At 42.1% G+C, this 72,089-nt stretch overlaps 2 protein-coding genes across 4 annotated transcripts in view; both read right to left on the bottom strand.

The window, feature by feature from the left end:
• LOC127007318 (probable G-protein coupled receptor 158) overlaps nucleotides 1–11,377 on the bottom strand; it is a 185,512-nt gene extending 174,135 nt beyond the window's left edge. Inside the window, exon 1 of one of the 2 annotated variants that reach the window (XM_050878124.1) lies at nucleotides 10,084–11,377. In XM_050878124.1, the coding sequence (XP_050734081.1) occupies nucleotides 10,084–10,718 (635 nt within the window). In that variant the 5' untranslated portion in view covers nucleotides 10,719–11,377. The remainder of the gene's footprint in view (nucleotides 1–10,083) is intronic. The other variant, XM_050878123.1, reaches the window with a different exon arrangement.
• Nucleotides 11,378–21,422: 10,045 nt separating this feature from the next.
• Nucleotides 21,423–38,315, bottom strand: LOC127007317 (protein mono-ADP-ribosyltransferase PARP3-like). 2 transcript variants are annotated; one of them, XM_050878120.1, is made up of 13 exons: nucleotides 38,204–38,315; nucleotides 36,378–36,442; nucleotides 34,078–34,225; nucleotides 33,156–33,287; nucleotides 32,776–32,929; nucleotides 31,853–32,020; nucleotides 30,506–30,603; nucleotides 28,472–28,642; nucleotides 28,117–28,206; nucleotides 25,865–25,956; nucleotides 25,448–25,617; nucleotides 24,192–24,356; nucleotides 21,423–21,990 (listed from the first exon to the last, which is right to left on the bottom strand). In XM_050878120.1, the coding sequence occupies exons 2-13, from the start codon at nucleotides 36,440–36,442 to the stop codon at nucleotides 21,818–21,820; spliced, it is 1,626 nt and encodes a 541-aa protein (XP_050734077.1). In that variant the 5' UTR covers nucleotides 38,204–38,315; the 3' UTR covers nucleotides 21,423–21,817. The 2 variants fall into 2 exon arrangements, with proteins under 2 accessions (XP_050734077.1, XP_050734079.1); XM_050878122.1 differs by lacking the exon at nucleotides 38,204–38,315 and adding an exon at nucleotides 37,821–37,999.
• Nucleotides 38,316–72,089: the final 33,774 nt, after the last annotated feature.

The raw sequence follows: 72,089 nt of genomic DNA, 5'->3' as shown, positions 1-72,089 counted from the left end.
TCTCATTTTTTTTCTTTCCCTTTTTCAGCCATTTCTCCTCTCCCTTTCCTTTCCTTACTCCCCTCTCTCCTGCTCCCTCGGTTCCTCTGTTTCCCCAACCCTCAGAAGCAAGAAATCAGCAAAAAGACACGGAATGACCTTCCCCGCGATGCATGATACTGAAAACACAACTATCTTCCCTTGTTGAGGACGGGAGAGTAATGTTGAAGGGGCAGGCTGCTGGGAAGGAAGTGTTAATGAATAGAAGTATGGAAAGGAAAGGCTGATGGCTAGAAATACAAATGTTTGAGTAGAAATGGAAAGGAAATGTTTATGGCTAGAAATGGAAAGGAAATGTTTATCGCTAGAAATGGAAGAGAAATGTCTGAGTAGAAATGGAGAGAAAATTCAAATAAGAAGTGGAAAGGAAAAGCTTATGACTAGAAATGGAAGGGAAATGTTCATGACTAGAAATGGAAAGAAAAGTTTATGAGAAGAAATGGAGAGGAAATGTTTATAAATGGCAGAATGAGAAAGAAACGAAGAAAAATACCAACTTCTGGGTAACAAACAAAAATAAACAAACAGACAAACAAAAAAGCAAGAAACATTAACTCTTTTTCTCTCCTCGCCGCCACTTCAACATTTTCTCGCCCACCCATTTTTTTTTACTTATTTCGGCGAGAACAATTCCGCATCGCTTAAACCTTGACACTTAAAGGCTCTTCTAGGCCCTCCTGAAGTGGCGACAACAGGGGCCTCTCTCTCTCTCTCTCTCTCTCTCTCTCTCTCTCTCTCTCTCTCTCTCTCTCTCTCTTTTCTCATATTTCTTGTTTTCTATATCAGTTGGATCATCTCTCTCTCTCTCTCTCTCTCTCTCTCTCTCTCTCTCTCTCTCTCTCTCTCTCTCTCTCTTACTCATTTTCTTGCTCGTTATATCAATCGTATTCTCTCTCTCTCTCTCTCTCTTTTACTCATTTTCTTGCTCGTTATATCAATCGTATTCTCTCTCTCTCTCTCTCTCTCTCTCTCTCTCTCTCTCTCTCTCTCTCTCTCTCTCTCTCTCTCTCTCTTATTTTCTTGTTCGTAATATCAATCGTATTATCTCTCTCTCTCTCTCTCTCTCTCTCTCTCTCTCTCTCTCTCTCTCTCTCTCTCTCTCTCTCTCTCTCTCTCTCTCTCTCGCCTGGAGTATCATGCACACACTCACACCTCTTTGCAAAAACCTCTTCTCATAACCCTCCGGCGCTGGCCTTTGTTTTATCAGCTCATTCTCTTATTAAATTATTCACTATATTATTAATCCGCATATTTACTTATCTTTCTTGCTCTGCTATTGTATCTGTTCGTGCATCCATATATCGACTAATCATATTATTATTTCATCTGTCAAAGAAGAGAGATAAGAACAGAAAGAAAGAAGAAAAGGTGGAGGAAATGATGCCAAAGAAGGAGGAGGAAGAGGGCGAGAACGAGGAGGAGGAGAAGGAGGAAGAGAAGGAATAGGGAGAGGACGTGAAAGAGGAGGAGGAAGAGGTGGAGAAGGAGGACCAGGATGAGAAAGGAGGAGGAGGAGGAAGAGGAGGAGGAGGAGATAAAAAAAATCCGTGCACAGCCACAAACTAACATCCACCAAAACAAATAAATCTTCCCGTCTGAGAGAGAGAGAGAGAGAGAGAGAGAGAGAGAGAGAGAGAGAGAGAGAGAGAGAGAGAGAGAGAGAGAGTGTGTGTGTGTGTGTGTACAGTACTATTTATAGACACATGATGAATGGATAAATCAATGGTTTCCTTTGGCGTTCATGATTTGCCCGTTTCAGCCTCATTCATCACCCACAACGAGCTCAAAGTCGAGTAGTAGTAAAAGTAGTAGTAGTGGTAGTGGTAGAAGTAGTAGTAGTAGTAGTAGTAGTAGCAATAATAGTAGTAGTAAAGTAGTAGTAGAAAAATAGTGGCAGTAGTTTATCTCCTAGTAACAAAATAAATTAATTGCAACCTCAATGGCACAAACTTCATTCACACACAAAAAAAAACTACCCTTCCACTACACACACACACACACTACCCCTCCCCCCCACACTCACACATCTTATAAAAAGCGCGAGAGGAGTAAAGTTAAATTTTACTAATGAGGGACGGAAGGCTTTTAACACGCTCTCTCTCCCTTTGACGGAAAACTCACGCCTCGCTAAATGGGCAGGGAGGAGACAGTCGCCATTAGGGAATTAGAAAAATGTAAGAGAAAAATATTGATAAGAAAAAAATGTGTGGAGGAGAGGGAAGTGAGGGCGAGGAACAACTAGACCGTGACATTGAAATCCTGGGTGATGGGACGACGCAGTGAAGACTAGACGAGGCAAAAATGGAAATGAGACAGCGTGAGAGGAAAGGGGAAGGAGTGAGAGGAAGTGTTGAAGATTAAGAGGAGTGGGTGAGGGGTCGGAGAAGGGGGAAGATAAGTGATATAAAAGTAAGAGGAAGAGATATGAAAGTAAGGAGATATGAACAGAGTAAGGAGATAGGAAGGTAAAGAGACAGAAAGAGATAAAGTAAGAAAATAGGAGACTGGAAAGTAAGGAGATAAGAAGAGACGGAAGAATTAGAAGACAGAAGGAAGGGTTAAAGATAGGGAAGGAAGGAGAAGAGAGATTAGAATAAGGAGGTGGGAGGAGTAAATAAGGAGTTAATAAGTAAGTAAAGCTACGGTTACACTAGTCACTGTTACCCCTGGGCTGGACGATTTTGCCTGGGCTGGAAGCCAGCCTTAGGCCTGGCTTACAAGGCGAGTGGTCACACATAAGCCTACCCAGCCCAGGCGCCTGCGCTCTTTCGCCAAGGCCGTCCAGATGTAAACAAAGCACGAGTCAAGCGAGTGTGAAGGTGCTGTGTTTTATTAATTTGTGTGCCATTAGTGATCATTAATTATACAGAAAAACTAATAATTTAATTATATAATATGTATATATTTTATTATATAGGCTAATTTGGTTTTAGCTGTATGTTTGAATACTGCAGTATCTCAATACCTCTGCTGCGTCCCACCCTTGCCAGATTGTCGTACTCAGAGCATAGTATTTACCGGTTTCTGACGCCAAACTATTGCCAAGAAACATCAGGAATTAACTATTTTAACGATAATTTTAAGTGAATCTCCTTATTGGGGTCCACGAGACAGCTTTTGGGTCGGAAGTCGGTAAATAAAAGAGGCTGAGTAAGACAATCTGGCACTTTGCACGGTGCGCCCAGCCATACCACTGGGAGAACAATGATCCAGCGCGTCCACTCGAAATAATGAGTTAGAAGAGTAAGGAGAAAGGAGAGTAAGGGGAAGAGATAGAAAAGGGGAGACAGAAAGAAAGGAAGAAGATAGGAAAGTATGAAAAAATAGCAAAGTAAGAAGTAGGAAAGTAAGAAAAGATAGGAAAATGAAAAGACAAGAATAATAAGTAATGAGAGATGAGGCAGAAGATAGAAAAGAAAGATAGAATATATATAAAAACAAGGAGAGAAAAAGTTAGGATAGGAAGAGAGAGAAAAGTAAGAGGAAGAGATAGGAGAGTAAAGAGAGGAAATACGAAAATAAGCAAAAATAGAAGTAAGGAGTAGAAAGATAAGAAAATAAGAGATAGGAAGATTAGAAAGTAAGAAGAGACAGGACGCAAAGAGGATAGAGAAAAAATAGAGAAACAGGAAAGTAAGAGATAGAGTAAAGGAAAGAGATAGAAAGTAAGAGGAGACAGGAAAGTGAGCAGAGGAGAAAGAAAAATAAGAAGATAGGGGAAAGTAAGCAGAAGAGAAAGAAAAATAAGTTGAATTAGGAAAGTAAGCAGGAGAGAAAGAAAAATAAGAGAAAGGAAAATTAGGCACAGATATAGGAAAGTAAGCAGAAGAGAAAGACAAGTAAAGAGAGAGATGAAATTACGGAGAAAATATAGAAAAGTAAGAAAACAGAAAAGTAAACAGAAGAGAAAGGAAAATTAGAGGAGGAGATAGGAAAGTAAGCAGAAAAAGATAGGAAAAAAGAAAAGTGAGGAGAAGAGAAAGAAAAATGAGCAGATAGGAAAGTAAGCAGAAGAGAAAGGAAAATTAGGAGAGGAGATAGGAAAGCAAACAAAGGAGAGAGAAAAATTAAGAAGAGAAAGGAACGTACGAAGAAACAAAGGGAAAGCAAGAAGAGATGTAAAAGTAAGCAGAGGAGAGAGGAAAATTAGAAGAATGACAGGAAAGTACGCAGAAAAGATAGGAAAAATTGAAGACATAGAAAGGTGAGTAGAAGAGAAAGAAAAACGAGAAGAATGGAAAGTAAGCAAGATAGGAATATTATAAGAGATAGGAAAGCAAGCAAAAGAAACAGAAAAATATGAAGAGAAAGGAACATACGAAGAAACATAGGAAAGTAAGAAGAGATGAAAAAGTAAGAAGAGATGAAAAAGTAAGCAGAAGAGAAAGAAAAGTAAGATATGAAATTACGGAGGAAATACAGGAAAGCAAGAAAAGATGGAAAAGTAAACAGAAGAGAGAGGAAAATTAGAAGAGATAGGAAATTAAGGGTCAAGGAAGAAGACGACAAGCATCAGACTGACTAATCCATCACCCTCGGCGGGCCAAAGGGCTTCGGCTCGCGCGCTAAGAAGAGGAATATTCGCCGCTCGCTCACCGCCACTCCAGTCACTCCTCAGACCGGGAAAAAAACACTGCTCTGCAAACACTACTCCGCGACCTTGTGATGATGGATTAAACTAGAATTCTTATGATGCAATGAAGTGAAATGCTCCCGATCTGAGGATGGATATTTAAACGTTATTTTAGACTATATAATTCATTGTTTTGTCCCGGTTTAGTTTTCCAGTTTTTTTTCTAAGATGTGAGTTGCTGTTTAGAAGGGTAACATACAAACTGGGGAACTTCTCTCTCTCTCTCTCTCTCTCTCTCTCTCTCTCTCTAATCATTTCCCCTTAAAATAATGCGCAATATTTTAAAATATATTGCACCTTTTCATGTCGCAACTAAATTTTCCCGTTTTTTTAAAAGATGCGAGTAATTTTTGGAAGGCTGCGCACAAGCTGATGAACCGATCCTACATTAAGAAAACAACAACGTATATCTCCCTGTTCGAAGCTGCCCTGAGACACATTACGGGCGGCGGCTGGACGGTCAGGCGTGATCGATGCGTCTGTGGCAGCTCATACGCCCCCGGGTCTCGCCGCGGTATGTAAAATAAGGGAGATTCGTCCGCTCGGGGTATGGTAATGTATGCGAGGAGCCATCTGGAGGCGAAAACAGTGCAAATGGAAGCAGCCTGTGACGTGATACCATGCCGGAATTGCTCTTTCTCTCTCTCATATTCCTCCCCTCTTACTCTCTTACCGTTCATCCTCCTCTCCCACAGACCCACCCTGCAATATACCCCCCTTCTCCTTTCTTGTTTCTTTTATCTATCGTATCATCCTCTCTCTCTCTCTCTCTCTCTCTCTCTCTCTCTCTCTGCCAGGACAAATGGTGCCTCATCTATGTTGTTCTGCACGCGGGATGATAAATCGCAAGAGGAACCAACTGAAGGAAGCACGCCGTGACCTGCTGCCAGAACCCTTGCCTTGCCTCCTGCCCTCTCAAAGACACGGTGACTTATTGAGCTTTATATGTTCGGGGTCTAGTTTACTGAAGGTCCACGAGAATACGCAGCAAAATGAAGTAAGTATGCCTCGTCGTGATACTATGGTCCCTCTCCCGTGCTTCTATACTTCCTCTCCCATTCTGAAAACCACAAAAAGACACGGTGAATTAATGAGCTTTATATGCTCGGGGTCTAGTTTACTGAAGGTCCACGAGAATACGAAGCAAAATGAAGTAAGTATGCCTCGTCGTGATACTATGGTACCTCTCCCGTGATTCTATACTTACTATCCCATTCTGAAAACCACAAAAGACACGGTGAATTAATTTATATGTTCGGGGTCTAGTTTACTGAAGGTCCACGAGAATACGAAGCAAAATGAAGTAAGTATGCCTCGTCGTGATACTATGGTCCCTCTCCCGTGCTACTATACTTCCTCTCCCATTCTGAAAACCACAAAAAGACACGGTGAATTAATGAGCTTTATATGTTCGGGGTCTAGTTTACTGAAGCTCCACTAGAATACGAAGCAAAATGAAGTAAGTATGCCTTGTTGTGATAAGATGACCCCTTGCTTCTACCTTCCTCTCCCACTCTGAAAACCACAAAAAGACACGGTGAATTAATGGGCTTGATCTGTTCGGGGCCTAGCTTAATGAAGTACGGACATGAGAAAACGAAGCAAAATGAAGCATGTTTTTGTCATAATACCGTGGACACTTGCTGCTACCTTCCCCTCCCCCCACTCTCAAGGTACGATTAGACACGGTGACCTGTAGCCTGCTTGCTCTGCGTGGGGCCTAATTAATGAAGTACATACATGAGAAAACGAAGCAAAATGAAGCATGCCTTGGGATACTTTTGGTCCCTTGCTGCTTCACCCCCCCCCCCCCCTTTCCCTTACCCCCTTTACTCTGCAAGATACGGGTACAGGCGGCTTCGTCCGTCTTACTCTGCACGATGGAGGGGGTGGGGGTATGATAAAGTGCACGGGAAGCCACCAGAAGGCAAGACATAGCACAAGAGGAATGGCAAGACGTGACACTGGAACTCTCTCTCTCTCTCTCTCTCTCTCTCTCTCTCTCTCTCTCTCTCTCTCTCTCTCTCTCTCTCTGTCTCGGGCCATGATGAATATACATGAGGAGCGAACCATCAGAGGGCAAAACGAAGCGTATCTCAACTTGCTACCAAAGCCCTCGCCACTCCCTCCCTCAGGAAGGTATATACACGGCGTCTCATCCATGCGTCTTACCTAACCTAACCAAACCCTCGCTATTCCCACCCTCTGAAAGGTAGCTATATACACGGCGCTTCGTCCATGCATCTCACGTACCCTAAACTAACCTGATACCAGAACCTTTGATACTCACTCCCTCTGCTACCCCCCTCTCTATGGCTAACGGCACCTCTTTTATGTATGATGCCTAATATAACCTAACCTGATATCAGACCCCTTCTTACTCCCGCCCTCTGCTGCCTCCCTCAATAAGGCTACCGGATCCTGTTACCAGACCCCTTGCTACTCCCCCTCCACTGCCTCCCTCTGTTGGACTTAAGGCACCTTGCTCTTGTACCTAACCTAACCTAACCTGAAACCAGACCCCTTCCTACTCCTGCCTTCCTCTCTATAGCTAACGGCACCTCGTCGATCTCTCAGGCGTGGAGTGATGCCCGAGAGGATCTAAGTCCCGGAGGCTGCTGGGCTCACAGACAAAGGACCTTCTTCTCTGATATAAGACTTTTCGACCGCCCGACCCTCTGTGACGAGAATGATCACTCGAGGAGGCAGCTTTGGGACACAACGAGCCGAGGGTGTGGGAGTGTCACTGAGGACGAGCGGGAGGGAGCCTTGACATAGGGCCAGTTTCACAGTTCCCCGTGATGGGTTAGTAAGCTCCCAAACCAATACCAGAGCCTTCGTAATTTCCTTGTATAGTGTCTGGTGTTTATATTTAAGTTCACAAATTTGACGAAACTATACAGGAAAAGTCTTGAGTATTTAGTGTGGCATCGAAGACCTCACCATTTTGGATTGTATGGGATTCTATAGTTTGGTTCGGGCTGTTACGAAGACACTGTGTTGGACTGTGAAATCGGCTCATAGCGACGATATGCGGGTATCGGCTACAAAAACATGGTCATATTGCTGTTGTCATTTTAAAGTTTATCGCTACAAGGTCGTGTCCTCTTGTGTCATGTAAGGTTAACATGTTTGACGAGCAGGAGAAAACCTTGACATAGCGACGATGATGTGGGGTTGCCTTTGTAGCGGCTCCCAATACATGAGGTTGAATTATTGTCGTTCTAGTTTCTTGCTGTGCCCTTCAAGGTTATCATGCTCATTCAGGAGTTATGATGTTGGGTATGATCACGAGGAAAAAATGGAGGGCCTCGTTCACCCCATGGGCCTTTAACAACGAGAGGGGAGGAGGAGAAGGGGAGAGGGCAGAGGGAGGCAGCATCTCTACGCACTGGCGAGTCTGAATCCAGTGAACCCGTGAGCCGTGAGATGAAGGACCGAACGAGCCTACCAACAGCTGTTCCTCACACATGCTAGTCAAACGGAATAACAAAGTAATGGTGGTAGTAGTGGTGATGGTGGTAATTATAGTAGTAGTAGTAGTAGTAGTAGTAGCAGTAGTGGTGGTGGTGGTGGGAAGAGGATGGCCAAAGTAATAGGAGCAAAGTTTAATGAGCGATAATCTGTAAACTCTAATCTTACATAATTGAGTTACCAAGGCACCCGCCCCTTCCTTCCCTCTCTCCTTACCTCCTTCCCTCTGGACCTACCTTCCGCCTGCTTGGCCAAAATTACCTGCTTCCGTCTCCCTAAGCCCCTCTTCATCTTCCACAAACTTCCTTCTCTCCATCTTCTCCACCCTGCCCTTTGCTTTCCATCCTCTGAACCTCTTTTCTGCCTACTATGCCCTCCCCCTTTCCCTCTTTGTCTTCTACCTTGGTCCCCTCTCGTCTTTAAATCCTCTTCATCTCTTTTCCCATATTTTCATCTTATAGTCTTTTCCACTCTTCTCTTTGCCTTCCTTCCCTCGGGTTATCACTCCTGCCCTTCCTTCCTTCCTCCTCCCTCACGCTGGTAAACTCTGGAACAATCTTCCTTCATATGTATTTCTTCCTCCCTACGACTTGAACTCTTTCGAGAGGGGGGTATCAGGACACCTCTCCTCCCGAAATTGACTTCTCTTTCGGCCGCTCCTCTCTAATCTTTTTTAGGGGCAGTAAGTAGCGGGCTTTTTTTTTCATTACAGTTTTTTTTTAAGCCCTTGAGCTTGCTGAAAAAAAAACTTCATCTTCCTTTCATTACACTTTCACAATCTCTTCCACCTTCTGTTTCTCCTTCCTTTTTCCGTGTAACGTATCTAGGTCTCTCCTCCTTTCCATCCCTTCCCTCCTTCCTCCCTATCAGTTATCTAACTCTCTCCTCCTTTCCATCCCTTCCCTCCTTCCTCCCTATCAGTTATCTAACTCTCACCTCCTTTCCATCCCTTCCCTCCTTCTTCCCTGTCACTTATCTGCTATCTATCTATCCTCACCCTTCTCTCCTTCCTCCCTATCACTTATCTCTCTCTCTCCATCTTCCTCGCATATATCCTCACCCTCCCCTCCCTGCCTCCTCACCTGCACCCCCCACGTGACTGCAACCAGCTAATTAGGAGGGAGAAGCCTGCACAGCTCTCAAGGGGCGCCGGCGGGAAAGATATTGAGTGCTTCGCGACGTTCCCATGTGTGTGTGTGTGTGTGTGTGTGTGAACGATCAAAAAAGGGTGTCTAGGTGCTCTGAAACTGACACATGATTGGTTGAAAGACGGAGATAATTTAATGGGGAGGTAGATCTTTAGACATAAGTAAACATTGTTAGGGAGTCGTTGGAGCAGTGAGGTTCGATTACGGTTTCGTGCTGCTTGATACCGTCCGCAGCTTCCTCTTGCTTCCGCTTGCCTTGTGAATTACTTGCCCTCACTGTTACTTCTTTACGCACATGCTTTGTCTACTTAGTAAAGCCTTAAGAAGATAGTCTATAATTCTCTTTTCTCGATAAAAGATAATTACGGGGGACTTGCAATATTGTCGGCGGAAGGGAACTGATGCTGAGAGAGAGAGAGAGAGAGAGAGAGAGAGAGAGAGAGAGAGAGAGAGAGAGAGAGAGAGAGAGAGAGAGAGAGAGAGAGAGAGAGAGAGAGAGAGAAGGCTGAAGAGCAATACGGAGAAAAAGTAGGAAAGGTGGGACAGGTGACAAGTGAGAGGAGAGACGGAGGAAGGGTTCGGAGGCAGCAGAAGCAATGAGAAGAGTGGGGGGTGAGAGGTACGTGGGAGGGAATGAGAGAAGCGTGGCAAGGGGAGGCAGGGAGTAGGGGACAGGAGGGAAGGGCGAGGTGGAAGGGTGGGTGGATGGGGGAAGAGTCGCTTTGTCTGATTAGGGAACGAGTGGCAGTGGCAGCAGGATGAGACACACACACACACACACACACACACCTGTAGGAAGTGTGGGCGGTGAACCACTTGGTGTCCTGGTGGTCGGGGTTGTCGATGGAGTGATTGTGTAGGGCCGCCAGCTCGGTGGTGGCCACGTCGCTGCCCGCCCGCCGCCACCCGTACGCCCCGAACACCTCCTGCGGCTCCTCCTCCTCGGCGGGGGCGTGGTACTCTCCTCGCAAGAAGGCTACGGCGGAGGAGGTGATGGAGGGCTCGTGTTCGAGGACGGCACGCACCAGGGCGTGGAACACGTGCGTCGGGTAGGTGGGTTCGAAGCCCTCGGGAACGCCCACAAACAGGTTGTTGAGGAGGTTCGCCAGACGCAGAGCCGCCCGCGTTTCCGTCGTGAACTTGTCCAGCTGTGAGGCGGGCACCATGAGGTCCAGCGTGCGGCGGGTGCAGCCCTCGCTCACGCCCTGCTGCCCCTGCTGCTGCTGCTCATCGTCAAGCTCCTCGGGTGCCCTCCCCTCCTGCTTCTCCACGCCCAGGAGCCGCAACACCCGCGTCAGCTGCCGGTCGCGCGCAGCCACCTGTGCCTCGTGCTGCAGCGGGTCCTCCTCGTCGGCCAGAGCCAAACACACACACACGCACGCCCACGCCGCCGCCCACAGCCATGGCCGCCGCCCACCCGTCATGGCGCGGCACCACCACGCCCGCACGCCTTCCGCACTCTAGCGTTGGAGCTTCACCATCACCGCCCTATGGCGCGTCCTCGATGTCCACCACTCGCCCCGAAGTCACTGGAGTGGCCGCGTCCCCTGGCGTGTGGGCGGCGTGAAGGGCGGGGAGGCAGGAGTGTCGGCCCTGCCAACCACCTGCATAGAGGCCGTCTCAGGGGATGCTCTTGGCCGCGGGTAACCCGAGGCGCTGTAACTGAAGATTTTCGGAGGTTCACAGCATCAGCATCACATTAGTACAGCGCGCATCAACAAAGACACCAGACCCATTACGACACGAATTTTGACGCTGTTTTTGTGGCGTGCGTAGTGTGGCAGCCTCTAAGTGTTGCCTGCAGCCGCGCGAGCGTCCGGGACCCGCAGACCCGCCCGGGGATACTCCACGATTGAGCATTCACGGCCTTGCATTTTGACAGAGTAACCTTTTCTCATGTTTGGGGAGCGAGATCGACATATCCATCCACATCCGAAGTTGTCGAGTAACTGAGCGCCGCCGAGTCGCTAGCCCAGGCAATGCGTAGACCACGGCCGCGCACACTCCCTCCCACCTTTTTTTCCCTTGCCTTTCTCGTACGCTCTTAGCTATAGCCAGCCATGAATACGGCAGTAGTTTCCACGATGACAACTACAAACACCTTCCCTGCTCCTGCTACATCTATTACTCTGATTTTGTTGATAATAATACTTTTCTTCCTATTCTATACACAATTTCCTTGTTCTTACTACGCTGCAGTAACAATAAGCCGACTACCTCTACTACTACTACTACTACTACTACTACTACTACTACAACTACTTCTAATCAACGCCAAGCCCCTCCGTTGTCACTAAACGTTTAAACTCTCCATTATACGTTAACACACTGCCAGACAGCGCGACACCCGAGTCAAATACGCAAATGCCGTATCCAACTTCCTTTCCCTCAGCTTTTATACACGTTGGATAAGTTGGACAGAGCGGAAGGCAGACGCGAAGGTTCAGAGCCGTGACGCCGCGTATAAGTTTGTTAAATTTGCATTCATTCCCTCCGGCTGCCTCCACCACCAAGGCGTGTGTGTGGCTGGGACCTGGTGGTGATGAAGGCTGGTGTGGTGGCTGGAGTTTGTGGTGATTGTGGTGACTGTGATGGTAGTTGGTGTTGTTGATGGAGGGAGGGTACTAATTGTGGTAGTACATGTGGTGCATATAGAAGTAAGGACAGTAATGGTAGTGATGGTGATTGTGGTGACGTGGGTATTGTGGTAACGGTGGTTCTTGATCGTTGAGTGGTGTGGTGATGATTGTCGTCCTTGTGGTTGGGGATGGTTGTGATGAAGTTGAGCGGGGATGGTGATGATGGTGGTGGTTACAACTGTGGTGACTGCGGTGGTGGTGATTAGGCTAATGATCAGTATTGGTAGTGATGGTCGTTTTGGTGATGGTAGTGGTAAAGGTTTGGTGGTGATAAGGGTGGTGGTGGTAGTGATAATAAAAGAGGGTAAAGGGACTTGGTTAAGAGGTAAGGGGGCATAATTTTGAAGTAGAGGGGCTTGGCGAAGGAGTAGATGGAAAAATACTTGCTGAATGTGTGAAGGGGGCTTAGTTTGAATGAGTACGATGGGCATTTGAAGGGTAAGCGAATATCAGTAAGGGTGAAAAGATCTGGATTGAGGGAAAATTATTATGTGGTTGAGGGAGTTTATAATACCAGTCCGAGAGAGAGAGAGAGAGAGAGAGAGAGAGAGAGAGAGAGAGAGAGAGAGAGAGAGAGATTAGTGTAACGTTTAGAATACAGTTTTGCGTCTAGTTTCAAAGTGAATAAACACTGAGGGCAAAGATCGGTAGGCAAACCTCCTTCTTTATTATTTATTTGCTAATCAACTCTTTTCCTTAACGAGTAACACTCAGCGGAGGTTTCAACATATAAAGTTTTCTTGTGGTTCGATGGCAGGCGAGGTTGAAGTATATGCCAGAGTGAAGTTTTGCTTTCCTCTTCCATCCCTCTGGTTTTCCACTGATCGACAGAAACCAAAGGAAGAAACAATAAAAAAACACTCAAGTAAAATTAATGTGTGACTATGAACGAGGAATAATATGCTTAAATGAAGTACGTACGTTCCTGAGTTGGGTACGTACGCTCCTGAGTTGGGTACGTACGTTCCTGAGTTGGGTACGTACGCTCCTGAGTTGGGTACGTACGTTCCTGAGTTGGGTACGTACGCTCCTGAGTTGGGTACGTACGTTCCTGAGTTGGGTACGTACGTTCCTGAGTTGGGTACGTACGTTCCTGAGTTGGGTACGTACTTTACTGAGTTGGGTACGTACGTTCCTGAGTTGAGTTCGTACGTTCCTGAGTCGAGCACGTACGTTCCTGAGTCGAGCACGTACGTTCCTGAGTCGAGCACGTACGTTCCTGAGTTGAGCACGTACGTTCCTGAGTTGAGCACGTAAGTTCCTGAGTCGAGTACGTACCTTTCTGAGTTGAGCACGAACGTTCCTGAGTTGAGCACGAACGTTCCTGAGTCGAGGCCGTACGTTCCTGTGTTGAGTACCTACGTTCCTGAGTTGAGCACGTACGTTCCTGAGTTGAGCACATACGTTCCTGAGTTGAGCACGTACGTTCCTGAGTTGAGCACGTACGTTCCTGAGTTGAGCACATACGTTCCTGAGTTGGGTACGTACGTTCCTGAGTTGAGCACATACGTTCCTGAGTTGAGCACGTACGTTCCTGAGTTGAGCACGTACGTTCCTGAGTTGAGCACATACGTTTCTGAATTGAGCACGTACGTTCCTGAGTTGAGCACATACGTTCCTGAGTTGAGCACGTACGTTCCTGAGTTGAGCACGTACGTTCCTGAGTTGAGCACATACGTTTCTGAATTGAGCACGTACGTTCCTGAGTTGAGTATGTACGTTCCTGAGTTGAGTTCGTACGTTCCTGAGTTGAGTACGTACGTTCCTGAGTTGAGTACGTACGTTCCTGAGTTGAGTACGTACGTTCCTGAGTTGAGTTCGTAAGTTCCTGAGTTGAGTTCGTACGTTCCTGAGTTGAGTTCGTAAGTTCCTGAGTTGAGTACGTACGTTTCTGAGTTGAGTACGTACGTTCCTGAGTTGAGTACGTACGTTCCTGAGTTGAGTTCGTAAGTTCCTGAGTTGAGTACGTACGTTCCTGAGTTGAGTTCGTAAGTTCCTGAGTTGAATTTGTACGTTCCTGAGTTGAGTTTGTAAGTTACAGAGTTGAGTACGTACGTTCCTGAGTTGAGTTCGTAAGTTCCTGAGTTGAGTACGTACGTTCCTGAGTTGAGTTCGTAAGTTCCTGAGTTGAGTTTGTGCATTCTCGCTCCCTGTGTTGACGCGGCCTTAGCATAGACCTTTAGGCTGCGTTTACGCCAAGCGAGTCGCGTCGAGTCGAGTCACGTCAAGTCATTTGATGCGATTCATTTTGACGTATCTCCGTTTACACCGACTGCGTCAACCTGAGTCAAGTCAGTACTCAGTCACCCATTTGACCTCATGGAGAATGGATGCATATTCTCTTGCTGAAGTAACTGCAGACGGAAAAATAGAGCTCGAATCTGGATGTATCATCTGAACACCAAGAGGCCAGATTTTGCAAGCTTCAGTCATTTATTCCCGGACCTGTTAAACTATCCAGAAAAATTCTACAACTTGTTTAGGATGACAAATGAAAATTTCAAGAAGCTGGTGGAGTTGACTGGACCTTCCATTAGGAAAATCAACACTAACTACAGGCGTGCAAGTTGATAAGGTGTTCCACCAGCATACTTCAAGACACCACGGCAGACTCGCTGTGACACACGTCAAAATAGGTCCAGTCCTATATGTGACGCGACGCGACGCGACTTGACGCATTCGGTGTAAACGGTTTCTTTCAAAAACCCATACAAATCAGTGTTAAAACTGGGGTGGCGATTCATGATGCGTCATGAATCGTCATGACGCGACGCGAGGCGACTCGACGCGACTCGCTTGGTGTAAACGCAGCCTTACAGAACTAACTCTAAATCATTATAAGGAAAGAGGTTGCATAAGGTGAAGGTAAGTGAAATGTAATTCATATGATTTATTATCAAATATTGTCTGGTACGTGTGATATTTAAGGTTGTGGCTGCCTCTGGTTGAGCATGTAGTTGAAGGATGTAGATATGTCACTCGCATTATACTAGAAAATGTTTTAAATTTGTTCCTGTACAAAATTGTATATTCTTATAAGAAAAGTGATGTTGTTAAGGCATGTAACTTACATATTACTTTTGAAGAAAGATCCTTAACCTTAAAGAAAAAACTGAAATCCATATATTAGAAAACAAAAGAAGGAAATTGTACGGTTGTGATCACTTTAGTCCTTTATCCTCTACCATTTTCATTTACCATGATCAACACGTCTTTGCTATTGTTATGATTTGAAAACTATCAGGTATTTAATGTGCATCTATAAAGCCCTTTTTAAATAATTCGCATGATGTATTTTCATTGTTGACATTACTACAATGACTTATATTACATCTAAATTCTAGGTGGTGGTCCTGCTTCCCCTCCTCTCTCGCAGCTGGACAGCCTGCCATGATCGGCCAGATGACGTCCTCATTGTTGGGCCACCTGCTTCTTCCCTCGTGACCGCCAGCTCCAAGGATAAAAGGTATGGGCTACTTCATCACTTAAGATCGTATTGTTGATGCTATTTCTCGGGTTACCTTTTTTTTATTAACAATCTGAGAAATAAATTAACCCTCGCTTTTACAGAACTCAACACTTCTGGTACAGTTCTGTGTCTGCGGGAAATCACGTACTGCACAAATACGAGAATAAGTTTGATTGCACATTAGCCATTACTTACATTACTGACGACGCGAAGATGGTCCGGCAGCTTCTATTTTCATATATTAAATCCACGTGCCACTTAATAATAACAGAACTATTAAGAATATCCATAAACAATGACCACACAGTTGGGTACTACTTTGCTGCGTCAGGCGGCCGCGCACAACACAGTGACAACACCCCCACGTGGTGCTCGAGTGTCGAGTCAGCTCAGCTGAGTGACGGTCCTGAGTGAAGCTTGGAGATGTGCGTGGCTTGCTTCCGCGTTTTTATATAAGTGTATCCGTGAAGATCGTCATTGGAACTCAAGTTTACTTACCAGCTAACATACGCCGGCTTCTATAAAGGTAAAAAAGATTTATTAACTTGCCGATATTTTTTCCCACTTAATAAACCAGCTGCCTTATTGACTAAGTATTCTGACACCAGCGAACACCACGATAGGATGAAATGGTCAGCTTATATTCCTAGATGACCCTGCACACACAAAAAACAAAAATTAGCATACACAAACATCTTGCCTTACGTACTTAATCACCTGTAATTAGGGAAGAAACCAATAATTATCAGCTAACGACCCCCCATCCCCTTCCATTATCTCAACCTACACAGCTAACGAGAGGCTTTCTGACATTGGTAATCCGGCCACACACACACACACACACACACACACAGAGCGAAGACAATAACATACACAGACAACGTGCAGTACATAGGTCCAATTATGCACCTGTTAGTTACGAAAAAGAGAAAAAAACTAACGACCCCTCTCCTTCCCATTCTTACCTCAATCCTGCTCTGTTTTGCGGACGAATCTTTCTACCGAAGGCTTCGTTTTTGCTTTCGCGTCACGGCTCAAATACACTCGGACATCCAACCTGAACTAACTCCATTTGTGCTAGGGAGTGCTAGCTGTGATTGGTCCAAGGCAGTGACTTTCAAAATTGCACCTTCTGATTGGACGAGCCTATTCTCATTGCCAGAGTCGCCATCGAACGATTTTGTCGGTGGATTTGTTATTAGTTTGGCATTAGTAAATAGATCAGGAAGCGGTGAGTAAGAATAACCTTGCGTAATTTTGGCAGATTTTTGGGGGGCTAGAGGGCATCATAGGTTCAGGAGTTAGGGGGGGAGGGTGGCGAGCATGCACAGGTGGGGAAAATTGCGTGGTTTCCGTACGTGAAAAATCCCAGAATGTAAGGATTTTCCTTACATCTACGGTATTTTTCATCTCCTCCCCCCCCTCCCCGCACCTAACTCAAAAACTGTGATTGCGACGCATTTCGTGTTCCCCACCCCGCATTTCCACAAGCCCTCTACCCTATTTGGGTAAGAGAGGGGAATATGGGCAAACACTAGAATAATACTCATTAGACAAACGTTTTATAGGTAGCTTATCTTAATGGTCTGAAAATCTATCTGAAAAAAGGCGAAAAATAAGGACGCATAGAATAGGCTATCTGCACATTTACCAACATGGCATCCTGAAGTTGACTTATAACTTTACTTTACTTAGCCTGACCACGTTTATCTTTATATCCTAACATAATCCAATCCAAGTCATATTCTACATATTTACCCATACTGGCCCATCAGTCTTACCAGCGTAATATGTAAGATAATATGGAGTCACTGCTTAGGGAAGAAATTATGGCACACATGAAACGTAACAAGTTATTCAGTAAAGTGCAGTTTGGCTACATATCTGGTCGCTTTACGGTGCTTCAGCTCATCAAGGTGTTAGACAGATGGACAGAGGCAATAGACAGAGGCCAGGCTGTTGATGTAACTGTGATTTTATAAAGGCTTCGAGAGTACCACATCATAGACTAATCAAAAAATTGTCTCCCTATGGAACATTACTTGGATAAAGAATTTTTTTACTGAACAGGAAGCAGCCAGTTGTCAATAATGGAAAAATGTCAGGCTGGAAAGAGGTCACTAATGTTGTGCTTTAAGGCTCTGTTCTTGGTCCTTTGCTTTTTGTTTTGTTTATAAATGACCTGCCTGATTGTGTGAAAAATGGTTGTGAAATACATTTGTATGCTGACGACACCAAGATTTTTAAGACTATCAATGATGCGGATGACTGTAGAAGGCTCCAAGACGATCTGAAAGGAGTTCAGAATTGGACCGAAGAGTGGCAACTTCATTTTCATCCAGAAAAATGCAAACAAATAAGAAGTGGGAGAACTGATGTAGAGGACCAAGTGTACACCATGAACAACATATTAATTAACTAAGACTGAAAAAGAGAAAGATATAGGTGTGGTAATTGACAATAAGTTTAGTTTTTTTCTGATCATCTGGCTGAAAAGGTTAACAAGGCAAACAGAATAGTGGGCATTATAAGAAGAACATTTGTTTATCTGGATCTGGATATGTTTAAGACCTTGTATACGGCCCTTGTTAGACCACATCTTGAATACACCAACCAGATATGGTGTCCATACTTGGTCAAAGATATTAACATAATAGAAAATGTTCAAAGAAGAGCCACTAAGCTAGTGCCGGAAATAAATGATTTGAGTCATTTGACCTTTGAGGAACGACTGAGGAAACTGGATTTACCCACTCTGGCATATCGAAAATCTCGAGGGGACATGATAGAAACATTTAGAATTTTGTGTGGAAGGACTGTTTACGATGCGAGAGAGTGACACAAGAGGAAATACTAGAAAGATATTCAAGAACAGTGCAAGACTAAACACAAGAAAATATGCGTTCCCCAACAGAGTAGTAAACAGCTGGAATAATAGGCAGTATGCCAGAGAGTGTGATAAGTTCAGGAACAGTGGAGACATTTGAGAGGAAATTAGATAAGTTTTGGAAAAATCAAGAACAGCATTTTAATTATAAAGCTCAATTATAGTCTGTCGATTTTAACTTGAGCCCTGTGGCTTGGCCCGGGGAGATAGCGCGTCTGCCACATCACTCCATCACTCTCCTCAGAGGGACTTGTTCTCTCTCTTATTTACGTTATATATAATCTCTTTTGCTTAGCTGTGCAGAACGCGAGAGTGAGACCTACGTGAGTCTTCCATGGTGGCGGAAGGGTGAATGGTGAGGCCTGGCGCCTATTACCAAGGTCACTCAGGTGGCACCGGCGCATGACCCACGGTGCGAAGTGAAATGGAAGGGTGACAGAGTCGTTGTCTCTCTCAAATCCCAAGCCATTCATAACACCATGCAGTCGTATTATATATATATATATATATATATATATATATATATATATATATATATATATATATATTTTTTCCATAAATAGATAACGTACAGATTAACTGTGGACAGATCGCCATGCGCACTAGCGCAGGTCATCGCTATTCGCTAGATGTGTAAACAATGGGGATTTCCCTGGGCCAAGCTTCAGGGCTCAAGAGTTGATAGATAGACAGTAGTGTCCACAACCACACATGACCACAACATATAATTAGTTACGGCCAATGAACTGGAGTCACAGGCGTAAGCCTCTTCCAGAACTTCATCTGTGAATATCTGTGAGTATATTAGCTAGCTTATTCACTAAAAAGTCCAGAGATTTGATGTGGTAACTTATCATCAACTTGCAATTTTTTTGGCTTTTAACTTTTTTTCTTTTTTTTTTTTTTAAAAAGTTTTTTTCAAAAGAAACTTTCTTTTAACTATTTATTTTTATTGTTTATTTTTAGAATGCTGTGTATTGTGTGTTGTGTGTTGTTGTGTGAGTGTTTTGTATGTGTGTGTGCGGTGTGTGTTTGTGTGTGATTTTTTTGGGAGAAAATTCATTTATTAATATTTATTAATATTTTTGAAATTTAAAAAACTTAAAAGACTCTAATTTACATATATTTATATTTTAACCGAAAGAGAGAAATAGAAAAAATGTGTATGTTATGGGTTATAAAATTAATTTTTTTTTTATAATATATTATTTTTTTTTTTTAATCTACTCGATAATCTATACCGATTAGATTTCTGAAAAAAAAAATCGATCTACTGTCGATACCGATTGACGGCTCGCTTTACCCGACGCGACCACGGTGGTAGATTTTTTCTACAGAATCCCAGCTCTGTGACACTTAACCGTTGTTTGTCGCCTCATGTAGCCTACTCTTTTCTGCAGTTTTGTGTTGTAATCCATGTGTGTATATATGTAGCCATGTATCTTATTGTTGTATCCCAGTAGGTTTCAGTTAATCACCTTATTTATCTATTTCCATTCCTTCCATGAAATCAGTGTAAAACTCAAGACAAAGACAGGATGCATTCCCATACATCAATATGAATTTCACTTCTGATAAAACTGGTTCTCATTAAAAATCACTACTTCTCAGGCTGGACCGCTCCTATTCTCAGACCACTACATCGGGGCGCAGAAACGGCACTTCCTTTTACCCCAATGTTTGCAAAAGTATCTTTACCGCAGTGAACTTAAGGTATCTTTTACTCCAATGAACCCTATTGAAACATATACCGTACCATCTTTTTACCCCCAATGATCCCAGATCACGAACTGTGCACTAATGTTCACAGAGGTACAAGGCGCATTTTTACCACAATGTACCCTATTATAATGCATTGCACCCCATTATTACCTCAATGATAGCCTACCTCAATGATACCCAATGTACAGAATATTACCCCAATATATGCCAATGCATAGGGTACATTGGTTTATTGGGGTATGATTGGTGTATTGGGGTACACATTGGGTACATCGGGATATCGTTGAGTTGATAATGGGGTACACTGGAATATAATTAGGTACATTGGGGTAATACCAGAAGTCTTTTAATCCTAATGAACACTGAGGATACATTTCGCAATCCGGGATCATTGGGTAAAAAGACGGTGAAAGTTAATTGAGGTAAAAAGACACCTAGTCAGCAAGAACTCGGTGGGAGTCACTACATACCTTTCAGCAGAGGTCAGCCAAAACCAGGCGGGAGCCACTATATAGCCTACCATTCAGGGCAGCCAAAACCGGCAGGAGCCACTATATACATATAGACATTTTCTGCTTTTGAGTGCTTATCCTTATTATATCTACTTATTTCTTTACATAGGAAACAGACTTTGGGCCACTCCATAGATTTACATAGATATGCAAACCACACAGACCCTATGGTCCAGACTAGGAGGTTTGCCCTTTAACCTAAGTGAAATTATTTCAATCAAGACTTTGCATTTCTACTTTAGTAAATATTAAGTCGAAGGAAGTGTCAGTCGAGCTTGTTTTTAAATTAATCAGTTGTGTTGCACTGGACCACTGAAAATGGAAACTTATTCCACTCTCGAGCTACAACGTTGGTGAAGAAAAATTTGGTTCAGTCTGAATTTATTTGTTTTCACTGAAGTTTTCTGCCATTATTTCTCATTCAAATCATGTCATTGATCAAAAACAATTTAAATTTGTCCACATCTGTAAAACCATTGAGTATTATGAAATATTCAATCAGCTTTCCTCGAAGGTGACGTTTCTCTTGGGAGAACAGTTTAAGAAATGTGAACCTTTCATTATAAGGTCTGTTGTCCAAGGAGATCATCTTTGTTGCCCTACAATGAATATATAATTTAGCAATGGTCTTCGCATAGTGGGGACGGAGACAAGAACTGTAGTGCATATTCCAAGTAGGGTCGGACTAAGCTATTGTATCGTTGAAGTATTACAAGTTTATTCTTGAATGAGAAGTTTCTCTTAATGAGGCCCAGCATTCTCCTCACTTTATTTGCTATGTCAATGAATTGCTGTGAAAATTTGAGGTTTGAAGTGATTTTGACTCGACACAACTGAGCCTCTTATTTTTTATTCCAACTTAAAGAAAATCTTAATTAAGGGAGTGAAACTTGGTTGACTCAGCAGCCCAAACATTTATTAATGAGTTCCCTTACTGCTTCATGGCAGCAAGACAGGTGCACACAAAGTCAAATGACACCTGCACGAAGGTAACAAAATTTTGATGTGCAAAGATTTGTAGTGTAAAATTAACAAAGTATAACTCTCTTAGCTGAACAACTTTATAAAATAGTTCTATCATATGTATTTCAAATAACTTTTAATTGCTTGCTCTAATAGATCATATAGGCCTAAAGTATTAACAATAATATCAGTTATCATGTAATGTCATTGAAGTCTACCCCCACATTGGGCAAGTCCATTACAATCAACAATAACAACTCAAGTGTTGTAAATAATAAGGTTCACAAAGAAATTCAGGCATTCCTGTTAAACACAGCACCATTACTTCTTCCTATGCATAGGAAAACTTCAACATATATCTGAGTCTTGCTTGGCTCTCTTGGTAAACAAGATATTCACTTTTGCAGAAACCACTTTTGGACCACTCTTTCTGACGCACTGGCTTTCCAACTGGGACAGTCACATCTTTGCCATCTAGCACGGTTTTCTTGTTCTTTTTAGGATCTGCAAATTAAGGATGAGAAGTGCAGCTTTAGCAATGAGATAAAAACTAAAAGTACTGAGCAAAAAGACCAAGAAGCAAGAAAGAGGATCATATGCATGTGGGCGAGTTTTTGGACAAGCCTCAAACATTTATCCTACCCTTCACTGCAAACACTTTCCAATTTTAGCACATTTACGTTTCACACAAGTTTTTGTGGAACTAGTTAAGCATGAAACTTGATGCACTACTGTACCGCAAAGCCAAAGTGACATTACACACCCCTGCCTCACCCCCATACTAATTTAAAGCCTTCCTCTTGGTGCTGCTCATTCCACAGAATTATTCATTATTAAGGTCTATATTTCTCTTGCTTATAAGGTAACTGCAAACTTGTGTTTCAGAATACAAAATGTACCCAAACAAGCTGAATTCTCATGGCTGTTAAAGTCAAAAGGACATCATATGAAACTAATTAATGAGATTCTCTGGCACTTCAACATGCTCTGCTACCCTTACAGAAGTACGACGTAATTGCTCACTTAAGCTTACCTTCTACACTAAATGTGAAATACTATTCAGAACCTTTCCCTGTTAACCAGGTCATAAGTTATCTTAAGATCTGTAAATGTAATTGACTGTTTGCCGACTTTCACAAGCAGCCATAAGTTGTCTACTAGCAAAAAAAATCTGGTCCATTTAACCCTTAACTCTCTTAACCTGATGTTCTGGACAGACTATACTTTGTACTTTTCTATCATTTCAATTTACATTCTCCCTTACATTTGGCTTATATTTGAGAGTTCTTCATTTACTGTGAACCCCTTTGTTTTTATGGAGCAGATCTATATCTGTTCATATCTGGCACACTCCATCCATCATTTCCTGATACAAGGCTTGAAAAGTCTTCCCACACCCTTATCCCTTGTAGTTGTTCTGTCTACTCTCCCCTATGCCTCCTTTAGCCATAACCTTGCATATCACAATCATGTAATAAGATACAGCAACACTCTTTTTACTCATAGCACTTCCATTTAACACCTTTGTCTTCCGTCAGATTATAGTCTATCAGAAATATTCCCAACCCTCACTCATCTATTTTAGATGCTCTGATGACATCGAATCTAGGTAAATTTCTCAAAAGCAATTGCTCAAAATCAATTGCTCGAAAAATAATTTCTCAAACTCTCAATTGCTCGAAAGTAAATTGCTTGAAATCAATTGCTTGAAAAATAATTTCTCAAACTCTTTTTCTTTTCATTTCAGTCAAAGCCTTTATCAAAAAATTTAAGCAAGTGGGCTTAAGGTAGTGTATGACACCAATGCTGAATTTGGTCTTAAAGTTTGTCTCTTTTCTGCATTGGCATTTGTACCTGTACCCAATGTTGTGGAAACATTTGAATTTCTAGTTGAAAATGAAATTTTTCCAGATGAACTTCAAGGATTAGTGGAATATTTTGAAGACACGTGGATTGGGCGGCCATATAGATGCAGCCGTAGACATGCTCTTTTGTTTAAACATGAAATGTGGAACTGTTTCGATAATATTGTAGAAGGAATGTCGAAAACAAACAATGCAATTGAAGGGTGGCACAACTGTTTTGAACATCGAATAAGTGTTCGTCATCCATCTATTTGTAAGTTTATAGACAGACTAAAGAGAGAACAAAGTTTACAAGAATTGAAAATAGAATATGTGGGAGGATGAGTACAGCTGGGGCAGAAAAAAATACCATGACTGTGCAATGCAATTAAAGAATATTGTATCATACTATGATGAAACAAGCAGTGTAATAGAATATTTAAGAAGTGTTGCATACAATATTTCATATTAATAGAATAAACATTGGCAATAAAACATTTTTTTAAAGTTTGAAGAACAACAAAAATAATAAAAATGTACCCCTTCTTATTTTAAACTATGACAAAACAAACAATGAAGAAGAATATTTAAGAACTATTGTATAATAGAAATGTATCCATTCTTAATTTTATCTGTTCATTTTACAATAATAAAGTTGTGTTTCTTTCTGCCTTTCGAGCAATTGAGAGCTCGAGGTATTATTTTTCGAGCAATTGATTTCGATCGATTCACTTTTGAGCAATTCATTTCGAGAAATTTACCGGGACCCGATGACATCAATGCTCTCAAATCCTTGTCTCAGTATTTAAGACTGATTCATATGACTGATGATGAAACTTTTTTACAAATTAAAATATTTACCTGGTTCAGATGATCCTCTGGCTACTACACTGTCAAAGCCTGCAGGAGCTTTGGTGAGGGAAGAGTCACACTGTGTAATACTCTTTTCCTTTCCAAGAGCCACTTCCACCAAAAAGAGGAAGGCCACATTGTTTTCATTTTCAAACACACCATAATGGGGTTGAGCTGAAGAAAAAAGTAAGTTGGTGAAGATCAAAATTTTACTCATGCTTGATGTTTATAAAACCCTTTATAGGCATTTACTGTGGCAAGTGTCCATGAAATATCCTTCTTGTTCCTCACTACCACTTAAAATCATTAGTCCTCCTGTCATCCACTTCCTTTTCAGGTATCTGAACACTATAGTAGTACTATCCCTAAATGAGGGCTGTGGTGGAGTCAAGGCAGGGCAACACCTGTGACAAGCCTTACCAAATTAAGTCTCCCAAACCCCCGATGCATACTGCATATGCAAATGGCATCATAAATTAGATAAAACACATGTCACTACAAGTTTAATGTAAATATTATGATATATCAATGAACAGTAAACTAGTTTTGCGTAAGATATTAATATGGCAATAAAGAAATGTGGCATATATATTTTACAGTGGTGCTAAGAAAATGTTAATACTTTCATTGACATTCATTGCAGTTCTAAGGTGGATAAGGAATGTAACAAATATATTTATAAGATAGTTCGAAGGAATATAAGTAGAAAATGTAAATGCTAAATCTCTCACATGTGGCAGCACTCCCACTGACCTAAGCTAACATGCGTCACATGTCGAGTTCTTCTACAGAGACACGGCAATGCTGTTGCTCTGCTTTAACCGCACCCCAGCCCTCATTAAGGGATGGTAGCAATGGTGGGATTCAAATTTTTTAAGAACAGGTTCTCTTTATGAGGGATTTACCCAAATAGGTTATAAGTAAAAGGTGTTCATGGGGGAAAAATTGAGAACCCCTGATTTAAGCTAACAGTAACAACCGGTTCTCGGGATTAAAGAAATTCCAAGAACAAGTTCTTGCGAACTGGTGCGAACTGGCTGAATCCCATCACTGGATGGTAGTACTATATCTTTCCATTCTTTGAAGAGATGAAAGGCCTTTCTCCATCACTCATTGCTATCTTCACCTAATGCATATGAACCATCTATGTTGTTTTAGCTCTTCCCATTCTCATCTTCAAAGCGATTACTGCATTATGGGCATTAAATGTGACTGAACCACCAACAACAAAGACAATTAATGAAACAAGACACTGTGACACTTACCATACCAGCAGCTCTTGGCATATTCAGACGCAAAGTAGATGCCCCTACCAACGAGACCTCCTGAATGGGGCATGATCCTGAGTCCTGCTTTCAAGATAGCTGCCACCACTGCTACGTTGGTCCCATGCCACAGCAGCTTACGGTTATCTAGGCTTTCATGTGCCTGAAACCTAACATAAAGCTTAAAAAATCTGCTTATCTGGGAAACTCAGTGGTGTACTAAAATGCATAATTGTTACTATGTGTCTGGAGGATGCAAATTTATAGAAGTCATTATATCATAACAGTTCATAACTGAACAATTTTTCTCATCTTACATAAGGACAAAAGGGAATTACAAGAGGCCACTGGACCTACATGTACACTGGAGTAGTGGAATGCTTATCTAAATCTATTAGGTTTTCTCTAGAAACTTACCTTTCCTTTTCCCCTTTGCGATCAACTCTCCAAATATCCAAGAGGGTTGCTTTTCGACCATCAGGGCAGGCTGAAGAATATTCCTGAAGTAACTGTAAAAAGAAAAAGAGGAGAATGATTTTCCATGTATATATCTGTGTAACAGGGTTTGCTTTTTAGCAGTTATACAAGAGAGTTTATCAATCAATTAATGACAGCATATGCCAGGGGTGTGTGTGTGGCCTCGCCAACTCTACGTCACCATACAAGGGGGTTCCCCCAAGTAAGTTTCTATACAGGTACCCTTCCAATATCAAGTACCTCCCAGCAGGATCCTTTAACTTTATCTGCTGTTTTGATAGTGCTCACTTGAGAGGTAATTTGAGCGAAGCTTCTTTAGGGCTTGGTGGGCAGACCAAAGGTCATTTGCATTGAAGTGACCCTCAACATCCTAAGTTAGGCTCCTGACATATCTCTTCTTGTCTCTCCTCAGGAGAACTCTGGTCCTACATGACAGAGCATGTAAATGGTCCTGTTCCCATCAAACCTGGTAGCATGAGTCTTTCAATATTCTCAATATTCAAACCACTCCTTGATGTCAGGCACACTCCATTGCACTCCTATGCAGCTTATAGATTTTTACATTTGAAGGTATCTCAAAATTCTATAGGGCCCTCAAGGGTGCTGAGCACATTGAACTGAGCTGAGACTGTCAAGATCAAACACAGTATTGTTACTTCTTGGGATACTTCTTAACCCCTTGACCACGGATTTCCTACAAGAAGATATCACAGGAATGGAACAAAAAGTGGCTGCTACAGTACAGTAAAGAAAAATGTAAAGTTATGCACCTTGGAAGGGGATATCCAGTATACCAATACCACATGGGAAACTCCACTATCCACCACAGAGGCAGAGAAAGACCTGGGACTATATGTTACCAGGCTGCCAGTGAAAGCCAAATCCGTGCCAATCGCAGCGGACGGGTTAATGTGACATGAAACTTGAGTGTAGCAACAAGTCCATGATCAGCTCCAAGGAACTCTACACTTTGGAAAACCCTGCAGTTTTGAAGCATCCTCAAACAAGCACTTATAAAGTTGTGGCCAATCTCCTTAGCTACCCATCCAGCACTTTTATACCAAGCAGCAGTGCAGCTCTGGTACCTCCCACCAAGAACTTGCAATTTTTAACCTTCTGAATTTTGCAAAATTTAGAAGGAGAGAGCTGTTGGTGTTCCTTGGTACCAGAGCCATGAGAGCTAACATATAACTCGTAACCAACTCTCTCAGTGCCATTAGTAACATTAACCCTAGATTACTATCATTGTTGGACTAACGTGGTATCTATCGATGTCCGGAATTCTGGACAAACTTTGTGGGCTTGAAAACACATATAGGAATGGTGCAAAGTTCAATTACAAAATTTTTCTTAAACTAGAATACATTCTTAATTCTGTGACCTTTAAACTAAACATATTACCCATAAATAACATTACGAAAAAAATAAATAAAAAAATGTGTGAAACTTTCACAAAAATGCTACCTTTCCCTAATGAAGGCACCACTGCCATGCAGTGTTGGCTTATTGTGTTGAAATGTGCTACACGTGGAGTTCACACATCCCCCGAAATGTTCCAGCCTCAGAAGTCCTATTGCCTGCATTATACTTGATATGTTATAATTACTATCGTGTCCAGAATTCCGGACTATTGGGAACTTCAGGAATTAAACACGGGAAAAACACAAACTTACCTCACGCACCAAGGGTAGAATGCTAACTGAAATGTCATGGCTGTACAGCACTGTACGTCTAACAGATTTCCTTCTGTGACGCAAATTAACCCCCATGCCGGGGTTCCGGACAATGATAGTAATCTAGGGTTAAAGTCTCCAAAGATAGCAAGTGCTCCCTGAGGAGGGCAATGGTCTACCTAATAAGGAGTCAAGCTTAGCATAAAATGTCTCTTCAGTGTCACACATTTTAGTAGGAGCAGACACTGCATTAAATTATATAAACCCAGAGTGTGCTTCAGCCTACCTTGCATGGATTTAGGTTTTATAAAGGGTTCCAGGCACCCCCAACTATTGCAGCTCAAAGATTTGCTCAAAGATTTGGGGTGGCTTCTAGCCATGGGCAGGGACACATGACCTCCAAGAGAATAAAATGTCCAGCCACCCAGTAATAAATGTAAAAGGATAAGACAAATGTGTGCAATTTCTTCTTTTCTTCATTCTAGTGAAGGGACATACTACACAGTAACTGTACTTTACCTTGTATTCTGCACTTTTTTTATCAAGAAGGTCCATTTCACACTCCAGCATTTGGTATTTTTCAAGAAGTGGATGAATTTCTTTTTCTGACTGAAAAACAGAAACAAGCAAGTCATAATATATTATTTCAGTTACAAAGAAGTAATTTAAAACACAATTATGCATTCTTAGATTTTTATATAAACAAAGGAATAAGCTGAGTGAAAAAAAGCTGCCTGCACATGGGGACACTTTTAGTAGCCAGTGACAGCTACTAAGATAGTAACTGACAATATATCAGCTTGTTCCTGCACACAAGGCAGATGTCCAAACAGACAATATGTTAGCTTCAAAGAAATACAATGATATGGCCAACCTTTTCCTTCTGAAGCGATTGTGTCAGCTCGATGTCACTGAGGGTCAGCATAACTTCCTTCTTTTGCTGGACAATGGCTTCTGTGTCCAGCACAGTTGGCACACTACGGCCAAAGTCATGGGGACAATACGTGTAGAATTTTGATGACAGATCCATCAACACTTGACGAGGCTGAAATGATTTCATGCCGTTACTTTAGGTCAGATAAAAAGATTAAAATTTTATGCTTAGCCTACTGTCTGATGGTGTGTGTATAAGACAGCTGATGGATCAAATGCTGAGGTGGAAGATATTTTAGATGTAAAATGTAAAAACTACTATTCTAACTACCTTTCATCAAGAAAGCCATTGTCTTACATCTATCTGAGCTCAGAAGGTGTCAATGACCAGTAACAATACAATGTTCACAGTCTGTGTTAGGGTCTGCTGTGGCAGTGCTGTGAATGTTGTCTACACCCATTATGTTGAATGAGTTCTTTCATTTAACTGCAAAATTAATTTTTGTTCCTCTCCTTGTTCTTGACACCACCCCAGCATCCCTATGCAGGAAATGGGGTTTTACACCAGTCTGTCAATATTTTGGTCTTCTTTGACTGGATATGTGTAAATCTGCAGAAGACAGTTTTTCAGGCTGACAATGTAGGGTTATTTATGAAATGATTTTATGTTATCTGAAATATTTTTAGACACTTTAACATGCTTAACTGATCACTTTTTATATACACCTCTGGTAGAAAGCCATTGTCTAACATCTATCTGACCGGACATGGCGCAGTTACTTATGTAATCGATTACGATTACTTCATATTTTCACGACTACGATTACAATTATGTTCAATAAAATTGGGTGTAATCGATTACGATTACTTCATATTTTCACGACTACGATTACAATTATGTACAATAAAATTAAGTGTAATCGATTACGATTACAATTACATGATGTATTAATTGTGATTACAATCGTGATTACAGGAAGGACTGCAATGTGAACTTGCAAATTTCATACACATGTAACCTACTAAATATTTAATTGGTTGAATTACTACAGATATTTAGAGTACATACTTGCTGTACAAGAAACTATTAACTAAAACTTTGCTAATGTAATTGCAAAACTCTAGACAACAGTCGGTAAAAATCATAATCTGATTTCACAGTTGAGTTATATGGATGATATTCTACAACTTTTATTCAAAGAGATTTATTTCAGAATGAAAAAGTACAAAAATAATTTTTTGAGTTTCACTGCAACTTTGGCTCTCTGTAGGCAGTACATTTCCAGGTCAAAGATTATAAACTATATTTTTCAGACTATCGTGATAAAATGAGCAACTTTTCTTCAATAAATTTTCCTGTATGTCGCACCAGTAAAAAGTTGGAATTTTTGGGGAATCATTGAATTCCAGCAAAACGGTCGATCCAAATTATAATCTGATTTCACGGTTGAGTTATACGGATGATTTTCTATAACTTTTATTCAATGAGATTAATTCCAGAATGAAATACTACAGAAATCATTTTTTGTTTCACAACAACTTTGGCTCTCTGTAGGCAGTAAATTTCCCGGTCAAAGATTGTAAACTATACTTTTCAGACTTGATCAAGATAAAATGAGCAACTTTTCTTCAATAAATTTCCGTCTACGTCGCAAAAGTAAAAAGTTGGAATTTTGGGGGAATCATGGAATTCCAGCCAAATGAGACCACCTAGAAAGAAATGGATTTCACAGCAGGGTTCGCCAGAAAGTTTTCTATAACACATCTTTTATGACTTTTTCTCAGTTCTGAAGTGTATTTTTCAATGACTTTTGCGTTATGGGGGATCACCCAAGAAAAACTTTTGCGTCGCTGAGGGGTTAATGACATCTATGGTACATAATACCTTGGCCAATAATAATCTCGGGTCACAACATTGGTTTCAAACTTTCTGCCTTTAAAACTAATTCTACTCTACCTAATCAGTAGAATTTAGTTCACATCTTTATTTTTTTTAATATGGTCACCAATTATTGAGAAAGGGTCTTGTCCATACCTTCTTATTTTTTATTGCAGTTTCAATATCCAGTAATGCCTCAAGTCCTTTAGCTATCTGTGCCTTGCTTAGCTTCCCCAGTGGCATCTTCTTGATATCTGTTGGATGCATTCATTGACTGTTAAATAGGGTGCTGTGACAAATTATTATGAGGTACATATAATGTTTCATATTGAGAGGAACTCAGTCCTGAACCTCCACTTTCTATAAGGGTCATGTCCTTTTCTACTTGCCTGTGAAGGCATGCAGTGGAACACAAAGCTTTATTTAATTTGGAATCCTCAAGTTTTAAGAGTATGCATTTTAGTTTCCAGCATGAAGGGAAAAGTAATAACTATTCCTGAAAACAAAAACTGTGCAAATGAAAACTGATGAAACAGAAACATTTTCAGCACATTTTACATCTGGTTTGGTTATATTTTTTTCTTCATAAACTCTTGTATAGGCTACAAACAAATTCAAAGCAAGATATTGATGATATTCCTCAACAATCTATAGAAAAAAATGGTAAATAGACAAAACATTCACTAGTTTGCAGCTAAGACGGGTAAATGTAGACAAAAAGGGGATAACAGAGGCTTAGTTCACACCCTGAATAAATAAAATGAAAATAACTAGGTAAATATTTTGTTCTACAAAGGTCTTGTAAAAAGGAAAGAGCACAGAGTTGAATTTTCTGCTTTACAAGAATCAAGCAGTGTAGAATAATTTCTCAGTTTCAGCAAAAGAGTAGTGGGAATTATTATCAAGTTGAACAAAAGATACTTGATGAGCATTGTAAATTAAATTGACTGCATTTTAGCATACCTCTTGGTCAGTGCTTTTTTCTGGTTCGCTGTAAGTAGGAATTAAGCGATGCCTGTCTCAGTTGTCGACCATGTCCATTCTCTTAGTGATTATGTAACCTTTCTTGTGCATTTTGTTCACACGTCAAGCTAGAATAACTTTTTAATTAAATTTCAATCCATTCTTCCATTTATTGGATGAATTAAGGATAAAAGGCCATGAGATATGTATGGCAAACCCTCCAAATTGAATGCTATAGAAGTGGGAGTACTTTTTTTGCCAGACTGCATCAAAGATTAACCTTTTTACAAGCATGCACTACAATTTTCCAGGAGGAGGAGCGATAATAGTGCCTCTAACAGGTGGTGCATTCATTGCCTGTCAGATTCCCCATTTCAATGAATAGTATCAAATTGTTTTGAAACACTAACATGCTTCCTTATTTTCTCTTGAATGATAAAAGAAACAAACCGAAGAGGATAAAGTAAGATGACAAAAGAGGATAGTCAAAATTTGTTCCATTGGTGTCTGTTACAACTTACTATGTAAAATGAAACCTACCCAAATGCATTGCTGACATTTGGCCGATGAACATGTCGTCTGAAAATATCAACTTGATCATTAGCAGTGTTCTTGCATTGAGTGGACAGATTCCAGTGAAGGTTATTGTGGTTCTTGTTAGCTGCTGACCTCCATCCACTGTATCAGCTTCCTCATCTTCATCATCATCTGTATGAAAAAGTTAACAGTGCTAGGATGAAGCTCTTTTGGTACAGTATATTAAGACAATATTCTCTTAAGCTCTAAGATATATGAGACATGAGTACTTAAAACAAAACTCATCATAGTTTGTTGGTATTATTTGCTTAGTACTTTATATGTCTTGAAAGCCTTCAAACATAAAATTGTAAATTGTTATGCCTTAAATAAAACTGTGTGTACAGCAATTTGGAGGTGTTCATATGATCTCATGAAATTTCTTATTATAAAATGACTATTGGTTCAATTATGTGACAAATTATGGAATTAGTTAATGAACACTAAACTTAGAATGAACTCATGATAAAGGAATTAACAGATGGTTTACTGTGCTTCAGTATCAAGGAAAAAAAAAGAAAAAAGATTGGACCACCACAGCCTCATTAAAAAAAAGGGGGGCAGGGCTGTGAGGATAATTATGGTGGTGGTGGTGAGATAAGAGATAGCAAAATAACCACATTGGAGAGAGAGAGAGAGAGAGAGAGAGAGAGAGAGAGAGAGAGAGAGAGAGAGAGAGAGAGAGAGAGAGAGAGAGAGAGAGAGATTTACATAGATTAAATATAGGTGTCCAGACCACATAGTCCTAGAGAATGTATGTAGCCTGAGAAGTCTCATTAGGCCCATGACTATGCAAAAGATGAGCCAGAAAGTCTCTAATAATAAAACTAAACCTAGGTGCATCCAAAGCTCAGGCTCCCTTTTCAGTCTGGACCTGCTCTGCTTACCAATTTCAATCATGGTGTATTTTCCTGGATGGGGAGTAAAGTTTTCCCTTTTCTCCCAGTCATTTTTTGTTTTATCCTTATATTTCTTCTTAAACGACTTTATTGCTGCTTCAGCGTCTTTTTCAATAAGAGCACTGTGTTGCCCATCTTCTCCCTAAACGAGAAAGTTTTACTAAATTAAATAATGCTGTTGTTAACTTACTCATGCTGATGTATGTCATAGATCAACATTTTTCATACACATGCAAGAGAAAATTATATGTCATTATCTTTATATTCAAGACTGCAGCCTCCTACCATCCCCCCCCCCCTCTCTCTCTCTCTCTCTCTCTCTCTCTCTCTCTCTCTCAAAACAGACGTGTGAGATACATTGCACTCACCACACGTCCCCAGCGTGTGAAACAAATAATTTTTTTCTTTTCTTGGACAATTTGAATAACATAAAACTTGTTGTTGTTATGACCGATGTTGGTTTGGTTCAGCATGCATGAGTAATCTTCATAGACATCAGCCTGAAAAACAAGATATCATGGTGAAGAAAGTTTTACCGTTTGATGTTCGGTAATTAATGTGTAACATCATGAATCTGAACTTAATTTAGACCTTTTCAATCTGTTCCACAACAACTTGATGGTAGCTACTCATTTGTCACAAGATGAAAAAAAAAAAAAAAAAGATGTAGCCTGCTCAAATGACTGAAATTCAGTATCTTGTTTATATATATCTATATCTATCTATCTATCTATCTATAATATATATATATATATATATATATATATATATATATATATATATATATATATATATATATATATATATATATATATATATATATATATATATATATATATATATATATATATATATATATATATATATATATATATATATATATATATATATATATATATATATATATATATATATATATATATATATATATATATATATATATATATATATATATATATATATATATATATATATATATATATTTCTTTTCTTTTCTTTTTGTGCACATAAACGAATGCCCATTTACTGGGATAGTTTATCTGATGCCTTGAATTCATGATAATGATCATGATTAAGATTACAATATTAAAGTGATTAAATACAATTACACCTACTATAAAACTGTCTAAGCAATCATTTACTAATACAATTACATATAAATCTATAATTGATTACAATAGACTGAAATAATGCCTATTGATTATATAATAGATGCACATTTTACAAGTAATAATTTTACATCTAAACCATGCAAAATAAGAAAGGGAATGTGGCAAGGATAATTGTTACCTGTGGGTGGTGGATCAGTAATATATGGTCTGGTTTGTAGTACTTTTTCTTTGTCTCTGTGCTGGCGGCAGCCTTGACCTCACTGATGGCGAGTCTCAGCTTGGTATTGGCACTATCCTCCCTCTGCAGCTTAGCCGGCGCTGCCTCACTGGGGAATACACAGAAATGTTTGAAACACTAAATGGTAATGGGGTATTTTCATAATTTCCAGGTGTCACCACCGACTACGTCTTTGGGTCTACAAAGTTTGAACTATTCTGTCAATTATCGTATATTACCTGTGATTCTCAGGGACTTGTAGCTAACTATTACACTTCAATGCAATAAGTATACTATTGTTAATAAAAGTGTTGTTGATTATTCTCATTGTACTATTGATAAACAAGATAAAATTAATGACCGCTACAGGGTTGTATTTTCAAAATCTCTTGCGTGAGTGCCCAGCAAAATTAAGCAGAATTGGATTTAAAAAAATCTATTTATATTGTAATATTTGGTGAGTATTTGCTTAGGGTGTATCAGTCTCACCTTCGACCAAATTTATCAAAAACATTAGGGCGTCAGGTATCTCGACAGAAAGCGTAACATCCATTGTTTGATCTCCATGGGTGAAACAGGCTTCTGCTTCCAGTGTTAATTCTCCGCCCTCAACTCTTGGCTTTAAACGCCATCACCTTTGACCTGCCCACCTTCTTGGTTGCGGCAGGCGTCCACCCCACACAACAACTAACAGTCAGTTGAGGGCGGAGTGTAATATGCTGGAATCAGACCCAAACACCTGTCCTTCCTAGTGTTGGAGCTAGGAGTCTAGTTGCTTGACGACCCAATGTTTTTTGATAAATTTCATCGAAGGCGAGACTGCTACGCCCTAAGCAGATACCTGGCAAATATCTTAATATGAATATAATTTTAAAAAGTCCAATTCTGCTTAATTTTGCAGGGCTTTCATGCAAAAAATATTTTTAAAGAGGAGAACCTTGCATTGGTAATTTATTTCTAGTTTACCAGTAAATGAAGCAACGAGAATGATTAACTGCATTTCTGTCAACAATTGTATCACTTATTGTATTGAAGTGTAATTGTTACAAGTCCCAGAGACACACAGGTAATTTGCGATAACTGAAAGAATAGTTCAAGCTTCGTGGCCCCAAGCCCCTGAGTTGAGGCCCCCCCACCCAGCTAATGAAGTCAAATCCCGGCGTTAATATATTTAGACTTTTGACTTATTGACCTTGCCCTAAAGTGAGGTAAGGTGACGACCTCGTCTTTTTTTTCCCTTAAGAACTTGAGTGAGCACGGAAATGGTACGATATAAATACGAAATGGGTAATCGTGATTTCGTACAGTACCGGACTTGAAGAAATTTATCGAACCGTAATATTGAACTGTACTTTTACCAGTAAAATAACCGTACCGTATACCGTAATGTACAAAACCGTACCGTACTAAAGTCCGACAAATCTTAAATGGCGCCTCTGACGTAGGTAGTGGCACCCCCATACACTGGTGTCACGTAGTACGTCTCCAACTCACCTCCCGAACCGCGCCCTATACACCCTTCTCTCTCTCTCTCTCTCTCTCTCTCTCTCTCTCTCGTACAAAAAAAAATATGGTTTTATGAATGATTCTCAATTTGTGAGTGAATACAAAGAAATCTGTACAACACTTGGCACCGTTAATTGCCTCCGCGGCGTTGTCAGCTCAGGTCAGGGTCATGCATGATCCTCCCAACCCAATACACCACAGTTGCGCTGTCTGCCTTAATAATGGCATTTCTGCCATATTTTGGTTTGTGTCTGCCATCTGCTATACACTGTCTGCCATATGGTATAATTTTGATATAATATGGGGACTGTACTAATGGAATGCCAGGACCCTCAAGCAAATTCCCACTTTTTACACACACACACACACACACACACACACACACACACACACACACACACACACAGAGGAAAGGCTGGATAAAGGATAAATGTAGATATGGAGGTGGGTCTATTAGAGCTTAGTTCAGGCCCGGTAGACTACAAATAGGTAAATACAATTAGGTAAACACACACACACACACAGAGAGAGAGAGAGAGAGAGAGAGAGAGAGAGAGAGAGAGAGGGGGGGGGGGGTACGGTACGCGTCAAAGGCACCAGTTTAGATGTGTCGGACTACATATATACACGCCCTGGGTCTGTGTAAACTAATGCAAAGACGAAGGGACTCCTTCACTGCACAACTTGTGTTTCGAGTTTATAAAACTCAACCTATAATCGAGTCTATATGATAAGCAATACAATAATGTACTTACTCTTTTTCATCTGTCTTCCGCTTCGTGGCAGTTTTCTTGGCTCTTGTCTGCCTGCCTCGTGCCATCTGAAACGTTGATAGTGGAAGTTACAAATACGTTGGTAGCCAATGCGTCATAAGTAAACGTGTTGATACTAAAAAAAGAAACTAAATGCGCTTGTAGAAGCGGTGGCGGTGGCTGAGTCGTCAAAGTAACGGCCTCGTGTTCAGGATGACGCGAGTTCAATCCCCGCCCGGTGCCACCAAGCTGGGATTTTTCAGCCGCCGCCGAGTGGCTTAAAACTACCCACATGCTGTCCAGACGACCACCTATCAACCCGGACTCTAGATTCTAGGATTAAAGATGAGCTCTGGGAGGGCAGCATGAGCCAATGCAAGATGGCGCCACTATAAACACTCGCCTGCGCCAGAACGGGTTGGGCCGCCCATCAGGACCTACCGGAAAGAACTCAAAGAAGCCTTGGACCGACCATCAGGATCCACCGGGAAGAAGCCTACCGGCGCAATAGGCTGCAATGTAAAAAAACAAACAAACAAAAAAAAAACAGTTCGTGGACCCTTACAAGTATCGGGGAGGGGGGGGTAGAATGCGGCGGAAACACGGGGAATGACGCTGAGCCAGTGGATTCTTCCAAGTATCGGGAGGAGGAGGGGAGGGGGGCTGCTTCCCAGCACCTGTCGGTACACTCCCCGTTTCTTTCTAATTTGTTCTCAAAGCACTATAACGAATATCAATTCATATACGTAGTCTCAAAAAGCTAAGAAACTTTCTCTCCGCCCTATGTGTCCTTGGCGTGGTGCAATTCATGCGCGGTTTCCACTCCAGCCAAGGTCACGGCGTTGGTGACTGCCAGGTGGTATCGGAGGTGTGCGATTGACAGCGGCGGCTAGATTTCGATCGCCGATAGAGTCTATGGAGGAGCGGAGAATTACATCACGCTAACAAAATATGACCTCCTCAGTTATCAGTGTCTGATGATATTGGCGCGACTACGCCTCTTACATCTTGCAACTCGTGAATGCCAGACAGCATTACAATTAAGTTTCAGTAGGTGCTCTTCTTATAACATCAAGGTAAAAGAATGTACATAGCTGGTGTATCGCACCATGTTGGTTACATCTAAATGCTTTATACGCATTTGAAACTGGCAATGGCACACAGCACAGTAGTAATAACAATCTTAATGCCGACACGAAGAATATTTTCATGTTGATGAAATGTTCTACATATTCCACATATTCACATATGTAATAATCCAGAACAATAAAATTGATGGTATGAGGATGATAATGATAATACTCCTAATAATACCAACATTACAAAAATAATGATGATAATAATAATGACAATAATAATAATAATAATAATAATAATAATAATAATAATAATAATAATAATAATAATATATGGCCTATGAGTAGAAACCAGTGTGGTATGGAGTACACTGAAGGCGCTGTGAGGTTCTTGGAGGGGCGTTGCGAGGCTGCCTGGCGACTGTCTCTACAACACCAGTAGGTTGTCACCCGTTGCCAGGCATCTCGCCGTAAGAATCAATACAACAGTAACCCTCTATTGTAGCCGTCACCGCGGCTGATGACACGTGTGGTAGTTGACAGTGATCAGCTGTCACCTGTCAGCCCCGAGCAGCGCCCCGGCGAGGCACCGCCCCCTACCTGGGTGGTGGCGCGTACGCCGTGGTGTAAACTGTCCACTCTACATAAAAAAAAATAATAACATCGAGTAATGTTACATCCTTGATAGCCGTGCCGCTGTTCTTCATCACTTCACACCGAGCAGTAAACATGTCATTGTAAAGTAATATATACCTTGTTTAGCTGCAATCGCCCGGAGTCACGCCACACACCCTCCACATCTACCGCCTCAGCGTGACACTGGCCCGCCTACGTGGCGTCAGCTGGTTTTGTTTGTAACTCGCGGTTGCAAGATGTGGACAGCGTCATGATATTACTAGACCTCTGGAGGATGATTCGATGTTGCTCTAAAGTTTAGAGTGTTGATTCTCATTGTGGTTAATGTTGCCCCATGAATTATACTGAGTCTCTATCCGATGATGAAGAGAAACTGCTGTATTTGATGATACTGAAAGTTAAAGCTGCAACCGCGCTCACGAAGGAAGGCTTGTTGAGTCTTGTGCCAGCCAGCTTATCGGCGCCAAGGTTAGTCAGCAACCATTGATTTATCTACTTCAGATACAATACCTTCCTACCCTCAGGTCTTTGGAGAAACGAGACAATAATGATGAAACAATCAGATGAGAGTAACATTACATGATTACGAGGTGATATGGCCTTGCCACACATGCATCTCTCTCTCTCTCTCTCTCTCTCTCTCTCTCTCTCTCTCTCTCTCTCCATGCGTGTAAAGTTCGTTCCTGAAGTCATACAACAAAAAGTGAGGTAAAGTTGCAAGCGTTTGGTATAGCTACGCGTGGCTGCGGTGCCGATCTCGTCCCGTTGGCATAATTATTCCTTATCTCTCTTCTGGTCAGTGTTGCCAGATGGTGCGGCGTTTGCAGTTTTCAGTTAAATAGAGTTTGCGATATTGTTTTTTTCAGTAGAAAAGGGTATAAATTTCATATTTTGCTGAAGTATATACTTCTCAGTTTTAAGCAATTATTTTTTTAAAATTATATATAATATATATATATATATATATATATATATATATCTATATATATATATATATATATATATATATATATATATATATATATATATATATATATATATATATATATATATATATATATATATATATATAGTTTGTTAAACTGCCGGCCTTGTTAAACTGCCCGCCTTGTTAAGTCTGCCGGCCTTGTTAAGTCTGCCGGCCTTGTTAAACTGCCCGCCTTGTTAAGTCTGCCGGCCTTGTTAAACTGCCGGCCTTGTTAAATCTGCCGGCCTTGTTAAGTCTGCCGGCCTTGTTAAACTGCCGGCCTTGTTAAACTGCCGGCCTTGTTAAATCTGCCGGCCTTGTTAAGTCTGCCGGCCTTGTTAAACTGCCGGCCTTGTTAAATCTGCCGGCCTTGTTAAACTGCCGGCCTTGTTAAATCTGCCGGCCTTGTTAAACTGCCGGCCTTGTTAAATCTGCCGGCCTTGTTAAGTCTGCCGGCCTTGTTAAACTGCCGGCCTTGTTAAATCTGCCGGCCTTGTTAAATCTGCCGGCCTTGTTAAACTGCCGGCCTTGTTAAATCTGCCGGCCTTGTTAAACTGCCGGCCTTGTTAAATCTGCCGGCCTTGTTAAACTGCCGGCCTTGTTAAATCTGCCGGCCTTGTTAAACTGCCGGCCTTGTTAAATCTGCCGGCCTTGTTAAGTCTGCTGGCCTTGTTAAACTGCCGGCCTTGTTAAATCTGCCGGCCTTGTTAAGTCTGCCGGCCTTGTTAAACTGCCGGCCTTGTTAAATCTGCCGGCCTTGTTAAATCTGCCGGCCTTGTTAAATCTGCCGGCCTTGTTAAATCTGCCGGCCTTGTTAAATCTGCCGGCCTTGTTAAACTGCCGGCCTTGTTAAATCTGCCGGCCTTGTTAAATCTGCCGGCCTTGTTAAACTGCCGGCCTTGTTAAATCTGCCGGCCTTGTTAAATCTGCCGGCCTTGTTAAATCTGCCGGCCTTGTTAAACTGCCGGCCTTGTTAATTCTGCCGGTCTTGTTAAATCTGCCGGCCTTGTTAAATCTGCCGGCCTTGTTAAATCTGCCGGCCTTGTTAAACTGCCGGCCTTGTTAAATCTGCCGGCCTCGTTCCGCCCTGGCTCCTCCTACTTCCGAGCCGACGTCATAGCCCGGCTAGCGGGCTAAGGCAGACACCAGCTCACCACCACAGAGTGCACACCTCGCCTTCTCAACCTCACGCTGGTCCTTCGTCTCGCTGGGAAAGCTGCGTGTCTGGGCTCCTTGCTGCTTCTCCCCTGGCTGTACCGCCCGACCAAGTCCCCACTGCTGTCTCCCACTGCACTCCAGCCTATGGACTTCACTTCCCTGGCCTTTAGCTGAGAGGATTACAACCGGTGCTCCCAACCCCGGTGACTCAGCAGGCCAACCCCTTTTGCACACTACAGTGGTTTGATTACCTTGTTGTGTTTTGTTGTCTTTGTTTGTGTTAATACACTCACCCCTATTTTGTGCTGTTTTCCTCTCCAAAGGGCTATTAGGGCATTCCTGGCTATTAGATCTTAATATTGAGGGCGAGAGATCGTGGCCTCCCGTTTTCCCTCATAATATATACACAATATATATGCCACCAAGAGGTGGCATTCTCTCTCTCTCTCTCTCTCTCTCTCTCTCTCTCTCTCTCTCTCTCTCTCTCTCTCTCACAGCCGTACATGACCCTGCATCTCCCTCCCACCATCCCTTGCTGCTCCTCCTTCCCTCCCCTTCCCTCCACACCTCTCCCTCCAAACCCCTCCATTACTCCTTTCAATATTTCCTGGACAAGTAACACTACACAACAATCTGCTTTAGTCACCCAGAAGTAAAGAGTGAAGGCCTTGCATATAGATCCTGTAGTGATCTTGGCCCTGAGAACACACCAGCTCTATAGACTCCGAAGGTTGCATTGTCAACTCCAAGCTTTTTTTTTTTTTTTTTTCAACAAAGGACAAGTGCTCAAGGGCACAAAAAAGGAAACAATAATAAAAATCCCGCTTCTCGCTGCTCCTAAAAAGAATCCAAAGAGGTGGCCGAAAGAGAGGTCAATTTCAGATACCCTCCTTTTGAAAGAGTTCAAGCTGCGTCAAGCTCCGTCGACTTTCCTCCCTGAATACGAGGTCACGTGCCAGAGCAGCACCCTGTAATTATATCTGCCAAACAGAAACGGTTGCCCTCCAAGACGTGGTTCTCATGCAGTGCCTGGCCCTCGTGCCCGACACGGGCATGCTCGAGCACTTGTCCAAGCTGCGCCTCTCCGTGAAGGAGCACCTCGCCTGCTTCCCTTGCTTCTTTCGGCGGAGGACCATCGTCACACTCAGGTTTCCGGAAAACGGCGCCTGGAGCAGGCACCCCAGGGATTGGATGTTCGAGCAGTACTCGGACTGTGTGGCCGTGAACCTCGCCCAGTTCCGGCACCTGGAGAAGGACTTGGTGGTGACGGTGACGGTCTGGGCGCTTCGCCGGGTGGACCATTCCCGCTTGTCCCGGAGGCTCGGGGCCTTCCTGAACCATCTTCCGGTCTTGCCCCGCCTGACGCTGCTGATTTGAGGACAATGAGGACCTCAGGCTGCTTAGCACGCTGGGGGGCGAGCCCCTTAAAGGGGCTTTCCCACCTACACGAATTCTTTGCCGATGAGCTACGAAATTGACATCGTGACGCATCGTGAGGTATCGTGATCAACATCGGCTTCATTCGTAGACAACTTTCTCGCGATTCGTGTTGGATCGTGGTGGTTCTCGATACTGGCGAAAATTTTTAAACATGTTTAAAATTTCTTCACGATGCGCTACGATCTCAAATTTCGTAGGTCATCGAGGTGCATCGGAGGTGCATCGTAGAAGTTCTGAACGGTATCTTGGAGCATCGTGGAACATCGTAGCGGTTCGTCATTCATCTTAAACTTCGGCTTCATCCAAGAACCGTTAAGCTTTATTACGATGACCAACGATGCTGCTAAGATGTAGTACGATAGACTACGATAGGTCAGGAATTGACCACGATGTTTGTAACGCATCGTGAGAAGTGTCTTCGATGTGTGAAACAAAGTGCATATATACGCAAGGCAGTCTCACGATGCGCTACGATGTTGACCAAGATGAGTTACGAATAATCTACGAAGAGATACAATGCGATACGAATGACTTAAGAAGAAATACGATGGGCTACGAATAACGTTACGATTTGGTACGAATGACACGATATTCCACGAAGCCGTGCATCTGGCAGTCATGCCCAAGCTAGGTCGGGCTACTGCCGGGAGTTTGGGATATAAAAGGTCATGACCTCAGTCAAGCGGTCACTTCACCCCCAAGATACAGCACGACTTGCACCATGCCTCCCAAGTTTAAACCAAGGAAGAAGGTAGTGTCCGTCGATATAGACGACCCAGATTCCCCAAGCACCGCCACTGCGACTCCAGAGCGCGAGGAATGGAGAGATGGCGGTGATCACAGCAACCAAGATTTGATATCCCCGACGCAAGAACTTGAGGAGTTGGGCTCAGAAAAGAAAAGAAAAAGAAAACAGCGGAAAAGGATCTACACGATTTTCGCTGACGCTCAGGATGTTGATCTTGGTGAATTGTATAGTGAAAACCCTTTGTTTTACAACAAAAGGTTGAACAAGGACACGTACGGCAAAGAAGAACCGCCTCTACGAGGAGAAGGCCCAGTAAATGAATGTGACCGGTAGGTTTATTTAAGTGTTTTAATTGTTAGGATTCATAACACATGTGACGTACTGTTTATTACCATGAATGTGGTATAAATCTGTCTCTTTTAACCAACCAATCTCTCTCTCTCTCTCTCTCTCTCTCTCTCTCTCTCTCTCTCTCTGCATACCCCGTCCTCTCTATTTATTTATTTATTTATTTATTCTTCTTTTGTACAGTTATCGTACCCGCCAATGACTTACGTACCACACTACGATCGAGTTCACTTCAAGGAGTGTGGGGACAAACCGCTCCAGCATTTCCAAGAACACTAATAGTTCAGCCTCCGACCCCTGGATCTCACATCAACTTGATACCGATGCTCCAGGCGAGCCCACACGACACCGTTAATACTCCTCCACCGCCATGGGCGGCCACATCCTGAGGCTTGGAAGACAATATTACAATAATTATTGTTCCCACACGGGATACCTGTCTGACTCACCTATATACAATCTTTGATGCCGCTATCCGATTACATGGGTGTAGTAGCTTCAGTGATAGTGTTTGGGTAGGTTATCAGTAGACAAGGATGTTAAGTGAATATAAGCTTTGCCTTGTGTGTTGCTAAGAGTAGAACTGTGGCTGGGCGATGTCCTCCCTCTATAGGAATGGTTTTTGAAGATCAATGCCGTGAAAGAAAACGGTTGTTTCTAATGGAGAACAATGGTAAAACTAACATCTTTTGCTTCCTGGGGCCCATGAGTATCTTAATATTTTAGTTACCATTGAATTCGTCTCGTATCATTCAGGGAAAATAAGAGAAGACAGGAGTTGACGGTATCTGAGTGGGTGAGATGAGAGAGGTTGTGGGAAATTTAAAGGATACGGTAGGAGGAGGGAGTGTGGTGTCTAGGTAACGAAATGAAAAGGAGGCAAAGGAGGGAGAGGAAGGGTGGAAAGAGGGAATGAATGTATAGCTAGGAGGGTACGAGAAACAAGAGAGAGAGAGAGAGAGAGAGAGAGAGAGAGAGAGAGAGAGAGAGAGAGAGAGAGAGAGAGAGAGAGAGAGAGGTTATAGTAACCCACAGGTAAGTGTTTTCAGGCAAAGGACCTGACACAAATATAAAGAGCCAGCATCAGCAGTCAGCACTCACCTGAGGAGAATCAACACATTCTTTGGGTCGGGCAGCGCAGGCCCTCTTGAACCAAACTGCACGGCGTCTTTCACCCTGTCAGTCACGGAAACTATTTATGTTAGGTCCAGGCGAAGTCTCGATCATTTTAGAGGTGCTGCTGAAGGTCGGCCACTTTTTTTTAATAGGAAACCCTTTCTAGCATTTCTTATGACACCATCCGCCCCCCCACCCCCTCTAGATATTTGACGACCTAGGTCAATTCTCCAAGGTCAAAATGCTTTTTGTGAGAATGCTCAAATTGATCCTAGGACAACTTGGCTTTTTTTCGTCCCAAGATCGCTTTGTAAATACGCCATGCGAAGATCAAAGAGCGACCTCTTTCTTGTTTGTCTGCATCTGTCTGTTCACCAGTCTGCCTATTCATCTATCTACTGTATATCAGTATTCCTTCTCTTGATTATTTGGAGTGTTTTATTTATTTATTTATTTATTTGATTATCCAGTCTTTTATTGATTCATATAATTATTATTAGTTCAATTATTTATTCATATATTTATTCATTTTAGTCTACCTTTCAAGCCTATATATATATATATATATATATATATATATATATATATATATATATATATATATATATATATATATATATATATATATATATATTTGCACCGAGCAAAGCCTGACGGCACAAATAGGGTCTGATACCGAGGAGGACGCATCACATCCCTTTAATTGGCGAGCAGCGGCCGTGACCAACGTGAATTTATCTTTTATTGACTGGAGTTAATCACGCGCTCAGGCCGGGGAATGGTGGTTTTCGTAACTTGCCTCTAATCTGCCTTTTAGTGAAGCGAGATAATGGAGACTGACTAATGAATGAAACACGCTTCAGTTTTAGTTCTGACCGACTTCTTTAGGTGTTCAAGTGTTTTTTTTATTGGTGTACTACATTTGTTCTCATACTGTATATAGGATGATGATACTAATACCAATGGTACTATTAATATGTAGTAGGCTAGTAGTTATAAGTGTCGATTAGATTGCAGCTAAGAAGAAAAAGGGAAAAAAAGTTGTAAATGAGAAGCATGAAAGAAAAGGAAAAAGCGTTCATGAGAATGGAGAAACAAGGATTTTTTTCTTTATATACTATGGAGAGGAGGTGGAGCAAAGGCTAGCTAACTAAACCTGGTCGAATTATACCGTAAGGGAGGGGGGGGGGGAAGACCGAAGACCCAGGGAAGAGCAAGCGAAAAGACGTGGCAATATGGGATTAGTTGTGAACATAAAGGTGTGGAAGGATATTGAGAGGAGGAGCGGAGCAGAGAAAGAAGGGATTAGATGGAAAGCCTTCGAATTGCACTAAATCATAATTATTACATGCAGAGAGAGAGAGAGAGAGAGAGAGAGAGAGAGAGAGTACCAAACATAGAAATTTTTTTAATACGCAACAACATCATCTCCCCTCCCCTTCTCTCCCATCCCTTCTCTCCCCATCCCTCACCTCACGTCCCCTCCCCTCCCTTCCCCACTCCTCCCCGCCTTTCTCTCCCCTCCCCTCACATCACCTCACCTCACCCCACCTCGCATTTCTCCCGGTAACCTCGTCCCCAGCGGCGGCATGGTATCACCTGCGTCGTGTACACCTTTTATCCGGGGCTCCGGGTCATGCATCTTGCAGGGCCGGGCCAGAACAAACAGCGACGGCTCGTTGGTGCAGCTCACGGCGCTCGATGCCTGTCCGGAATTTTATTTTAAGTCGCGTCCTTAGTTCAGCACAACAAACTTTGCCCCGCCGCTCCTAATATTATGTTTGGAGGCGGAGGCGGAGGAGGAGGAGGAGGAGTATAAAAAGGAATAAATGTAGGAGGGTTAAGATCCAAAAAGCGAAGAGAAAAGCGGAAAAATGAGGGAAACATGAAGAGGACAAGGAGGAGGAGGACAAAGACGAAGACGATGAGGCATAGGACGAGTAGGAGGAGGAGGAGAAGGAGGGGAATGGGAGATATACTAAAAAAAAAATGATGCAAAGTTGCTGTTGAAAATTGAGTTGGACATGATTGAAAGTTAGCCAAGAGGGATAATATGTATACGTGTGTGTGTGTGTGCGTGTGTGTGTGTGTGTGTGTGTGTGTGTCCTCTCTTCTCCCGTGCAGGTAATTGGATATTATCGAATTAACATATAAAAAGGGTGTCGGGAGGCAGTGAAGGAAGGGAGATTTATGACGCCGCTCCTGATGAATGCTAATGATGGGATGGATTCTCAGGTAATGCAGGTGTTGTTGTTGTTGGTGGTGGTGGTGGTTGTGGTGGTGGTTGTGGAGCGGTGTGCTGGATGTTAGTTATTGTTATTGCTGGTGTTGTTTGTGATTGTGGTGTGGTGGTGGTGGTAATAACATGATTCATTAGTACTACGAGCAAATATTCAAGTCTTCTGTGAGTAATTTTCCATTTCACACACATTCGGTTCTTTGCTGGGTCTCAATCCTTCTTCGTTATCTAATTTCTTTGTTTTTTTTTCGTCTGTTTTTGTTTTCTGTCTACTTTTTTGTCTTTTTTCATGTTTGTCTATCTGCCTGTTCGCTCTCTCTCTCTCTCTCTCTCTCTCTCTCTCTCTCTCTCTCTCTCTCTCTCTCTCTCTCTCTCTCTGGTGGGTGGCGAGGGTTCATAATAGCGCCACACTCTCGCTCTATTAATTTGCTTCCGCCGAAAAACAAACAGGCGCGGGCCAGGCCAAAACAGTCACACCGGAAGCGTGTTTGCACCTGGCCAACCTAATTACCGATTCCGCTCATTAATTAATAGTTCGTGTGCGAGCGCCGCCACCAGGTGAACACGCACACTTTTATACATACATACATGCATACATTCATACATGGATACATACCTACAGGCGTACATACATTCATACATACACTCAAATGATTACCTCCCCCCCCCACCCATTAAACAGTAAGTTAGTTCCTTAATTGGATATCTAACTTAATGGTAACAGTCCCTCGTAAATGATAACCTCGTCAACGTAAATGGTAACCTTCTCTGCATCAAACGGCAAATTAGGTAACGTTAAAAGTTGGGAGCATACGCTATAGGTGGGCGTGGCGGCGGTGCTCATCCTCGTAACCTGGCCCCCTTACATGTTAAACTAGCCCCCTGGTATGCAATGTAGCTCCCCTTGAATGGTAGCCTAGCCCTTGTTTAATCCGCCAATTTCACCATCGTTTTAATGCAATGTAAAGCGACGCATTAGGCGATAATATAATTTCTTACATCGTGAAATTGTATACTGATATATGATAATCGTGGGCGTCATTGTTATTTTATTTCACGGTTTTGCTGAGAGAGAGAGAGAGAGAGAGAGAGAGAGAGAGAGAGAGAGAGAGAGAGAGAGAGAGAGAGAGAGAAACCCTGGATAATAGAAAAGATAGTTATGGTCTGATAAGAGGATTATATCACTCACACACACACACACACACACACACACACACACACACACACACACACACACACACACACACACATATATATACGCACATATAATTTTGGAATATAGGGAGTAAAAAAAGTGGAGGAAATTGAGAAGAGAAATTGAAGGGTACAAAACGGTCATAATTACCCTCAAGCATGACTGATGGGGAGTAGAGGAGGGGAGGGGAGGGGGGGAGGGGAGGAAGGGAGGGAGGGGGAAATGAGGGTAATGACAGGTGAATGATCTTAAGGTTAGTCACCTCACCTGTGTGTGTGTGTGTGTGTGTGTGTGTGTGTGTGTGTGTGTGTGTTGTTGAGAGAGAGAGAGAGAGAGAGAGAGAGAGAGAGAGATTTTTCTGTGATGAGCTGGTAGAAAAACCCTACTTTTGGTCATTGCTGTATCAGACTGGGAGACAAACAGAGACTCATGATCATGGTTACTAGTACTGTGATTAAATATACTGAAGGTAGAATAGTGAAAAGAAAATGTTTGAAAGAAGCTATTTTTTTTTCTCTTCATCTACGTACGTCCATTTGGACATAAGGCGCACAATTTTATATGCTTCCTCTACCTCACAAAGCGCATTTAATTATGAGTGTAGGCTTAAGTCTCGAAAAGAAATGCGTAAAAGAATACATGAAAAAGAATCACAATGGTTTAATTTCAGTCTCTCGTTCCTTCCTCCTCTCAGCTACTCAGTACAGAGAAAAAAGAGAGAGAAAAAGGCCCAATCCGATTTTCTCGTCCCTGGAATTCTTTACCTGCCGACGCACCTGTTGTGAAGTGTTCCTGGTGGGATGCTATTTTTTTTTTCATTTTTTTTTCTGGAACGGAACCGAGTCGTTGGAAAAGAGAAGAAGATAAAGAGCATTCACTACCGTAGACTTAACCAAAAGAGTCCTCTATTCTATTTTTTATCTACTCGCTCATTATAAAAGAAAGAAAAGATAAATACCTTCCAACATGATAATTAATTCTAGAATCCTCTGTGAATAGTTGCTGATATGAAGGCATTCTGTTTCAAGGACGCACTGCACGGAAAAGTAATGTTGGCGACAGTACGGGAAAAGTAGGTTTGTAATTCTCTCCTCCAGCATACGTGTTATACCTCATACCTGGTGGGTGGAAAGGAGAGAGAGAGAGGGGGGGGGGGAGAGGTAGAGGAGGATAAATGGATGTGTAATTAGAGGGAGGGTGAAGAAACTGAAACATTTTGGAGGTCGAAAAATGTTATGAAAGGAAGTTTGTTGCTTTTTCCTCCATCATGCTTGTGGAAAAGATGGAGCGTTACGGTGTTACTTGAGGGTTAGGGAGGAAGGGAAGGAAGGAGAGGGTGGGGGAGGAAGAGGAAGAGGAAGATAAATGAATGTGTAATTTGAAGGAAGGTGAAATTGTTACACATTTTGGAGGTCAAGGAATGTAATGAAAGTCGGATAAAATTTGAATGAGGGAAGGAAAGAGATTTACAGAAAAGGGGAAGGAGGAGGAGGAGGAGGAGGAGGAGGAAATATTAAGTTACAAAGTTCCATAATGGTTTTTGTCTTCGTCTGTCTCTGTAGCTGGCGGCTTAGCGTTGATTGGAGAGAGAGAGAGAGAGAGACTGACTACTCCAGCATATCCTATTACTATCCTAAATTATATCTTCTTGAGTCGAGCTCCTCCTCCTTCTTTTCCTCTTTTGCTCTTTCTTTTTTCTTTTTCTTTTATTTGTTTTTTTTCTTTACTGTTTTCATCATCATCATCATCTTCTTTTTCTTCTTCTTCGTCTTCGTCTTCTTCTTCTTCTTCTTCTTCTTCTTCTTCTTCTTCTTCTTCTTCTTCTTCTTCTTCATTTTCTCCTCCTCTTCCTCCTGATGTAAACACACACACACACACACACACACACACACACTTACCTTTGTTTTCGAGCTTAATGAAATTGCGTATTAATATCTACTTCGTGCCGTGACTACGACGTTAATTGGGACTCTAAATGATGCACGGGAGGAGGAGGAGGAAGAAGAGGAGGAGGAGGAGGGAGAAGAAGAGTTGGGAGATATATAGGAATAGAAGAAGACCAGAATCACCCACCTATCTATCGGTCTATGGCAAGGGTGTCCTACTACTACTAGTACCACTAGTAATCTACAGGACAGACAGGACAAATAGTAGAATGAGCTAATCCCTCAATGAAGACTTGAAGAAGACTTTGAAGCTATTGATACTAACGCGCTAACTACGTGGTGAGTCTATTTCGACGATCGAGACTCTATAAAAAAAAAAAAAAAACGCATGCAATGTATTTGTTTCGGTTTCTCTAACCGTTGTTGCTGCGTGCTGTGTGTTATTGTGGTGTCGTCTCGGAAGACTATCTACTGGGTTCATGTCGTCGATCCATTATGGATTTCGACTTCAATTTTAGTCCCTCTTATCCTTCGCTTTTTAGGAAAACATATCTAAACGCTTTAAACGCTCGTCATATGGCAAGTTTCGGAGCTCTGGAATTTGTTTGGTTGCTCGTCGCTGTATCTTTTCTAGCAAAACTTGATCTTTGATATAGTTCGGTGACCAGAACTGAACGGCGTATTTTAGGTGTGGTCTTACAAATGCTAAATATAATCTCTTCATAAGTTCGGGTGATTTATAATCAAAGTTTCTTAAGATTAATCCTAACATCATATTGGGTTTTTTACTCGCTGCAGAATATTGATCACTCATTTTAAGAGTGTTACTGATAATGACACCAAGATCTTTTTCTTGTTTTACTTCGCTGAGCTCATGTCCTTGAATGTGATATTTAAAGTTAAGATTTTTTTCACCTATGTGCATTACTTTACATTTATCTACGTTAAAACTCATTTGCCATTTTTTGCTCCAGTCGGCAAGTCTCATTAAGTCTGATTGAATATTCTCGCAACTTTGACTGTTCATTACCGTACCTCCTAATTTGGTGTCGTCGGCGGATTTGGCTACTTTTGATAGGATATCAGTTTCTAAGTCGTTCACGTAAATTATGAATAGTGTTGGCCCCAGGACCGAACCTTGGGGCACGCCACTGGTGACGGGTTGCCAATCCGATGCTTCACCATTAAGAACTACACGTTGTTCTCTGTCGGTGAGCCAGTCATGAATTCACGCACATAGATGGTCGTTAATACCGTGGGAACGCAGTTTAGAAATAAGCCTAACGTGAGGAACTTTATCAAACGCTTTCTGAAAATCTAAGTAAATTACGTCATATGGGCTTCGGGCGTCCCAACTTGTATAAACATCGTTGAAAAAGGTTAATAGGCTGGTAAGGCAAGACCGATTACTACGAAATTCATGCTGACTATCAGTTATCAAATCATTTGTTTCAAGGAAAATGATAATTTTATCCCTGATTATTTTTTCGAATAGTTTAATTAGGACAGACGTGAGGCTGATGGGAGGAGGAGGAGGAGGAGGAGGTGGAGGATGAGGAAAGTGAACGCGAAGAAGAGAAGCTGAAAATATAACGATAGGGAACAGAGGAGCGGGTATAAGAAGAGGAGGAGGAGGAGGAGGAGGAGGTGGTGATGGCGATAGCGGTGGTGATGGTGGTGGTGATTGTGGTGATGTTGGTGGTTGTAGTAATGTTGGTGTCATCTCAGCTTGTCAAGAACTGTCAACATTAGCCGTGAAAGTCGGTCGAAAAACTTAAATGTCTACTGGTCGATATTTGTTTTTAGTTTACCAGCCTCACAAAGCATCCCACCTGTCGGCGATATCCACTTAGTCAGGTCATCGTTTCTGGTGGTCATCTACATATAATTCACGTTGTCAGGTCATCTCTACTGGTGGTCATCTATAATTCACTTAGTCAGGTCATCCCTACTGGTGGTTATCTATAATTCACGTAGTCAGGTCATGTTCTACTGGTGGTCATCAATAATTTACGTACTCAGGTCATCCCTACTGGTGGTCATCTATAATTCACGTAGTCAGGTCATCCCTACTGGTGGTCATCTATAATTCACGTAGTCAGGTCATCCCTACTGGTGGTCATCTATAATTCACGTAGTCAGGTCATCCCTACTGGTGGTCATCTATAATTAACGTAGTCAGGTCATCCCTACTGGTGGTCATCTATAATTCACGTAGTCAGGTCATCCCTACTGGTGGTTATCTATAATTCACGTAGTCAGGTCATGTTCTACTGGTGGTCATCAATAATTTACGTACTCAGGTCATCCCTACTGGTGGTCATCTATAATTCACGTAGTCAGGTCATCCCTACTGGTGGTCATCAATAATTTACGTACTCAGGTCATCCCTACTGGTGGTCATCAATAATTTACGTACTCAGGTCATCCCTACTGGTGGTCATCTATAATTCACGTAGTCAGGTCATCCCTACTGCTGGTCATCTATAATTCACGTAGTCAGGTCATCCCTACTGGTGGTCATCTATAATTCACGTAGTCAGGTCATCCCTACTGGTGGTCATCTATAATTCACGTAGTCAGGTCATCCCTACTGCTGGTCATCTATAATTCACGTAGTCAGGTCATCCCTGCTGGTGGCCGGAGCATTAAACGGGTTCCCACATCATCTGAGGAATTCTGCCATTTTTAGCTGTCAATATATATGAAACGCAAATCCATGGAAAACAATTGAACATGAATTCCGGCCTTCACTGGCGAGTAAAAAATATCTCTATACGCCACAAATTAATTTGACTCGTTATGCCCAGTAAAAAAGACGCTTTTTCATTGCTGGTTAATAACAAAACTGTAGTTCCGCTTCGCTCTCTACCAAACAATACAAAACTTTTAATACGTAGACATCGATCTGAACTCCCTGGCCTTTGTGCCCTGCCAGGTTAGGTTAGGTTAGGTTAGGTTAGGTTAGGGTAAGGGAGGTTTTCCTAGGTTAGGTTACTTTGACTGGGTATGGTAAGGATAGTTTAGGTCAAGACATCAATCTCAACTTTTGCATCAGTGGTCAATGTGCCCTATTAGAACGTGAAACTGTTTGGTAAGGTTAAGCTGGAGTAAGTTTGTTTAGGTTTGCTTTGGTTAGGTAAGATTTGGTCAGCTTGGTCTGGCAAGGTCAGGACATCGATCTCAACTCTTCCATCCTTGGTCGCTATGCCTAGTTATAGAGAACGTAAAATTAAGTCAGGTAAGGTTAGGTTAGAGTAAGTTGATTTAGGTTAGTTTTGGTTAGGTAAGATTTAGTTGGTTTGGCTTGGTAAGGTTAGGGCATCGATCTGAACTCCTCTCTCCCTGGTCTTCCTGCTCTACCAAGGTTAATTAAGTAAGCTAAGGAAAACGTACGCCAAGGTTGAGTGTGTAAGAGAAGATCAGGCATCGGGTTAGCGACTCTAATTAAGAAGTAGTAGACGGGAGAAAGGGCAGATAGGCATACTCTCTCTTTCCTTCCATTTTCCTTTTTTCTTTCTTTCTTGTCTTTCTTTTCTTTTTTTCCTTTTTTCTTTCATTCTTTCCTTCCTTTGTCATTCCTCCTCTGTGTTTTTCGTTTTTCCTTTTTACTTTCTTTTCTTTTTTTCTTTCTTACTCTTTCTCTTTCTTTCTGTCTTTCTTTTTCTCCTTTTCTGTTTCTTTCTTTCTCTTTCTTTCTCTTTTTCCCTCTCTTTCTCTTTCTTTTTTCTTTCTTTCTTTTTTCTTTCTTTCTCTTTCTCTCTCTCTCTCTCTCTCTCTCTCTCTCTCTCTCTCTCTCTCTCTCTCTCTCTCTCTCTCTCTCTCTCTCTCTCTCTCTCTCTCTCTCTCTCTCTCTCTCTCTCTCTCTCTCTCTCTCTCTCTCTCTCTCTCTCTCTCTCTCTCTCTCTCTCTCTGTTGACATACGCTACCAGGTATCGTGTAATCCAGGTGTGTTGTCGTTTCCAATTTTTAATCAGACGCTCACACACTTTTCCTCTCACTACGCGGCGCACGGCAAACACAGGTGACAACTCCTCCACACCTTTACCTGCCTTCACATCTATGGTCACGGCTGCCTAAATGTGCTCCTCCTCCTCCTCCTCCTCCTCCTCCTCCTTTTGACCTCTCCTTTACACTCTTCTTTTGTATGTGTGTAATCCAGTAAACAAACAACGTGTAAACTAAACCTTATATTACTTCTAGTTTTGTCTGTCACTTCAATCTGTCTGTCTGTCTGTCTGTGTATTCCAATCACCGGGAAATACGGTGTATCATGAGCAGCTTCCGTTCCCCTTTCTTTAAATTGCATCACGTCCCTCTCTATGATTTTGTTCCTCAATAATTAGTGTGTCAACCCGATCACAGACACAAGTCCTGTTTAGCTTATCATCGCACCCACCCTTACTGATATTAACTTACGAATTACCTCATGGAATCAACTTACCGAATACGCTTATCGAATTAACTACCGAATACTCTTATCGAATTAACTTACCAAATACCCTCATCGAATTGATTTACCGAATACCCTTATCGAATTAACTCACCGAATACCCTTATCGAATTAACTTACCAAATACCCTCATCGAATTAGTTTATCGAATACCCTTATCGAATTAGTTTATCGAATACCCTCATCGAATTAACTTACCGAATACCCTCATCGGATTAACTTACCGAATACCCTCATCGAATTAACTTACCGAATACCCTCATCGAATTAACTTACCGAATACCCTCGTCGAATTAACTTACCGAATACCCTCATCGAATTAACTTACCGAATACCCTCATCGAATTAGTTTATCGAATACCCTCATCGAATTAACTTACCGAATACCCTTATCGAATTAACTTACCGAATACCCTCATCGAATTAACTTACCGAATACCCTCGTCGAATTAACTTACCGAATACCCTCATCGAATTAACTTACCGAATACCCTCGTCGAATTAACTTACCGAATACCCTCATCGAATTAACTTACCGAATACCCTCGTCGAATTAACTTACCGAATACCCTCATCGAATTAGTTTATCGAATACCCTCATCGAATTAACTTACCGAATACCCTCATCGAATTAACTTACCGAATACCCATATCGAATTAACTTACCGAATACCCATATCGAATTAACTTACCGAATACCCTCATCGAATTAACTTACCGAATACCCTCATCGAATTAACTTACCGAATACCCTCATCGAATTAACTTACCGAATACCCTCATCGAATTAGTTTATCGAATACCCTCATCGAATTAACTTACCGAATACCCTCATCGAATTAACTTACCGAATACCCTCATCGGATTAACTTACCGAATACCCTTATCGAATTAGTTTACCGAATACCCTTATCGAATTAACTTACCGAATACCCATATCGAATTAACTTACCGAATACCCTCATCGAATTAACTTACCGAATACCCATATCGAATTAACTTACCGAATACCCTCATCGAATTAACTTACCGAATACCCTCATCGAATTAACTTACCGAATACCCATATCGAATTAACTTACCGAATACCCATATCGAATTAACTCACTGAATACTCATTGCCTTTATTTCCTCTGCATTCCTCGAAGCTTATTTTATTATGGCCTTTATGTCTTGTCTCTGCCACTTACTATGTCTTGACCTTACATTACGGGACTTAGACTTTGATACTTTTGCTTTAGTTGCCCTAGAGTCTTGACAATAACCAAGAGATCACACAAGCGACTCTCCAGCACACCAAATGCCTCTAACCCACATATCTCTCACCTTATCTCACCAGGCCTTACCTCAACACTTATCTACCTTGCTCAGTCTCTTCAAATAGGCTTACAAGGATGTAGATTGTAGACTCTCTCTCTCTCTCTCTCTCTCTCTCTCTCTCTCTCTCTCTCTCTCTCTCTCTCTCTCTCTCTCTCTCTCTCTCTCTCTCTCTCTCTCTCTCTGTTTAGTTATGTTTCTCCTGATCACGGGTTGAAGGGAGAGAGGCGACAGTTCTGATTGACTTGCCGGCGTGTGTACAGGAGGGGAATGAGGACGCGTGTGTTGACAGACCTCGTCAAGGGTGATCCAGGTGTCTGTATTTGTATTTTCTTTTGGAGTTACGGCAGATGTACGCGATCACCTCACGGGCGTACGTCTACCCGTTGAGGAGTTAAGGCGTAGTAGGAATCTTTGTGCGACGTTGTTTGAGTAAGGGGAAAAAAAAGATTGAATGTGATTTGTAGATGGTTATTCTGTATCAGTTCATTCGATCGCCGCTAGAGGGATCTTGTGCGTCGCTCTCTAGTTACTTGGAGGCTCTGGTCCGTATTCTTAGACAGCTTCGGCGATCCCAACAATAATATCTAAAGTCCACAGTGGAGATCAGTCGGGTTCTAAACATCTAATGAGTGTTTTTTAGGTTCATGGTACAGAATAATGACCAAACTACCGCCAGGGTCCTAAAACAACCCCTGGAAATGCTCAACACTCCAACGAAGAAAACCTTGACAAACATGTGAGCTTGAGCGCGGGTATGTTTTAAGAATATGACCCTCTGTTCCTTTTTTTTTTTTTTAATCAAGGGTATAGTGCGAAGAGGAAGTGGGTTAGTGGTGAAGGTACAGGTGGAGGGGAAGGAAAGACAGTAGGAGTGTACAGTAGTATGGCGTAGGTTCGTTAGTTGTTCTGGTGTAGTTATTGTTTATCGGGCACCTTATTTTCTATGATTCTCCTCCCGCAATCCGCCCCCCCCTACTCCCCCCTTCCCCTCACAAACGTACCTTGATGGCGCGTCACCAAACTTGCCTCATAACTTCTAATGACGCCCCTCACAGCAACACGCCACAGTAGCAGTTGCGTAATAACCGTAACAACATTAATTTCAGCAGCGTGATGTTCCTGTCGCCTCCGCCCTCCTCTTCCCCCTGCCCCTCCGCCGCCGCTGCCTAATCTGTTTACCAAGCCTAGACCTTGACTCCCAATAAAGTGCTGATTGGGTAAGGAAGGTTTGGGGGTGATGGAGAAGGGGAAGACGTGTTAGAGGAAGGAAAAAATAATGCGGGGTATGTATACGTTTCCCTCTCCTTCCTCTTTCCTCTGTCATGCCGCTCTTTTATATCTCCTTCGCCCTTCTTTCACCTCGACTAGTTTTCTTTCTTTTTCTTTCTTTCCTTCCTTTAGTCCTTTCTCTCTCTCTCTCTCTCTCTCTCTCTCTCTCTCTCTCTCTCTCTCTCTCTCTCTCTCTCTCTCTCTCTCTCTCTCTCTCTCTCTCTCTCTCTCTCTCTCTCTAATTAGTAAAGTGTTTATGGAAAGGTATACAGCTACGAGAGAGAGAGAGAGTTGTTGTTGTTGTTTATTGACAGTTTACATGTTTTTACGGGCTGTCACAAGTGAAACAGAGGAGGAGGAGGAGGAGGAAGAGGAGGAGGAGGAGGAGGAGGAGGAGGAGGAGGAGGATAAAACCAGTATAACGGAAAGAAAGGGATAGAAAGAAACAAAGGAAGGGTGTGTCTGGAAAAGGAGTGTAACAGTATAACAAGGACACGGGTGGAAGGGCAGGTGGATGAGTAGGTGGATGAGTGAGTGGGTGGGTGAATGAGTGGGTGAATGAGTAAGTGGATGAGTGAGTAAGTGGGTGAAGGAGCTGGTGAGATAATACATATACAAACAACAAGGGTAAGGTGACGGAGGGTAGGTGGGTGGGGGGGGAGAATGTGGGAAGGGAACGGAGGGGTGAAAAAGTCAGAAAGAAGAGGAGGAGGAGAAGGAGAAAGAGAAGAAGGAGAAGGAGGAGAAGGAGGAGGAAGAAAGGCGATACGACCCCTCCTTCCCCCCCCCCATGCACACACAAAGACCCCCAAACGCCAGTCCGATATCGGAAACTGCCAACGCCCATCTACGCCCATCCATTCCCTCGCCCATCCCATCTACCCTTTCACCCTCCCCCATACCTCCCTCCACCCATCCTCCTCCCTTCTACCCACCCACGAGTGACATTAACCATTGATCAGACCTGTCATCCTCTTTTACCCTTTCATTTTTCCTACTTTCTCTTCCCCTTCCATCCTTAGTAGCAAACATTCTCCCTTCCCTTTCTATGCTTCCCATCCCATGACCTTCCTTTCCCATCCCGTCACCTTACCTTCCCATCCCTACTGGTACAATTATTCTCCTTTTCCTTCCTCTTCTATCCCATCCCCTCCATTAGTAACCATCCACCCCACTATGTCGTTAACTTTCCTCCCCTTCCTTTCCTTCCCATCCACACAACCATATTCTTGCTTTCCTCTACTTCCCTTTCCTCCTTCCCCCTTCCTCACCACTATACCATGTGGCCCCTTCACGATTCCCTCCTCCCCTACTAAGACTCATTTTCCCCAACCCACCATTCCCCTCCTGCTCCCCCTCCTCTCCCCTCCCTCCCCCCCTGCTCCTATCACTTCCAACGCATGTCTAGTCGCCTCTTCATCTTGAAAGAAGCGATTACTCAATTATTAATATTGATTCTCTCTCTCTCTCTCTCTCTCTCTCTCTCTCTCTCTCTCTCTCTCTCTCTCTCTCTCTCTCTCTCTCTCTCTCTCTCTCTCTCTCTCTCTCTCTCTCTCTGTATTTTTGTGTGTATCTTTTTGCATTTCACGTCTATTTTTCTTTTCCTAATTTACTTCTCACTTTCCTTGCTTCCTCTCGTCCTCCTTCCCTTTCTCCCTTCCATCTTTCCTGAAATACTTCCTTTCTTCTTTTTTTCTTCCTTTCCTTTTCTTTTTTTTCCTTCGGTGCACTCGCCTGTTCGTTTATTTGTCTGTCCATCCGTTTATCCATCTTCCTTTTTCTCTTATTTATTCTCCTTCTGTTGTGTCTCTGCGTCTTTTTTTTATTTTTTCCTTCCTCCTTTCCTTTCTTCTTTATTTCCATCCCTTCTTTCCATTTCTCCTCCTTCGCGTATGAGCTTCACGTTCCCTTCGCGTCTTCGTTCTGTTCCTTCCCCTTCCCTTTACCCTCCATCCTTAAGCCCCTTCTTCCCTTCTATATAATTTTACTGGTGTTTTCTTGTTTCTTGTGGATCATATCAGGCGACTCGACCACGAATACAAGCCGGTCCGTGTGTATGTGTGTGTGTGTGTGTGTGTGTGTGTGTGTGTGTGTGTGTGTGTGTGTGTGTGTAACCTCTCCTTCCTCTCCCTCACGTAATCAACTTTTCCTCGTCGCTTCCCACCTGTATTGATCACGTTAGTCGCCCTTTCCTTGCGCCTTCCTTCCCATACACACCTCTCCATCATCCTTCGCTTCCCTCCCCTTTACCCTCTCTCCTCCTCCTCCTCCTCGTTTTCTTTCCCTTCTACGTTTTCGTCCTTGTCCTCCTCCTCCTCTTTCTATAATAGCTCCTCCGTTTCCTGCCATCTTCAGTTCCCTTTCCCTTCTTTTCGCCCCCTTAAACTTTCTTTCTCTCCCCTCTTCCCTCTCTTCCCATCTTCTCCTCCCCCTCCTTCCCTCTCCTACCACCCTCCACCCTCTCCTCCTCCTCTTTCATCTCCTCCCTTTTCCTTTCGTCTCCTTTCTCCCTACTCCCTCTCCACCCCGTCTGTCTTCTCCCCCTTTTTTCCTCTCTTCCTCCTCCTCCTCCTCCTCCTCCTCTCCCTCCCCTCCTCACTCACACCTAATCCCCAACACTCGGGGCGTCGCTGCCAGAGATCACGCTAAGCAGATTATCCTTGCGTCTTAGGAATGTTATAATTTTTCCTTCATTCTCCCTTCTTAATTCACATTCCCTCCTTCTTTCCTCCTCATGCTGCTCTTACTTCCTTCTTTTCTTGTTTTCTGTCATTCTTCCCTTTATTTTCATTCTCGCCTTTCCTTTTGATTCCTCCATTTCTTTTTTCTTTTCTGTTTTTTTAACTTTTTTTTGCATTCATCCTCCCTTCTTCATTCGCTTCTTTCCTTCTTTTTACTGTTTCTTCCTCACTTTTTTTTGCATTAACTGTTATTCTTCCTTTTCCCTTCGATTCCTCTATTTCTTCTTCCTTTTCTGTTTCTTCATTCGTTTTACCTTCATCCTCCCTTCCCTCCTTTCCTTCTTCTGCTCTCTTTCTTCCTCTTTTCTTTATTTTTTTTCTCATTCTTCTTTTTATCTTCATTCTCCCTTCTTCATTCCCTTTTTACTTTTTTCTGCTGTTCTTCTTCTTTCCTTCTCTATTTTCTGTTCTCTCCTTCCTATTACATTTATTTAATCGTTCATTCCCTTCTTTACTTCTTTTTGTTTCTTCCTTCCTTGTGTCCTTTGTGTTCCTTCCTTCCTTTTACATTCGTCGTCCCTTATTTTTTCCTTCCTTCTTTTCGTCTTCGCCCTTTATATATCCTTCCCTCCTGAATAAGTAGACGGAAGAAAGGATCCTTCCTTCCTTCCTTCCTTTTTCTTCCTCCCTCCTTCCCTCCCTCCCTGCCTTCCTTCCTTCCTTCTTCCCTTTCTTCCTTCCTTCTTCCTTCCTTTCCTTTCTTCCGTCCTTCCTTCCTTCCTTTTTTACTACATTATTTCCTCCCTTCCTTCCGTTCTTCCTTCCTTCCCTCCTTCCTTCCTTCCTTCCTTCCTTCCTTCCTTTAATTTCTTTCTTCCCTCCTTCCTTCTTTCCTTCCTTCCCTCTTTCTTTCCTTCCTTCCTTGATTTCCTTCCCTCCTTCCTCTCACTCCCTCCTTCCTTCTCCATGCTCCCTTCCTTCCTTTTTTCTTCCTTTCTACACCCTCTTAATTTATTCCTTCTTTCTTCCTCACCTTGCCTCTTTCTTTTACTAATTTTTGTATATCTTCCATTTGCCTTTCATCATTCCTTTCTTCCTCACTTCCTTTAATTTTTCTTTTCTTCCTTTCTGTTCATTATTACAAATTTCTATCTATATATCTATCTATCTATCTAGCTCTATCTATCTATCTATCTATCTGTCTATCTATACCTCCTCTCGGTCCCTTGTTTCTTTTTAATAATCGTAATGCCTTATCGACAAATAGTCATACTTTTACCTGGGCGGAACAAAAACCTTCATATTCGTAAAGAGAAAGGAAGCGAAGTAAAGGAAGAAAAAAATACATATACTCGACGAATAAGGAATATTCAGCGGCTGTCTTTTTTGGCTGTTTTAATGTGGTGTGTGTCTGTCTCTCTTTCATTAAACTTATCTGTCTGTCTGTCTGGCTGTCTGGCGGTCGTCCTATTTACGTGTGTCTGTGTTGATTATACCTACCTATCGCTCTCTCTCTCTCTCTCTCTCTCTCTCTCTCTCTATGTCTGTCTCTCCGTTTTCTCGTCTGTCTGTTTCTGTATATTTATCCCTGTGTATGTATTTATTATCTATCTATCTATCTATCTACTTTTCTCTGCGTGTGTATCTATCTATATGTATATCTGTATGTCTATGTATCTATCTATAAATCCATCTATCAATGTCTTGTCTGTCTCTATCTCTATCTATCAACATATTTTTTTTATCTGCGTCTCTTATCTATCGGCCTGTCTGCATATCTGTCTATCTATCTATCTATCTATCTATCTATGTATTTGTGTGTATATGAATTATCCAGTCGTATCATTATGTATGAGTTCCCATTTCCCGTCAGTTTTCGTGGACGTGCTTTTTACTTTTACAAACGCTTGAAGTGCTTTATCATTATTTGCTCCAGCACTGCTTCCCCGCACGACCGATATGCTAATGTTCTCCCGAAAATACCTAAATATGCTTCTTTTCTTTTAATAGTCTCATCTTTTTCAGCATTTTCTGGAGTTGGAGTTTATTTTATTTTTATTTTTATCTTTTACCTGTGTCGTATTAAGTATTCGTCGCTCGCGTATAATGTGAGTGAAGTGATTTTTATCGGGGTTTCATTATTTGCTTTTACAGTCTTCTTTTTTTGTGTTTGTGTGCGCCTCCAGGATGTAGGAAGTGGGTTAAGATTCATGGTTGGTTGAATTTTATGTTTAGTGCAATTGGTTCCTTTTGTTATTATTATTATTATTATTATTATTATTATTATTATTATTATTATTATTATTATTATTATTATTATTACTCTTCTTGTTCTTATTCCTGTTCTTGTTCTTGTTCCTCCTCTTCCTCCTTCTCTTCTTCTTCTTCTTCTTCTTCATCTTCTTTTATTTCTGTCGTCTTTTTGCCCTTGTTCTTGTTCTTCTTGTTCATCTTATTCACCATCATCTCGATCATATTATTTTTCTTTAAGCACGAAATCGGAATGAGCTTTTTCGCTGCACCTTTTCTTCACTTTCTTTCTCTATATCTTCAGCATAAGATCGGTGGATTATCTGTGTAGTAAAATTAGTATGATGGCTTACACTACTCCAGAGGCTTCAGTTCGTGCTTTGCTTATTGAGTTCCGGAGACACTCGGCCCTCGACAAAGGTTCACTTCGCATTATGATTTGATAAGTGTCTCAAGGGACGGAGGGAATCGGCGTCTTTGTCTATCTGTCTATCTATCTATCTATTTATCTATCTATCTATCTATCTATCTATCTCTCCTCTCCATTCTACATACTTTTCTCCTTTTGTGAAGATAATGGACTCTTGGTGAATGAAACATGGGGACACAGACCCCAATACCTTTGAACATTTTTTTGTGTGAATTTCTCGTATTTCTCGTCCATTCATTATTAAAAAAGGCTGAGGCAAAAGTAGGTAGATTATTTTTTATTCGCAAAGGAAAAGAGGCGTTGAGAGAGAGAGAGAGAGAGAGAGAGAGAGAGAGAGAGAGAGAGAGAGAGAGAGAGAGAACGTAATTACAGCAATTACAACTACCACCTTTATCTGCCCTTTACGTAATGGTCGTTGGGGAGGACCGTATCGAAGAAAGGTGGCGGTGAAGGTGCGAGTGGAGGTGGTTGAAGAGGAGGAGGAGGAGGAGGAGGAGGAGAAGGTTGAGGAGGAGGAGGAGAAGGAGGAGGTTGAGGAGAAGGAAAAAGTTAGGGAAGAAGAAGAAGAAGAAGAAGAAGAAGAAGAAGAAGAAGAAGAAGAAGAAGAAGAAGAAGAAGAGAGAAAGAAAGAAAGAAAGAAAGAAAGAAAGAAAGAATGAAAGAATGAAAAATAGGAATGGTGTATATGTGCGTATGTGAAATTCTCCCACTGCCTGATCACGAGCTGGCTCGTCATCGCTAGCAAATACCCTCCCGATCCGAGCTAGCTCATTATAATCGATCTCAGGGTATTGCTGGGACCTTCACACACCCCACATCCCATCCCCCTTGCTCAAGGGGGGACAGTAACCGCTTCCCTGTCAGTGGAAAAATCCCGGGCCTGAGCACGGCCCGAACCTTCGCCTGCCAGACCGTGAAGTCTGGCCGCGCAGAGCTCTACCACTGAGCTACCGGAGCGGTAGCTCAGTGTATGTGTATGTGTGTGTACTTCATAACAAGCATACATACATATATTTGGTCTCTGTAGTGCTGAGTTTCGGAGTGAATTCAATAAAAAAATGTATAATCCAATAGACTAAGCCATGAATAGCTCATTATTTTGCGCAGAAATTATTATCATTGTTCTTTTATTGCATCCAACGTTAATTTCCATAAATGACTCGATGGCAAATGCACAGCAAAATAATTTTCTCGCTTCTCTCGACGGAAAAGAATATTTGCTAATTATGTTGCACTTATCCGTGTTGCCGAGTGTGTGTGTGTGTGTGTGTGTGTGTGTGTGTGTGTGTGGGTGGGTGAAGATGAATATGATGCCGTTATTGAAAATGATAAACGAAAATGATGCTAGAAAACAGAAGTGTGACAGGGGCGATGAGTAACGTTATGATGAGAGTGCAAACAAAAAAAAACAAAAAAATACGTAAAATAAAATAGAAATACATATGCATACACATCCTCACCATATACACACTTCCGAGACAAATAAAACTAATACACCTTACACTTCACATGTGGGTCATTAACGTTCGGACAATACAGAGGGAACGGTAAAGGGGCTGTTACACTGGGCAAATTCTCCGCGTGATTCTCATTTGTTTCTTGTTATTGCTGCTGATGATGATGGTGAGTAATATCGTCTTCCTTTGGTGAAATCTACCGTAGCCTTGGAAGATCATGGACACGTCAGAAAACCACGGAAATATTAGAACCCCGCCAGCGAAAATCATGGTTTGACTGAAGATCCACGAAAAATTTGCCCAGTGTAACAGCCCTCAATGCAGTCATACATCACCTAGCCACTAAATCATTCCATGGGGAACAATACATCAAGAAATAAGCACATACTCGTGTAGTTTAAAGCGGTAATACTTCAGCTCATCATGCTAGTCCTTCCTGGTTTTAATGTAGCAAGTATTGGTGTATCATCGCGTATTTACATTCAGGCATGAATATATGGTGTTATTATTATTATTATTATTATTATTATTATTATTATTATTATTATTATTATTATTATTATTATTATTATTATTATTATTATTATTATTATTATTATTATTATTTGTAGTAGTAGTAGTATCAGTAGTATCTAGTAGTAGTAGTAGTAGTAGTAGTAGTAGAAGTAATAATAGTGGTAGTTGCAGCAGTGGTGGTTGAAGTAGCAGCACCAGCAGCAGCAGCAGTAGCAGTAGTAGTAGAAGTAGTAGTAGTAGTAGTAGTAGTAGTAGTAGTGTTACCGACAAAAATGTTTCACCCATTAACACTGCAACATTTCCGCATTAAGTAAAGGTAACCCAATTTTTTTTTACTTAGAGGAGAGTACAAACTCCTGACGCGGGGAATAATTGATGAACACGTAGACGCTGCCAAAGAGGGAGGGAAGAGAGGGATGAAAAATCTATGTACACTCAACTTTGCTCGTCGTTAATAATTCGTGGTCACTTCAAGGCGACCGAACAAAATATGACGGAAGAAATATTACGTAAGAAGCGTTTATTTACCGTTTTTTTCTGCAATATCGGAGACTGACAAGGGAAAAACAGACAAAAAAGATATCGTGAAGCTTTAACATGGCAAGTGGCCGATGATTATGGCAAGCTTTAGTATGAGCGGTCTTTGTAGTGTGTGTGTGCGTGTGTGTGTGTGTGTGTGTGTGTGTGTGTGTGTGTGTGTGTTCAGAATAGGAGAAAACCTCAAAACAAAGCCTTTCATAACTAACATTCCGTCTCTCAAATATGCAATAAGCGAAAACAAGTAAAAACAACAACAACAAAAAAAAAGAGCAAAAATATTCTAAGCCATGAAGGAGAGGCAATAATATTTATGCGTGGTCATGCGTTTGGCTGCAAGGGGGTAAGGGGAGGGGGAGGAGGGAGAGAGTGGGGGAAGGGGAGGAAGCGGGTGGGTGGGGGGGAGCTAAGGTGGGGAGGAGGGGGGGGGGTCACGGTACACATGAATATGCCGATGTGGTGCATGAATGTTTAGTTGTGTGTTTTGAAGCGTTGTGGGAATACGTCGATGCATGACTCGTTTCATAACATGCGTCTGTGCTCCTCCTGAATATAAATATGTACAATGTGTGTGTGTGTGTGTGTGTGTGTGTGTGTGTGTGTGTGTGTGTGTGTGTGTGTGTGTGTGTTGGTATGCTCTTAAAACGTTGGTCTTCTCCTTTTCCTTTCTCTCTCTCTCTCTCTCTCTCTCTCTCTCTCTCTCTCTCTCTCTCTCTCTCTCTCTCTCTCTCTCTCTCTCTCTCTCTCTCTCTCTCTCTCTCTCTCTCTCTCTCTCTCTCTCTCTCTCCCCCCCCCCCCCTTGCAGTTCATATTATAAGCGTAAGAATTTCAAGTTATTCTCGATGCAACTTTTCAATCCGTCAGGGGATCGCGCTTCCCTCTCGGCCTCCTCTCATATTTTCACATGGAGAACTTACGTGTTTGCATTAATGATTCCCCCGTGTTGAAATGTGTATATAAGTTGTCCTACGGGAAAGACACATGGCAGTTGGCTTGAATAAAATAACGTGTCAGTGATACGTTTTCCGTGTCCTGATGAAGGTGGAAATGCTGTTTTTGAAGTGAGAGAGAGAGAGAGAGAGAGAGAGAGAGAGAGAGAGAGAATAATGCATAAATGTCATTCTTTTCATAGTCTTCTTAAAGCTCAAATATTATTGACATATTATTGTTATTATTATCGTTTTTATCATTCGAGGAATATACAGAGTGGAATTAACTATTTTTTTATTATTTTGTTGTTATTGTTTTCCTTGGCCTTCCTCTCTACTACTTTTCACTCTCCTCCTCCTCCTCCTCCTCCTCCTCCAGTGACGGGACTCATTTTCCAATCTCCATAAAAGGTTGTACCGAGCCTTTACGGAAGACTTCAAAGGGCGCCTCCTCCTCCGACCCTTGGGAGCGGCGCCTCGATGCTGCCTACTTGCACTGTCCTCCTCCTCCTCCTCCTCCTCCTCCTCCAGCCTCAACTTCCTCTTCTCTCTTTTCTTTAAGCGACAATGACTACAGTATCCAGGTCAGGGTGGGTGCAGGGATATTTTTGTTTTCTCTCTCTCTCTCTCTCTCTCTCTCTCTCTCTCTCTCTCTCTCTCTCTCTCTCTCTCTCTCTCTCTCTCTCTCTCTCTCTCTCTTTTTCTGGGTGAGATTTTTGCGGGGGGCAATAAAGAAGAGGTTAAGTGTTGAGCGAAAAAAAAAGATAGAATGGAGGGAAGGAATGAATGAAAGTGTGATGATGGGGTGAAGGGAGGAATGAAGGGATGAGGGCGGGATGATGACAGGGTGAAGGGAAGGAATGAAAAGGTGATGATGGAGTGGAGTTGAAATAATGGAAAAGTGGAGGTGAAGTCAGCGAAGGGGGAAGAAGTAGGACGAGGGGGGGAGACAGAAGGAAGGGGAGGAGGAAAGGGGAAGATGGGTGGGGAGAGGGGTGAGGGGGGAGGAGGAAGGCGGGGGGTTGGGTGGGGAGATGAGGGAGAGGTGAGGAGGAAATGGTGAGGTGGAGTAGGGAGAGGGGTGACGTGAGGAGGAAAAGGGGAGCTGGGATGGGCATAGATGGGGAGATGAGGAGAGGGGGAGGTGAAGTGGGGAGAGGGGGGAGGTCAAGACGGGTAGTTCGAAGGGAAGCTGAAGGTCACGGTACAGTTTCCATGTCGGGCGGGCGTGGCATTTTCTCAAAGGTCCACCATGAAATATTTTTGCCCATCGATCTTTATTTTTATCCAATTTTTCCAAAAGAAGATAATACGAACAAGTGATTCCAGGTGGCCTTCAGGGAGGAGAAAAGTTCATTTTTTTTTACATTAAAGGATGCGGCACAAGGGCAACAAAAAGAGTACAAAAAAAAAAAGCCCGCTACTCGCCGCTCCCGAGTTTAATATGTTCTCAAAGAGGTCACATCCGTGTTGCATACCCAAGGCTAAAGGAATACAGCTAAGGGTGATAACGCAGCTAGGTTGCTATAGGAAGGACGAACATATGTAGATGAAGAATTGATATATGACACGTGGCAGACGGAGACCCAGGTAAAGAGGTGAGATTAGAACCTTTGCCAGGGCAGGATGAAGATACGAGTTGATATAGGAAGGACGAACATATGTGGATGAAGAATTGATATGTGACACGTGGCAGACGGAGACCCAGGTAAAGAGGTGAGATTAGAACCTTTGCCTGGGCAGGATGAAGATACGAGTTGATTTAGGAAAGACGAACGTATGTGTATGAAGAATTAATATACTACATGTAGGAAAGTGAGAACCATGTGATGTGAAATTAAACCCTTTGTCGGGACAGGATGAAAATAAACGAGATAATGCCGCCAGGTTTATATAGGAAAGACAAACATGAGGGTGAGGAATTAATATAGGGCATGTGGGAGGCAGAGAACCAGATGGAGATATGAAATTAGAGAGAAAGGGTGATAATGGGAAGACGAACATAGGAGGAATGGTGCATTAGTATATCGCATGCGGCAGACACAGAACCATATGGAGAGGTGAGATTAGAATTATTAGTACAAGGTGATAATGCAGCTAGATTGATATTGGGAAGACAAACATAGGGGGAATGGTCCATTGGTATATCGCATGGGGCAGACACAGAACCATATGGAAAGGTGAGATTAGAATTATTAGTACAAGGTGATAATGCAGCTAGATTGATATTGGGAAGACAAACATGAGGAATGGTGTATTAGTATATCGCATGGGGCAGACACAGAACCATATGGAGAGGTGAGATTAGAATTTTTAGTACATCGTGCTGGGACAGAGATGATTGGAAAACCCAGTCCCCTCATAGTCTGTTTCCAAGATACTCGTTGATGCGCGGCTCTATTAATACTCTCGTTCTCACAGTCTGTCGCCCTTCCCATACGCGTGTAGCCTGGCCTTCTCAGCTTGTCATGGCCGCCGCAGTCTTCATGAATAGCGAGGCAGGTAAAACAGGAGTCCCGGGTAGTCTTCCCTTCCATGCATACTGAAGGCACGTGGCTGGACTGTCTTTCGGTCTCTCGTCTTTCTCTCGTCGCTCGTCTTCTTCCACCCCTCTCTCTCTCTCTCTCTCTCTCTCTCTCTCTCTCTCTCTCTCTCTCTCTCTCTCTCTCTCTCTCTCTCTCTCTCTCTCTCTCTCTCTCTCTCTCTCTCTCTCTCTCTCTCTCCATTTTGGTGCAGAGGGGGGGGGGGGGGTTGATTACCTTTGTGAACCAGTTTGAATAGTTTACATGTGGTCTGCTGCTCCCCCCCCCACCCACACCCATAGACCCCCCTCCCACACACACACGCAAAATGATCGAAAAAAAGTATATATAAAAATAAAAACCCTGAGGTGTCTTCTGCACTGTTCGTGTCCTCATATAGGTCGAGTGAATCACAAAGTAGTTGCCGTCGGTACACAGTCCAAGCAAAGGTCAAGGCTGGCATGCGAATAAAAGTTACTCCGTTTGGCGATCGTTATATTGCGGCGTCCCGTTCCTTACCCGAACTCTTGACATTCAGCGTCTCTAAAAATACCTCACGAGATCGGTTTCCTGGCAAAAGTACGATGTGGTGGATCAATGCGCCCATGTTCAATGTGTTGCCATCACTTGTAGTCGTGTGCTGTTAGGAGTGTCTGAAGAAATAATATATAAGTGTTGGTGGTTCGATGCGGCTGTGGTCGGTTTCTTATTCCCATTGACAAGGTTCGCTTCTTGTGTTAAGAACGAGAAACCAGACCAATTGCTGAAAGATATATAAAACTAGGCTGATAGGAATTTGGATGCTATTTATAGTTTCTAGGATAACAAGTAACAGGATACGAGTCGGTAGTCAATAATAAGGTTCCTAAGCCTTTCATTTACCAACTCCTGGGAAAATTAATAATGTTTCTTGTTACGTTCCATTGCGTTCGTACTCAGTGTATTACTATCATTAATGAAATTCGATTGCCTTCCCTTCAGTAGTCAGTATAAAAAATAGCTGTGAGTCGGTTGTGGGTCTTCGGTGCTCAGTGTATTACAACCATTGGCGGTGTTTGTGTGCTTCCAGGAACGACATTGCAGACTTCATTCTCTCTATCTTCCCCGTCGGGCCCAATCAAGCTCAGGAAGAGGCAATGACACCACACACCCCACGACCCACCGAAGCGTGTCATCTGTTTATTGTCGGGGGTGTTATTGGCGCGGCCTCCGAAGTATCGCGGTCCTGATATGAGGCTCGACGAGCGTGTATTGTAGCCGAGGAATAATAGTTGTTTCGGGTAGTAAACACGAGTTATGAAGCTTGCAATGTAATTAAACGCGAGGAAGAGGAAGAGTTGCTCACCTTAGATTAATGTTGTCCTTTGAATTCTTAGTCTGATATGTACACGAAGAAGCGGAACAGTTGCTCACCTTTGTTTAATGTCCTTTGAATCCATAGTCTGATATGTACACGAAGAAGCGGAAGAGTTGCTCACCTTTGTTTAATGTTGTCCTTTGAATTCTTAGTCTGATATGTACACGAAGAAGCGGAACAGTTGCTCACCTTTGTTTAATGTCCTTTGAATTCTTAGTCTGATATGTACACGAAGAAGCGGAACAGTTGCTCACCTTTGTTTAATGTCCTTTGAATTCTTAGTCTGATATGTACACGAAGAAGCGGAAGAGCTGCTCACCTTTGTTTAATGTCCTTTGAATTCTTAGTCTGATATGTACACGAAGAAGCGGAAGAGTTGCTCACCTTTGTTTAATGTTGTCCTTTGAATTCTTAGTCTGATATGTACACGAAGAAGCGGAAGAGTTGCTCACCTTTGTTTAATGTTGTCCTTTGAATTCTTAGTCTGATATGTACACGAAGAAGCGGAAGAGTTGCTCACCTTTGTTTAATGTTTGCCTTTTGAATTCTTCGTCTAATATGCACGCGAGGAGGAGTCTATCGCCCTAGATTAGTGTTGCCCTCTGAAAGCTTCTACCAATACAGCGTTACCAGATTATTGTACTCATAACATTGTATTTTCCGGTTTCTGGCGTATTTTCCGGTTTCTGGCGTATTTTCCGGTTTCTGGCGTATTTTCCGGTTTCTGGCCCATAAATATTGCAAAAAAGAGCATCTATAATTACCGATTTTAACAATAATTATAAATGCATATCGTTATCTTTGTGGGTTCGATTGTTTTTGGCCAGAAATCGGCAAAAACAATACGCCAAGTACGACAATCTGGTAACGTTGTACCAATATGACACGAGGAAGAGTAGCTCAAGAGGGGAGTAGCAAGACACCTCTACAACCGATATTGATCTCTATTCTGGCCTCCCATTTCTTACCCGTTTACTTGAGCAGCGATTGGTGGGCCTTTGTTTTCTCTGTTATGATCTTCAGCTGTCTCTACTGATGTAAACACACACTAAATTATCATGTCGCCCGCAGTCTGTCATCCTCCTAGAAGGCTGACTCTTAGAATTATCTGCTGTCATATACATTCTCCTGTCTTAAGGGGGTTAGGTTACCATTTAGGGGTGGGGTGGGGCTATCATCAAAAGGGGGCCTAGTTTACCATTTGAACTATAGCAGGTTTGAGTTCCCGAGATTCTTTCTTTATTTTTTTTTTAATATTTTTTTTTAGAGTTTTTACAGTAATAACATAAGAACATAAGAACATAGGAGTCTGCAAGAGGCCGGTAGGCCTGTACGAGGCAGCTCCTCTGAACCTAAGCTCCCGTGTAGCTCCCGTGTATCTAACCCCACCTAATATCGCTGTCCATGAATTTATCTAATCTATTTTTGAATGTGACAATTGTATTGGCACTCACCACATGACTGCTAAGCCTATTCCACTCATCCACCACCCTGTTTGTAAACCAATTTTTGCCAATGTCCTTTACCTTTAATCTTTACCTCTTTTTTTTTTTCAACACCAAGTAAGTAAAATTCAACACAAACCTTTTATTTTTCTGCTATGTTCGTTTTTGTTTTTATCCCACTACGTAAGTATTTTATTTTTATTTTTGCACCACGTTAAATCTTTACCTCTTATTTTTTTTTTCAACAACACCAAAAGTCTTCTTAAACCTTTCTGAGCAGAGTCGTAATCTCACTCTTGCATCAAAGCTTCACGTGTTGTTTTTAGTTTCACTCGGCTTAATAAATTGTATTGTGCGCAGTGCGATTTAAATCTTCGAACACTGTGCCGGCCAGCTCCCAGGAGACGGATTGATAGCTCAGTAACCTTCATGCAGCATTCGTAGATACACTTTTTCAAAGCATACTTGAAACGAGTGTCTTTCAGAATGTAATAACCGTCCATCCAATCTTCAGGAGTATCTAGTCTGTCTCGCTACCTCTTTCACAGCCTTAGTTGAAACGCTCACCTTGCGTCTGCAATATGAATGTTAGGAAATAACTCCCTTTGGATTTATTAGATAGAATTTGCTGCATCGGAGTAAAAGAACTGCACATCCCCACCTTACTTTTAATCTGACGAAATATATAACCTTTCCATAAATGAGCCGAACATAAAAATGGACATGTTATAGTTGCTATGAATTTTAAACCCGCTTTCCTATGTATGTATCTATCTATATTTATCTGTGTACATCTATCTGTCTGTCTACCTGTCTGTCTATATTATCTATTTTTATGCACCTTTTAGTCAATACCACGTCTACACTGAAATACAAACGCTTCTCAAAACTGACTCAAGCAACATAGACGGTGATGGATGCATATTTCTCTTCTAAAAGCTGTGAGAAAAAGTTGATATATATTCTCTTACTACAAAGTATTGGGTCTGTACATTCCAGCATAATAGCTTTCCCAAACTGATTCATGTAGCACAGGGAGGATAGCGGGTAAAATAGTTGGGTCTTTTATTTCCTCTTTCATAGATTTAACAATTGTATATTTCGTGTCCAGTTCAATAAGACAGGTTCCCAACATTGGTAATTGATGATTGGTAATATTTTTCTACATTTTTATCACTTTCGTAAATGTAACAGTTAAATACCACGTGTAAAAGCAAATAAAAAATTACTGCCGAAAACTAATCCGAACAACATGAAAGCAACAGGGTATTTATTTCTTGTATTTCTTCTCTGGTAAATTTTACAACTAAATATTTCGGTCGCAATGAGATTAAACAGCTTCGCAATATTTATTCAAGCATCACACAGAGACAGTAATGTGCATAATATTGTAGTATATATTTCCCGTGCCTTCTCTTTCCCTAAATGTACCAACTCAGTATCGCAATCACAGGAATAAACGCGAACAGTCACTTCACAATACTAATATATAAAGAGCCACCTCGCACGCTCATACCAATTCAGTTCAGTTTTTTCTCTCCCTGTTGCTGTAATTATTGAGTATCGAGAACTTAAGCATAACTCTAACATCACCGGAATAAAAACGAACAGTCACTTCACAATACTAATATATAAATACTCTCCTCGCACGCTCATACCAATCTATTCAGTTCAGTTATTTCTCTCACTCGCTGTAATTATTGAATATCGAGAACTTAGGCATAACTCTAACATCACATT

The sequence above is a fragment of the Eriocheir sinensis genome, chromosome 35, assembly GCF_024679095.1.
Source record: "Eriocheir sinensis breed Jianghai 21 chromosome 35, ASM2467909v1, whole genome shotgun sequence".
In the NCBI taxonomy this organism is placed as follows: domain Eukaryota; kingdom Metazoa; phylum Arthropoda; class Malacostraca; order Decapoda; family Varunidae; genus Eriocheir; species Eriocheir sinensis.
The sequence above is the reverse complement of the archived record's forward strand: the minus strand, read 5'-3'. Positions and strand labels throughout refer to the sequence as shown.

Bases quoted from the DNA above. Each gene is read 5' to 3' on its own strand.
- LOC127007317 (XM_050878120.1), bottom strand. From the start codon at position 36,442: ATGGCACGAGGCAGGCAGACAAGAGCCAAGAAAACTGCCACGAAGCGG. The intron at 25,957-28,116 runs GTAAAGTACAGT...TTCTTTTTACAG, and splicing joins AAAAAAGTGCAGAATACAAG to TTACTTCAGGAATATTCTTC. The intron at 25,618-25,864 runs GTAAGTTTCTAG...GCTTTATGTTAG, and splicing joins CGCAAAGGGGAAAAGGAAAG to GTTTCAGGCACATGAAAGCC.